We start from the raw sequence: 72,089 nt of genomic DNA, 5'->3' as shown, positions 1-72,089 counted from the left end.
ATTGCTCCAAATATGGGCTCCGAAGAGCCAATATCAAAATTCAAAGGCTAACTCCGCGTGAACGCTGAAATATAAAATTCGAAGACTTGAAGCAAAAAAACCTTCTTACATTACCAAAAATATATTTATAATGGGTGTCTTTACAAAACCTCTCCCTCCCCCCCCCCCCGAAAAATTCATGTACAAAAAAGAAAGGAAGACTATATAGGTCTACTCTTCTCCATCACTGCTCTCTGGATCATCTCCGGAACCCTCGTCCGAAGTGGCCAAAAATGTTGATTCTTCCTCCAAGACTCGGGCTTCCTTAATCTCAGTTGAAAGATCAGCGCCTTTAGTGCTCGCTTCCTCGAGAGCCTGCCTCCTTGCCTTTGAGAGAGCGTAAGTGATGGCTCGAGTCAGCTTTTGCTCGGCCTTCTCTGATATCTCTCAGGCTCGTTTATTCGTAGTAGCGACATCTTTCATGTATGAAGACGCATTTTCTTCGGCCTCAGACTTGGCCACAGATAGTGCAATATCCTCCTCCTGAGCACTTCGGAGAAGGCCCTGGATTGATGTCAACTCCGTCCGCAAGAGGTCCCTCTCCGAGGTCACGACCTTATTTTGCTTCTCCAGCTCGAGGATCTTCATATCCTCGGCTGCAACCTCTTCTTGAAGTCGCCCCACCAGGGCATCTTTTTGCCCAATCTGCAAAGGCAAAACAAGTCGATGAGCTTTAAGTTATAAGAATAAAAGACGAGTTCATGGATACCATGATACCTACTCAGCAAGGCCAGCCCTTTCCTGGTGCACTCCCTCCAAATTCGTCCGAAGCTTGCTCAACTCCTCCCCCTTTTAGGCAGAGGAGGCCTTCGACTCTTTTAGCTCCGAGGTGAGCTTCTCGATCTCCTTCCCACAGCACGAAAGCTCGTCTCGAAGCCTAGAAAAGGCATGGTCGTACATTTTCTTAGCCTGCAACAGAGCAGGGAAGTTAGAAAAACAAAGGCAAAAATTTGAAGCGCTAAAAATATGCCAGAGAATATCACCTGCTGCTGAATCCTTTCCGCCTCCTCAAGAACGATGGGAGCATCGAGGTCAAAGTCCTCGTCGACACCTACGAGAAGGCTTTCGAGTAAATCTTCCCCTCTATGAGAAACCCTCATATCGGCGACAGCTGGGTCCTGTGCATCCCTGAACTCTCCTAGCGAGTACGAATGGCCCAAATTAAAGCCATGCAGGGCATTAAGTTCTCTAAGCGTCTCATCTCGCCACTGAGAAGCTTCAGGTTCAGGCCCTCCAAAGTCACCAGCAGCGGGATCATCGGTGCGGACTATACCATGTTCGACTTGGAACTCGAGGACTGTGCTAGCACCCTCCTCGAGGGTCTCCTCATCACGGGTTAGGTCTATATAGAGTACCCTCGATTCGACGGATTTCCCCCAACAACTTGCGAAATATCTGCACCTCGTGTCATCCTTTGTACCAAAGGGCCTTCATCATCATCATCACCTTTATCCTCGGCACGGGGACTTGCCACAACAACCAAAGTCGAGACTTTGGTGTTAGTCTGAGGCCTTTGAACTTTGGGTCTCTCTGATTTGGGAGACGCAGTCGACGCCTCTTTCTTCATTTTCTTGCCCTTATTAGGCTTCAAGGTCGCTTCCTCACCATCATGAGATGGTCTCATAAACACTCTATCCCCGAGGCCTACACAAGCGTGATACATCAAACTTACCACCATAAAAGGTATTCATAAGGAAACATGGTGAAGATAGCAGTAAAGAGCATACCGTGGTTCTTGGCCTGCCACCGCGTTTTGGACAAGTCACGTCAAGAACGATCGAGATAAGGGAAAGCGGAATCCAACTGTCTGATCTATCCCGATAGGTTCTGAACCATACCAGGGTACCAAATGGTGATTGCATAATCAAAAGAAGATCATTTTTTCAAAAGGGGATGAAAATGCAATAAAATATGTTCGAGGTAGGGGCACTTACGGTTCATATGCCACTCATCCGGGAATGGCATCTTATTAGCCGGGATAATGTCCGAGGTCCTCACTCGGACAAATCAGCTCATCCACCCCCGATCCTTATCCTCATCGATGCTCGAAAAGAACGGCCTCGCGTATCGAGGATGAAGCTTGATCAAACCCCGAAAGAGACGAGGGTTGTATAATCTGATCAAGTGATTGAGGGTGAAGGTAATACCCTCAACCTGGTTGGAAAAGTACCAGAGCATATGAACGATCCTCCAGAAAGAAGGATAGATCTGACCGAGTGTCACTCGGTACTCATGGCAGAAATCGAGAATCACCGGATCTATCAACAGGGAAGAAGGATCCGAAGAATCTGCAGGGCCTAAAGTAAATGGGTATGTATACACGCTGAGGAATCCAGCTTTATAGTCTACTATGCTCTCCCTAGAACTGGGGATTTCTACTAACGTTGCCTTCCCCATCGGTGGTCTTTCTTCACTTTGTTCGTATCGATCACCACGCTGATGTACCGAGATACATGCTCACATCGGCCTGGTGTGGCAGGGGGATTTTCGACGAAAAAATTGGATACAGTATCAAATTTGGTAGGGGTACATTGCTCGACCGTTGGGGGTACTTTTGGTTTGCATTTTGACGGGTGTGACAAGGAGGCGGTGCCCTCCTTCTGAGGTACCGTTCTAGAGGTTCTGGCCATGATTATGAAAAAGAGGGGTTTCTAGGAAGGAAAATGAAGAAGCAAGCACAGAAGGAAGAAGAATGCAGAAGATGGTGAACTTGGTAAAATCTTGAAGGTGTTGTAAAGTAAGAATGGAAAAACAATTGAGGTATTTATAGAAGCCACACGAGCAGAGTTTGGGAAGTGGAAAGGCTGAACTAATATCGGTGTATGGGCTTCTCGATAGTCGTGTGGACAGTGACCCTTGCACAATCTTTTGAGTCATGGCATTTAATGCTCTGATAGGCTGACTTCATGGGGATAGTATCGAAGAGGTAAGAATTCAAGACCGTTTCTTGCCATTTTAATTCTAAGAAACGCAGGGACTATCTGTATACGGTAAAAATCAGAGGGTCCGATTTTATGATCATTATGGTGCTTCGTGAGACCGCCCCCTGAAGCCTCGAGGCCGAGCTCGAGGTTCGACCCTGAGGGTTTTTAATGATCGACCTCGAGATAGTGCAAATCAAAGGCTATGATGGACAAATGGGAAGTTCCCAAGGCATGCGATTAAAGTTGACCAAGTCTATTAGGCTAGTTCAAGCCCGTACCGTGGCATTAAATGGTTGTACCAGCCTCAAAACCTTATAATAAATGCGTCTGTACTATGTTGGGATTCCATGTCCTATATAAAGAGGACCCTTGTTATTTTTTGCACACATGATATTACACACAACATTCAATACAAGAATATTCTCTGCTCTCTAACTTAAACATATTCTCTTGATTTTATTACTTACATGTATTACTTACATTCATTGTGTTCTATTAATTGTTCTTCATTTATTGCTCATTATTAATCATATAGAGCTTCATCAAAGCTCCCAAAATTGTTAGTCCTTCATCGGCTGTCCACTGCTTAGTATCTGGCTCAACCTCGAGGCCCCGTATAATCTGGCTCGAGGCCCCGATTCTCAACCACTCGGTTTGCTTAAACATACTGCTTTCAAAGTTCTTATCTCATTTTCTAGTCTCACACTTAGCATCTACTATTTAACAACTAGCATAAAAACAAATCACGTATTTTTAGAACCTCAAAATCAAATCTAATTTTAATTACCATTTTCAAGGTAAACAGAATTATTATAACTAATAGGAAGATTCAATTAAGCTAAAAGTATTCAAAATTGTAACACATGTTTTCAGAATAGTAATTTATTGATTACCTACCGTCTCAAGTAGAGACGAAATTAGAATTTGAAGTTTATCTTAGATATTAGGTTCACAATTAAATATTTATGCATATTCAATGAATTTTTAAGTATAAATACAATTTTTAAGCAAAAGTAACTGGGTTCAGCTGAGCCGAACCCGCATACTATATGCTAGCTCCGCTTTTGATGGGGCATGTGAGCACGTGATTTTTGCCCTACGTGAGAATTACTCCCAAAAATTCAAAATAAAATAATTTTTTCTTTGTGTGCAATTTTGAGAATTTTCGTGGCATTTTTGGATAATTATTTGTATTTGTCCGTGCATGTTTATTTGTTAAATTAATAAAAAATACAAAAATATGTCGCATTTGCATTTAGGATTTAATTCTACAATTAGGAGCAATTAAGTTTGTTTTACAAGAACAAAAAATCATAAAAATAATGTACGTTGCATTTAATGTCCAAATTGTGTGATTTTATCGTAATTGCTATTTAATTGTGTGTTAATTGTTATTAAGAGTTAATTTGTACTTTTATAAATTAATTTAGTTCTATAGGATAATGTATGATTTTTTAGAATTTAGTTTTAGTTTAAGAAAAAATAAAAGAAGAAAAAAGAAGCAATAAAAGAAGAAGAAAATCGGATTGGGCCTTTTCTTCAATTTTAAACCACAAGCCCAAAACTAGATAACCCCTTAACCAAACCTCTACCGGGTCAACCCGACCCGGTCCGCCCCATAACCAAACGAGTTACCCCCCCTTCCCATTTTTCACTCTTCATTTTCCCCAAACCCTAAAACACCCGCCCATTCCTCCTGCATCAGCTCCAAACGACCTCACCTCTATAGTTGCCCATCACCTTCTCCACGTTGCTGCCCCTCGTCTCCGCCAAAAACTCGCCAGAGATCACAGCCTAACGTCTTCACCCACAACAGCCCGGCGACCACCCTCCAAACGACCCCTCCAGCGTCGCCCAACCAGCACCATTCCAGTCCATCCGTTCAAGACAGCTCCGATCATCTTCTTCCTCGTTCCACCTGAAACAGCCCGTCACACTGCCAAACTCCATCGCCAAACCCTTCGACCTCACTCCAGTAGCGTCGAACCACCCATCAGCTTCCAATAGCCTCCCGTCACCCATAACCCCAGCCAGCAACAACCAATCTGTCATTCCAGCAACGAACCAGCGTCCATCGTCCCCAGCCCCGTCGTCGTCACGTCCAAACGACCATCGTCACCTCCATCGCCCCCAAACCAGTAGCAACTTCCACGACCAGCCACCAACAGCCAACTGTTAGTTCCCCGTCGTCTCTGAGCTTTACCATCATCGTCGCTTCTTCTACCGCTTCCCATTCACAACAGTGTAGCCATGAAACAACTCTTGAGGTTCCCGTTCGGCGTTGTTCGTTGAGGTTCCGTTCGAACCCGGACTTCAAACTAGTAGGTTTCCGTTCTCTTTTCTTTTAGTTTTCGTTCAGTGAATTCATCTTCCGCTCCTTTTCTTCTTTCTATGATTATGTTCGTGTTCCGATAGGTTGGTTTGAATTCGAACCCAGGTCTTTGTTTGTATTAGAGATAATTCGTGTTCATTTTTGTTTGAAGTTCGTTAGTTTTTCATCAAGTGATTTAATGTCGAGTGTTTATGTGCTGGTCTTTAGTTTTTGATTTAGTTTGAATCATTCATCTTTGTTATGATGTTGTTTGATTTAGTTTGAAGTTCAACTGATGTTGAGTTTAGTGATTTAAATCTACTTGTTTGTCCTATTAAGTTTGTTGATATGAATCTGACTCTATTGTTAATTCATGAATGTTGTCGATTAGGAGTTTGTTTGGCGAGTTTATTATGCAGAGTTTGATTATTAGTTGGAAATTGATTAGATGAATTGGTTATAGCTGCTATAGTTTGGTTAATTGATTTAGTAGGATTGGATAGAGCTGATGGGGGTAGAATGGTAAATTGCAGTATTTTCAGGGGCATTATCGAGATTTTAAGTTTTAAAAAATGATTAATTTGAGTGCTCAGCCCACTAAGTACTAATAATATTAAATTAATACATGGTGGGGGACAAGACATGTTGTAGTGGGAATTAATACATTGTTTAATATAGTTGGGGACAAAGTATGCGGTAGTAGGGAATAATGGAATTAAATAAAGAAAAGATATGTGGTAGTGGGAACTAATATATTTGTGTAATATAGTGGGGGACAAAACATTAAGTATTGGGATTCAAAAGGGGGATGGGGAGAAGATGGTGGGATTAATTTAAGTCCTTCAAGTTTGGCTATAAAGAGGAAGAGGTTGACACAAGTTAAGGGGGTCAGAATTTAAGGGTAAAACATTAACTGGTCTTTCAATCTAAAAAAGGTGAGTAATTTAAGAACTAAAAACTGAAAGAGTGAGGTCTTGCTTTGACTACTGAAAATCAGAATTAGTGTTGGTTTTTTTGAATTGAAGTTCTGAGTTTCTTTCCTTAAGAGTTTGAAAGACAGAGAGTCAGAAATCGATTGTCCTATTGCATTCCTGGTTCACTTTGTTTCTGCCCGTTGATTGTTGTTGGTGTTTCTGGGCTTTCATTTGGTTTGTTCCTTGAGTTTAGTTGGTTATTTGTTATTGTTTCATTGGGGTGTTGCTGGAATTCTGCTGGTTTTATTAAACACTGTTACTGGGCTGTTCCGTTTCCATTACTGTTGTTGTTGCTGTGTTGTTGCTACTGCTCCTGCTGATCCTTTTCTTCCTTTTCCTTGTGGTCCCTTTCCAGGTACACATTTCTGAGATTAGTTCTGAGGTGACTTCAAACTGCAAAAAATGTTGAATTAAAAGGCTTAACAGATTGCCTATTAAAGTGTGTTCAATTAACGTATTAGAATGTGCATTAGGAAATATTGTATATGTTTATGCTCATCTTAAACATGTATTTACATTGTACAACTATACTGAAAATTGGACTGTACTTAGAATTATTTTAAGTAGTTTGAACTGGTTTCTATTTGCCTATGGGTACATGAATTGATAGATAGTCATTACTGGAGATTATTTTGATTTAGTTTAATTAGTGAAGTATAATTCTGAATTCATGCAAACCAGAATAGAAATGAGTCAAAGCTTGTAAATTTTTAATCATGTTAGTAATGGAGATCTGTAAATATTAGGCAGAATCAAAAATGGCCAGTAATTTCGTAGAATCAGTAGGCCCACTATATTTTAGGTTAGGATTGTAGTAGTAATTGCTAAGATCATTAATCCAATAGGCATGAGTTGAGTTCAAACAAGACGAGTTAGCGATTAAGTTTAACAAACTTTCGAATAAGCATTAGTGATTAAGGTTAATTCCAGTTTCAAATAGTTGTAAACAATTAATTCCAACGGTTCAATTCATCTAACAATGTGGGTCTAAATTAGTTAGAGGATAATTAGTTTATTTTGGTAATATTATTTGTAAATTCCGTATTCTATTTATAATTTCAATTTTAGTAATATTCAATTATAGAACAAGGCATGAAACAATCTCCCTTTGTCTCGATTGCAATTTTCAGTTTGCATTTGTCTTAATCCGATAAATAAGTAGCGGCCTTTTCAAGCATGTAATTAATTAGAATTTTTCTCTTTTTTAGAGACGAACTTAAATAGAAAAAATATAGTCACTTTAGGATTATCCTTTTAAAAATAAACGAGATGAGCCTCGCCCAATAAAACGCACAAGTTGCGGGGCCCTCAATAATTGATTAATAATTGTATAGACTTCGGATTCGGCTGTTTAGCAAATTTCACGGCCTTACCCAAAATAATGATACGCTAGTCGCTTTAGGCGCGCCTTTAACAATTTACTTTCTTAAACTCGGGTGCACATTTATGTGACCCAAATCCAAATCTCAACAGAGTCGAAATGTGTCGATAACCACGGGTACATTGATGTGACGTGGTTCGAGATACGTTTTTCACAATGTTGTAATAATAATAATAATAATAATAATAATAATAATAATAATAATAATAATAATAATAATAAAAGCAGTAAAGAGTTTAAAGTTTGCACATAAGTTCATAATTGTATAAAATCAGATAATTAAGCTAAATACGACAGTTGACCGACCGTGCTAGAACCACAGAACTCGGGAATGCCTAACACCTTCTCCCGGGTTAACAGAATTCCTTATCCGAATTTCTGATTTGCGTACTATAATACAGAGTCATTCTTTTCCTCGATTCAGGATTAAAACCGGTGACTTGGGACACCATAAATCTCCCAAGTAGCGACTTTGAAATAAATAAATAAATCTCATTTCGATTGTCCTTTAATTGGAAAAAACTCCCTTCTGCATCCTTTCACGGCGGCGCGGGCGAAAAAGGAGGTGTGACAGGGTATTTGCATCTATACCCGCTTTTTGGGTCACGTTTTAACTTGTGCCCGCTTTGTAAAAAAAATTGCAAATGTACCCACTTTTTCGTGTAACTTGAGCATACGGGGCTGAAGTAGCAAAGGCAGTCACACAAAACTTCAGCATTCTAGTATACGGGACTGATGTAGCAAGTGTGCTGAAGTTTTTGTTTTGTAACTGGCGAACTTCAGCTCTAGAGCTGAAGTTTTTGTTTTGTAACTGGCAAACTTCAACTCTAGAGCTGAAGTTTTTATTTTGTAACTGTCGAACTTCAGCTCTAGAGCTGAAATTTTGGTTTGTAACTGGCGAACTTCAGCCTTCTTAGAGTTGGAGTTTTAACTGACTTTCCATATGATTCGAACGTTGAAACTATTCACAAATATGTTTTTCTTTTGGGTAATCCAATTCACATGCTGCATGCAATGACTTCTTTTTCCCTATTTTAGAAGTCCACATATGCCAAAAAGCAAAAGCTACGCTGCTATTCCAAAGCAGGAAATAAATATAACTTCGAAACCAAAACGCCAAACACCTTTGTACAGTAACTGAAAGCCATTCATATCAGGCATGTGGACATCTGAGACGATAACGTCGAAAAAACGCCGCTGAACCGAAGGATGCACAATGCATCTCTTGCGTGCTTCACCGTCACAACTGATCAATTAAACCCACTAATTGATTATGAAGATATAAGGTGACTCAAAAAAGGAATAATACCTAACTTTGAGGGCGGATATAACTTTGAGGAGGAGAAAGGGGATTGAAGTTGTTTAAAAAGTGGGTACAAGTTAAGACTTTTAAAAAAAATGAGTATAGGTTAAATGGGGGCGACCAAATAGAACGCCCCATACAATTTTTACGCATTTGATCCCAAGGTATCATTTTGTATAGGCAGGCTCAGACACATTCGATATCCCTACATACACATACGTCGTAAATCTTTGTTGAATATTTATATTAGGTCTATACGTTTTTAAATGTTATAAATTTTGATTTAGCAAACTTAGAAAAAAAGATCATATAATCATATATTTTTTGATTGGGATAAAAGATTTTTATCTCGCAACTTTGACTAATTTATAAAGTGAAAGAGTATAGCTAGGTTTTTTTTATGACAATCATTTATCAAGTAATCATTTATACTATTTAAAGTCTTAATTAATTTCTAGCGGATAGTGCTTTTAATTTCTTTTCGGATGTAAGCAATAAATAATTTTGTACTCCATAATGATGAAAGAGTGGATCCATGTTCTGATGTTCAGTTGCACATTGAACACGAAATATATTTGACTTTTTGTCCAAACATGTTACTCCCTCGGTCTCAAATAATTTATCGTATTTTTCTTTTATACGCCATTTAAGAAAATATTTTTGATTATTTTACTTATTTATGTCTCAAGATATAATTACTCTTCATTTAATACTTGCTCAAAATTAAGGTATTTGTTAAAATGACAAATAATTTGATATAATTAATTTTAGAAATCACGACAGATAACTTGAGACAGAAGGAGTAATAAAAAGAAAAAAGGAAAAACAAAAGAAGATAAACATATATCCCAAAATGTGATTGACTTATTTGCTTGCTTACAAAATGTCGATTGAGTTCCATTTTGTGCATAGTTGTCCATCCTCACAACTATTTAAGTACGTGATGTACTAATTTCTGAATTAAATAAAAATAATTGTTAAGCTTAGATAGGGACTTTTACGTTGAACATACAATTAGAATAAAACAAGAAAATAAAAAGCACATCCACCTAGTGGATTATGTTGTCCCTCTTCCCTACACCAGCTATATGTAAAATCTTGTTAAACGAGGGGTTTTTAATATGAAAAAATAAAGAAAATGTTTAGGTAAGACAAGAAAGGAATTTGTTACCAAGGGATTAGGCTAATCGATAGCAACAATTTTTGAACAGTTAAAATATAAGAAAATAGATCTCGGACCTAACTTAACTTAAAAGACAATCTCATGATCAGTAGGATTACCCAAAACCTAAAAAGACAATATCGCATCCACTCAATTGATGCGGGCAATTCCCCCCCCCCCCCCCCCCCCCACAACCACTCTCGTCTTTCGAATTAAGCTTCTGATTTAGTTGGTGCAGACGCTAAAGGATCAGCTGACACTAAATAGGAAAGGTTTTCTATCGAAACTCTCGAACCTGTTTCGAAGTCATTTTAGGATTCAGTTTCCGATCATAATAATTCATTCTTGTTGTTGCCTCCATACAGGCCTGTTAATTGGAGGGTAGATAACATAATACAGAACACAATATAGGTAGACCAAGTTATGAATGGGTTATCACTTCGTGTTAATAAATTGAATCTTTATCCTAATTTAACTCCAAATTATCTCATGAGGTTAAGATTGTCCCAAACGATATAAAAATATGATAGTCTATTTTCTCAACCAAAATGAGATAATCTAAGAAAAGTTCCCAAACTGGATTACGGTTGAATTATAGTCGAATAAATTGTAGTCATATAAGCTTCATCCTGATTGTTACTTTAAGATTTTGGTTAGGCTAAATGGCGTTTTCAGGTCCCATTTACCTTAAATAGTAAAAAAAAATTATAGATTAAGACCAAATATTCCAAGAGGGAATGAAGCTTATTTTGGAAGCATAAGTTCATTATCACAATTCACTACTGTCCAAATAAAAGTCCCAAATTACTTGTAGGTTGAGAAATAGAAGAGGGAAATTGACATTTAGGTACAACAACACAAGATAAAGTTCGAAGCGGAGCATTGGTGCAATGACAAAGTTGTCCCCTTATAATCATAGGCCACGAATTCGAACTCTGAAAGCAACCATACTACTTGCATTAAGGTAGATTATTTGCATTACGCCCTTTGGGGCACAACTTTTCTCCAAATTCTGTACGAAAATACGAGATATTTTGTGCACTAGATTGTCCCATTTAACACAAGATAAAGTTCTTCACACAAAATTGCTACTTTTTACTTGTATAAAAATGTTAAAATGGGTGGTGAACCTTAGACACATGGAGAAAAGTTCCAATCATTAGAATTACACAAAAGTGACTTAACCCTTCTCATTCTTCTTCAGTCCTTCTCAATGGTGCTCTGTAAAATCATCATTACAGGAAAAACACTATGTTCCCAAGGGAAGTACTGCCCCCACACTTTTTTCTCATAAAACTTTTGTTAACATGGTTATTGATTTCATCAAATCTAAGCTAGAAAAGAGGGCAAATACAAAATTGACTTGTCAACCGAAACTAATTAGATTCACTAGCCAAAAAGTATATATAAGTATAAAAAAATGTATACTATATCTATATAATACACAATATACAAAAATATATATTTTTTGTCGACTACTTATGGGAGCGGCAAAAAATACAAGTATATCTAAAAAATAATGGGAGAAATTCAAAAATAACCAGATTTACAACTGGTAAAGATAAATTCGAAATTTAGCCACTTTTTATGTAAAGATAAATTTTAGCGAAAACACAATTCAAAAAACCCGAAAAATACGCCAATATATTATGTTGGAGTTCCAGCATAAGTATACTTGAACTTCAGCATATTATAGTGGAGTTCCAGGATAAGTATGCTGGAACTCTAGCATAATATGATGGAGTTCCAACATAAGTACACTAGAACTCCAGCATAATATACTGGAGTTCCAGCAAGTATATCGGTCCAGCATAATATACTGGAGTTTGGAGCACCGGTGCTCCAGTCTCTAATATATTATACTGGAGCCAGCAAAGTATACCGGTCCAGCATAATATGCTGGAGTTCATACACAGGTGTACTGAAGTCCAGTATATTATGCTGGACCGGTCTCTGTTGCAGCAAAATAGTGGCTATTTTTTATTGACTTGGTAAACGCTGACAATTTTTGAATGATCAGTCCGAAAACGGGCTATATCGTGCTATTTTTACAAAAATAATAGGCTTACACATGTAACAATGACAAGAGGGCCAAATCCATCTCATTCTATAATGCATTATAGTTTTGCCTTATTATTAGAGAAAAGGAAAAGGACAATTCTATTTTGGTTTGAAAGGGTTCTTCCCTAAAGCATCTCCTATCATTAACTCAGAAAAGTGTTACAACTCACAAACAATATACTGCCATAAACTATTGTAATCGCTCTAATCAATCATTATCTAATTGATAAGTTAACTATCTTGATCAAGGTATTACCTAACTTTAAGTAAACTTAATCCTCTTTTTTTTTTTTTTTTTGAGAAATGAAACTCAAACTTTAAGCGAGTGATCCTTGCGCAAAACTCATGTGAATCTCTGTATCATTCCAATTTGGCCAAATACATATACAAACCATTAAATTTGGCCCAATTTTTCATTTTGGCACTTTAACTCAGCCTTGTTCCATTCTGGCCCTCCAACCCCATTTCTTTTGTTCCACTTTGACACAAAAAATTCTCCTAGGTAAAAATGCAGCGCGTGCAAATACCCACCTGCTACCCCCCCACCCCCCACCCTCCCCCCAAAAATTTTTTTTTTTACTTTTTTTCCTTTTTTTTTGTAATTTCAAATTATTATTTTTTTCGTTTTTTCTGCCCACATCCCGGGGAAAAAATATTTTTTATATATATTTTCAATAATAACTACGGGTTCAACTGAACCCATAACTTTCGACGCTAAGTAAAAATTTGTATGTAAAAATTCATTAAAATTGTAAAAAAAATAGATATAAACCCATAACATTTAAAATTATAATGGGGGTTTTTTTTGTTCCAATTTGACACAAACTTTTATCCCAGGTAAAAATGCAGCGCCGCAAGAAAAAAAATTGTAATTTCAAGTTATTATTTTTTTCGTTTTTTCTGCCTCCCCTCCCCTCCGTTGAAAAAAATATTTTTTTATATATATTTTCAGTAATAACTACGGGTTCAACTGAACCCATAACTTTCGACGCATAGTAAAAATTTGTATATAAAAATTCATTAAAATTGTAAAAAAAATAGATATAAACTCATAACTTTAAAATATAATGGGTTCAATATTATAAACATTAAAATTGAATCCATAGAATTTAAATTCTGGATCCGCCTCTACATTGGGAGTATGAAATTTGGCTTAAAAAATGGTTCTCACGCGCCTACAAGGGTGAGACAAATCACATGTGGAATCTAGTTAGCTTTTGTGTCAAAGTAGAACAAAAGAAATGTGATTGGAAGGCCAAAATGGAACAAAGTTGAGTTAAAGTACCAAAATAAAAGATTGAGCAAGTTTAATGGGTTGTCTATGTATTTGGCCTTCCAATTTTATCGAATATCCCAAGAGAGATCATCCCGGCTTTTACTCAATTCTCTGTCTTCTCTCATTTTCTTTTTTCTTTTTTTTGTTTTGTGTGTGGGGGGGGGGGGGGCGGTCTTTTTTTTTTTTCTCCTCAAGAAAATGTAAAAAAAATAAAAAATTGCAGGAATAGTAGCTTTCGAATGATTGAATGAACGCTAATTGGTAGAACTATTGACTTAAATCCAAGTCGAGACATAAACTTGAATACCCTTCTCTTTGTTTTTCTATATTTGGTCCCCACCTTTGCTTCCCCCAAAGAGAAAAGTCACTAACTTTCCATAAATGAAAGCAACTAAACGTCTGGCTTATAACTTCTTTCTATTCCATGCTTGACTTTACAAGCAACAACGATTAAAATGTAGGGTCCAAAACTAAGAAATCAACATAATTATAAACGAACTTGTGGTCATTGGAATCACTACAACGTCTGTTGCAAGAATGCCTTTGCACCATCTCTGAAAATGAAACAAATACTAGAAGGAAAATAATAACTTGAAAAAGAAATAGAAAGACAAGAAAACAACACAAAAAGAAGGGAAACTACGCTTATTATATAGTTTAATTCACTTAAGATGATTCTTGCATATGTGCTAGAGTACATTTCTTACAAGTTTTACACATCAAAAGAGTATCCACTGTGTGTTCCAAATGGGAACCCAAAACTACGATAGTCTGCTCTATTTTTCAGCCTCTACAAACCAATAACTAGCAGAAGGGCATGTGTGGAAATAAAAGGAAGAAAAATCACTATCATTTATCATATACAAGACAAGAACAAACCATTACTAACAGTGCTAATCCAGAACAATACATTCCGTTTAATACTTCTTTTAGACCACCATATTACTAGCTATCATAGATGATAAGCACAGATTTGTTTCCATTGCAATGCAGATTTGGTCAACATAAATTAGCAAAGAAATTAGCCATCAGAGAGGAATGCTACAACTTATAAGGTTAGTGAAAAAATCCAATACACCTCACTGCCAGAAAAGTTTTTTTTTTCTTTCCCTTTTTTCTCCTCTCCCCAAAAACGAGCTTTGACCAGGTACAAACTCGGACAAACACCTACATCTTCGCGGTCAATGCTCTATGTCAATACAGGTAACAAATTTAAAGCACAAATGCTTTACACTTGCTAAATTTCAGAATGTAGAATGGAAATAATGACGAAAATGATGTACTTTTTAAAGTGCAACTAAGTAGCCAATGGAGAATAAGATACACTTCATCATATTGAGAAGCTTTTAGCTTAACCAGGAAAGTTGTACTCTTACGATTTCCTGGGCCTTCCTCTTTTACCTGGCGTTACTTTCCCTTCAGGCTGGGAGCTTTTACTTGCTGATGGAGGTCGACCCCTCCCACGGCCACTGCCCTTTTTACTTGCTGTAGCTCTTCCAGCAGCCTTTCCACGACCTCTGCCGGAAGACTTAGCTCGCCCATTAGATTTTTCTTCATAGTCATCACTCTCATCATCACTATTTTCCTCCTCACCTTCAGAATCAGATGATGCATCTTTTTTCTTCCTCTTATTTGAATTTGCAGGTGCCTTAGCAGACCCTTTTTTGGAAGCCTTTTGAGAAACTGGAGATTCACTCACAGGTTCTACGCTCGCTGCAGCAAAAGATCAATTTGCAACTATAGTAAGAAAAGGCATTGAATGATTGTAAAAATAAATAGGACTTTCATGCCAACTATTTCCTCAGTTCAACAAGTGAACAATTTTGCCTTTCACATGGCACGTCTGTCTACTCTAACTTAATAATCAACCACGAAGAGAGGGTCACAACAAACATCCTAAACCAGTTGACAAATTGAGCACTACAATCTAGAGGTCCACATAAGACATGACAAAACCATCTCAAGCGACCTTCTCTAAGTTTATCCTCTACTTTCAATCCAATGTTATCAATTTTTGTGACATTCATCTCGTGGACATTTTAAGCTACCGACATTATATTCACTCTCATATAACATTACTAGTATAACAACCCATTGCAGTCCTTTATTTTAGCTATCCTACCTTATTTGTTTTATGGATGCTTTGCAGGATAATGTTTCATAATATATGCTATTTGCAAATGATCCAAAAATATGAAGCGCTCTACAGGATATGGATTTTAAGAGCAGTAGAAGTATGGAATGCATGCAGTACAAGTTTAAAGGGAAGGAAGGGGAAGTGATATTAAATGGGGTTGTGGTATCTACATCCAGCCAACTTGTATATATATGTTCAGTTTTCAAGGAGAATAGCCTGATGTATGAAAATTTAATGCATAAAATAAGATAGAATGGGTAAAATAGAGGAGAATAGCATAATTAGCGGAAGTCAAGTGAATTAGATGCAGACAGGTTTTTGTGGTGCCTAATGCAGACAATCCAAATATTTAGGATCAGTTTTCTAGGAGAATATAACGATAGATGAATTAACAAATAAGTTCACAAAACATATCCACGGTTAGGGGGTGGGGTTTGGGGAGGAGATGAATTGACCATCATTGACACCCCTTTCTTTCATCTCCTAAAGGAATTAGCAATTCCATGGATACTTGATTCAATCGCACTTGAAGCAAAAACAAAGAAGAAGCAAAGTATATTTCCCCCAAAAAATCCTACAACTAGCTATAAGAACTTTTATCCACATACTTTTAATCTCTGAACATATAGAGATAGATAAAGGTAAGAGCTGTACCTTCCTCAGAAGCCTTGCCATCATATACGTCAAGCTGTGAGGAATAAATGGAAGAAATTAGATAACTTACACAAGAGCAAATAAAAATAAACCAAATGTCTTTATAATCCCCACCCCACCCACCCCCACACCCAAACCAAAAAATGACATGCCATAGGAAGGTCTAAATTTATCAATATAAATTAATACTCATTATCAAGATAACACATATAGGCGAAAACATTAACTGTAACAGTAATATTACCTGATCAAGTCGATCTTCAACATTGGTCTTGTCAATCACAACCATGGAGTGGGCAAATCCGCAAGCAACACTACAAAAAGGGAGACCCTAGGATTCAGCATGTAAAGTTCCATCTTCTAAGATTAACATTTTTTTCAGAAATAGACTAACCTGATAACATGCATGCCATCTAAAATGTCCACCTTCTTAGGAACTGCAGAAGATCTATTGAGAAAAGGACGAAATAAATGAAGAGTAAGTGCACAGAACTCAACCAAAAAAAGAATAGATATGAATCAAACCTACTTTTGTCCAGTTGGTCCATAACCCAGCTCCCCTGATTGTGCATGGCCCCAACTAATGCACGAGGAATCAGCACCGACAAAGTGGTGCATATGTCCAGAATCCATACATCGCAGGTTCCATCCACTAGAAATACAGAATATAGCACAAATATCAATCCAGTAGTCTTAATAACAGAAGAAAAATGTTGTGCTTTTGAATAGAGAATGCCCTATTAGATATAGCCCCAGACAATGACTGGGTAAGCGGATACAACAATACCCCATTAAAGCGTGGTTGCCATTAAAGATCTTCCTACATGAAGAGTGAAAATTGCAACTTGAACACAATATATCCAAAGAAGCAACCAAGACTGCAAAGATACTCTGCCAAGACTTTGCATTGAAATCACCCTATTACCCCTAACGACAAGACGAAAGGAAAAGAAATTTCAAACACCATCTTCATTGATGTTATCGCAGATGTAACCAGAAAACATTGACAAAATTATACTTCGCCCAGTATTGTTATCACAAACATTATAATTCACCCAGTACATGGAAAACATCGCACAAGCAGCTCATTCTGTCATCTTTACTAATAGTATGAGCAAAATAAAATTTGGAAATTCAAATATTATAAAGAACAAAACCTCAAATCCAGAAGAGGTTTAGGATACATCCAATCATCCCCGCTGTTCTTTACTTTGCCCCACATGTAAAGCTGTCCTCCTCCTGCACAAGAAAACATTATTAGAAGTTTTAAGTTAGAGATGTTTATTGCTATTCATGGGCCCACCATATTGCAATTAGTAGAAAGTGGCCTGATCACATCTTGTGTAGAATGATTTTACTTGCAGAGCAAATTTCAGACAGACACTACCGCCCCACTCCATTATAAAAGATACTCAACCTGCTTTTATTTCTACTGTGTCCTGAAAAGATTAACCTCATTCCTAGTATGACAAACTCGGCCGCCAAAATTTAAACAACTAAGAACTATGCTTGTTCAAACCAACTATTTCCTTCACCAGTCTACATGTCACATAATAATTTTAACCACTAACTAACAATAGTAAATATTTCAATCAATTTAGTTTTAATTTCCATGCAATCAAGGCTGGTAGAGTATTTTGGGATCAGGGTTGTATGTTTACTATTGGTCACTTTTTCTTTTACGATCTTTGACCAATGATTACTAAAAATTAAGAACCACTAAATCCACTGACGTAAGCTTCACAAAACCTGTCCACTACCAAAATCGGATTAAGGAGGATTGCAAGAAGATATCAGTGTGAATATACCCAAAAAGCCAAACTAGGATAATCTTTTCAATGTAGGATGGATACAAAGAATACAAATTTAGAAAAGAAAAAAACCTAACTAATTTGGAATTAAGGCATAGTTGATTGGTTGAATACTTAAAATTTAGACATGAATTTAACATATTAAGAATTAACAAGGACTTTGATGTCGTTACTGCTTGTTGTGTCTGCTTCTTTTTCTTTTATTTTTATTTAATGTCTGGTTATATTTGGTTCTTGAAGTGTGGATTACATGTGAAAATAAGTAAGGTGGTAAAATAAACGGCCTCTCTATCTCTATCTTCACAGGGAAGGGATACCACTTTGTGCGATTACACTTCACAGGGCAGGGATACCACTTTGTGCGATTACACTGGGTTTTTTTTGTTGTTGTATTAAAAATTAACAAGGATTTGATTAGCCCATAATAACACCTTACTTATTTTCACATGTAATCAATCTGTACTTCAAGAACCAAAAATAACCAGACATTAATTTTACACTTTTTACACGTAACTAGACAGCTAACTTTATGTTCACATTCTAAAGAAGACGCCGGCTAACAATCCACTTATTCGTGGGAATAATCAATTATATAGTGTTGATAATGGATTTTTTCCCTTCTTCACTCAAAGCAATAACTAAACGTGGAAGCACTACATGTAATAATAATCGTCTTTAGAATATACATTTAAAGATCGCAATCTACTCATGTGAGAACACCTCTAGGCTGTAGCAACTTATTAGGAGCCATTAGAAAACTTTTGGGGAGAGTTTTTGAAAAAAAAAAATACTTGGAAAAGAAAAGCTCGTGTAGAAAAGGTGGAGCTAGTAGAGATATCAATGATGATGGCATTTCACATGGGGAGCAGCTTACAAGTGTACAGATAAAATTTCAAAAATGATATCAAAACAAAACGGGGACACCAAAAGGAACAAGAAAAACCATACCAGCAGTGCATGCTGAGTTGGCAGAACCTGCTGAAACCACTGCATTTGGAGGCAAGACATTCTGCCGTGTGAAAACATCAACTCGTCGAGGAGTCCACTCATCCTTCTGTTCTCTATGACCAAGCCTGCAATCAGCAAAACCAAGCACATCTTTTTGTTTATACTTATAAGATCCAAAAAGAGCACGGAAAAGACACGGTGGTGCAATGGACCTCCACTACATAGACATAGGAAAATATGAAATAGAATGAACGAACCTCCCATAACCGCCAAATCCCCACCTAGGATTTGTTTGCCAAAACAGAGGAAAGAGTAAGTCAGTCTCTGTACATATTGTCAAGTCAAAGCAAACAAGCTAAGGTAGAACTTACGTGTATACATATCCATTCTTATCCACTGCAACTGAAATCCAGAAAAAGAGAAGGTAAAGGCACTAAGCAAATCTGACAATATCTAAATTTGTTTAATTTAAGTTGAGATGAACCTGTGTGATTTGTTCCACAAGCTACTTTGACTATAGTCTCTCCAGAAAAAGCTGCTATAGCTCTAGGTCGGGGTTGAGCTTCATAGGCTAGCTTTACCGAGCTATCTTTGGTATTATACTGCATGTTACAGGGCATCCTTAATTAATTCAAAGAATGCAAGTCCCAATTTCAAATATAAAGATGCTACTATGTGAATGTTTTATTACAATCTCTTCCAAATTTAAAAATCAAAATATCAGCTTCCACGGTCTCGAATAATGTGTTGCGATAAGGCACAACTAACCACAGGCCAACTCATTTATAGCTTGTTTGGCCAAGCTTCTCCAAGGTCAAAAGTAATTTTTTGAAAGAAAAAAAATATTTTTTCCAAAGTTGAGGTGTTTGGCCAAGCTTCTAAGAAGAAAAAAAGTGTTTTTGAGTGGAAGCACAAGCAGTTTTTAAGTAGCAGACAAAAGTAGCTTCTCCCCAAAAGTACCTTTGTGAAAAACGCTTTTGAGAAAATTATACTTAGAAGCAATTTCTAAAAGCTTGGCCAAACAATTGTTGCTCAAAAGTACTTATCAAATTGATTAGCCAAATACAAATTGCTTTTCACTAAAAGTACTTTTTTGAAAAGCACTTATCAGTGTTATCAAAGGCGAAAAGCACAAAAAAGCTCTAAGGTCCGTTGGGGCTTTAAGTGCAAAGCGCAAATAAAGCGTGGGCTTTAATGAAAAAGGCACAACGGGAGAAAAAGTAAAAATATGCATGTAGTCCAAGACTAATCATTATAAGCATGATTAACAATTATATGGACAAAGAAATTGAAAAACAAATCACGATAAAGTGAAATATCAATTGTTTAAGTTCGCCTTTTCAGGATTACACTCATTGGCAAGGAAAAATATGTCTTAGAGCTTTGATACGACACTAAAGCGCCCACCAAGCGAGGCGAAGCGCTCAACGTGTTTTGAGTCTCGCTTCAGGGCTTAAGAGCGCCTTTGACAACACTGGCACTAATAGAAAAATATACTTTTCAAAATAAGCTGATTTTAGAAGCTTGGCCAAATATACTATTAGACTGACCCCCGTTCTTGCCATGAAAGGGGGAAAATTGGCTATGGTGTTCCCAATTACAGATTTGGCGCATTTATATTTAAGTTTCTACATTTAATTTCGGAGAATAATTAAAACTGAAATCATCAAGAAATAAAAGCCCAATATGAAGTATAAAAGCACTCCATTGTGAAGGAGAAAATCACTGACTATTCGGTGTAAAACGTGCCATCCACATAACTTATCATCTACATGGTACAGATTGGTGAGATACATGTCAGTAAAATTAATGAGGCTGGGACATGAATGTTTTAGTAAAAATAATGAGATGTTGGGACATGAATGTTTTTTAAGTGCTTTGATAGGGAAACAAGCACCAACATCAGCATGACTGGTTATCATCGTCACGTCATACAGGTGCACAAAAAGGATAAATAAATAAACAAAAAATAAACTAGTTCAAATAATTATGCTCCTACAATTACATATCACACGGTAGACTTCCACATCCTCATACATTTTGCCTGTTTAGTGTACCAATCTCCTTAACTTCATGTGCCAAAGCAGGAAGAGAACAAGGCTAAAGGAGAAATAAAGATGTAAGTTTTTAGAAAGTAGACCTTAGATGGTCAAAATTTTCAATTTTCCTGTTAATATAAAAAAAAGCTCTACCAGTTGCAATGGACAAGGGGGCCTAGATAGAAATACAAGATAAAGTGGAGAAGATAACAACTATGCTCATCCAATTGCTGCTAACTATGATTTCAATTTATGAACAAGTATCAAGAAAGTTGTATCATTATTAATTACATTGAATAGATGATCTTGTGGTGACATACTGTTGCTGCTAAAGGAAATATTGCAATTCGAGATTTTGTTATACATCATGCTGAAGACATAAATTTCCGATATGTAAGAAGGAAATATTGGAAGCGTTTGTCCATGTCACAGAAGATAAAGTAAAAACAAATGAGAAAATTTCCAAACCGTACCTCATTGTCAGTACCATGACCAAGCTGACCATACTGAGGCAGACCGGCAGTTCTAGAAACCACAAAATAACATGCGAATAAGAGAGTAAGCAAAATCGGAGCTGAAAATGGCACAACAAAAATTTTCTATTCATACAAAGCATTATCAAGGTGGTTAAAAGAAAAAAAAATTACAAACCATACAATATAGAAGCTCCTTCAACTGAGGTTAGCCACACAGTAAATTCAGCCCCACAAGTAGCAGTTTTGACTTCAGAGACAGCACATTGGACTGGAGATGATTCAATTTCTGCAACAATACAAAAAAGTGATGATCTTAATTTATTATTTTACAAAAGAATGGAAACTAACCCAAGACAGAAGAAATTAATAGACTCATAATGCTAGGAAATAAAGACAGTAGGATGCGTAAAGCAAGTTTTTGGTTCGTTACTACCCCAACTTTTCTTATAAGGTCCTACGCACTGGCTTATATAATCAAAGAATTGTTGTTCTTTCCTACACTAGATTATATGATCTTAAATATTTTAATGAACAAACTTTCAGCAGAAATGCATGTACAAGCAGGCTCTGCTGCCTATTACAAATTTATGTTTCAATCTGCTACACTTACTTTCCTTTTACTGCTTAAATTTTTTACCAAAGAGTTTTATGGATCTTGTCGATAATACATTATCAAACTGTAAATGTAAATATCATGCATACAATTTGCAGTTCTTAAATGCTTTAGCTAATAGTAAGAAAGAGGTAGACAGATGGAACTTTTTTTTTGGGGGGGGGGGGGGGGAAGCCACTTGCTAGTCGTTATCAAACGCCACACTGCTGTAATTAAACCTCGAGCACCCTTGGGAATATGGACATAGATGTCTCCGCCATCCAGTGCTAATTAGATTAACTTCACATCGACACAAATAACTGTACAATATTAGCTGAGCGAGGATATGCACACGTAATTCCTCTGTAAATCACTATAGCCTAACCGTCAAAAAGAAAAATTGAGCATAACAGATTCTATAACCAAACAGAAGTTGAATCAGATAAATAGGTTCAGCAATCCTTTACTTGCCACAACATCCAGAGGAATCAAAGGCAGGACTAAAATTTGTAAACTTGCCACTAGCCCGGTTGAATAGTAGATTACATTATCAACTTCCCCCCTCCACTCCACTCAGTCAAGTAACTGAATTTGACATATTCCCAACCCTTTCACCTTAACTGTCTCTCTGCATGGATTCCATCTCCTCACTTTTGATTCAAGTCCATGATCAATGTTCCAGAAAACGCTTTTTGAAAGAAAAGAAATATAGATCTCTAAGTTGTTAAGTTCTTCATTCTTTGAAAAAATGGACTTGTCACTTACAAACCTGTGTCTTAAGTTTTTTAGTTACCAAATTACTAGCGTTCTCAACTTCTCATCAATCTCATCTCTTTTACAAGTGAAGTTCACACAATCTACGATAGAAATGCAACTCATTCCTCAAGTGGGACACAGTAAAGAGCTCTGGCAGAAGATATTGGCACAAACCAGCCCTCGAATAATTCATATGTCAAGATAAACACTGTTACTACTTACATTATCATTCTTACTTATGTCAAGATAGTTCAGCACCAAATCAACCTCAACGAGACGGTTTCCTAGAACAACAAGGTGATTAAATGGAAACCCTAGTAAGCATATAATTTTCCTGTTAAGGCAAGAAAGAACTGGAAAAACACGCAAAATGGCCCTCAACAATTCTGTCCACCATTTCATGCATTCTTCATCTAAAAGACTTAACACTTCTTGCAGAGTATTAACCAGCTTTTTGTAAGGCATGACAGAATCGCATTCACCATTCTCGTAACTAAATTTACCAGCTTTTCAGTCAGGAACAAAAATAGGATTAAATTCCATACATAAAATTCCAAAGAGGAATTGGCCCCTATTGTAAGATAGGCAGCTAAAAGCATCCATCAGAGAAATGCATTAAGCAAAAATGCACAAAGGTGAAACAAAGGCATATAGTCATCATATCTTATGTTACACAAACTAATTCACAAGTATGTATCGAACAGAGAGGGAAGGAACAAAGTAGGGTGACAAAGGTGCTCACCATTTTTTGCAGAGCCTGTACCAAGCTGCCCATGTTTATTCCAACCAAAAGCAAAGGACTGTCCATCTTCAGTCACTACCACTGTGTGGCTCCTTCCAGCTGCGGCTCTAATGATTTTATGCCTGGAATGAAAAAGTTCTATTTAATGACAGAAGTAGATACTTAATAGACATAAAGGTTTCAGGAGATATGGACTAACCATAGAGGGAACTTAAGAAGGGTATTGGAAGCATTTCTTGCTTCTATACACATATACATTCAGTTTTAGCAGTAAAATGTTTACTGTTACTGTACCTTATAAGAAACTGAAGCAAGAAAACGAGCCCAATAACACCTCCCTCATAAGAACTACAGATTTGAAATCATCTACATATGCGCTTAAATTATCATAACAAACCTATATATTTTTTAAAGACAACTCATGTTGTTCCTAATATTCCAAGTTGCAGTCAAGAGGCATGACCAACCATTTAATTAAGCATAAAATAAAGTTGTAGCATGATGGCATCTTACGAATATCAAACCTACAACTTAGTTTCTTCATGGCTATAGAGGCGACTAACTTTTGAAAAATGCTTAACCGACCTCAAACAATGAAGAAACAAAATAAAGGTAGATTCTTTTTTGTTAAGCAAATAAAATAGAAAGGTTTGTCTCAACGTTTTCAACAAAGAGAGAACCAAAGAGCTATCAGCACGGGAAAATAGGGCAAATTTAGGGTTTTGAGAAAACCAAATAACTATAAGCAGGGGAAAATAGGACAAATATAGGGTTTTTAGCCATAGGGTACGTTATACCACTGCAACCAATACTCCATTGTGGTAGCGGGTTTAAACTTGGTAAATATTTCAAAAAAGATCAGCTATATCTGCCATTGAAGGAAGATACAAGCCAAGAACAACTTACTTGGAGAGTTCAGAAACAACAGTTGGTCTATCACGTGTAATTTTATCTCCATGACCAAGCTGCCCTTTCTGCAAAACTACCATACTTCACATTACGGTAACAAAAGCAGCATAAACAGACAGAGATAAACACACACAAAACAACTTGCCTCATTCCTTCCCCATGTATAGCAACGTCCTTCAGTATCTAGTGCTACACAATGACAAGAAGCTGCACTCCCACCAACATGTAAGGGAAAAAATGAAAAAGAATAATAGGCGCAGAATCACTAAAACACAATAACTTTGACTTAATCCAAACTAATCGGGGTCGACTATATGAATCCTCAACATACATTCCACTACATTTTAACCAGTTTCACTAAGCAAACTAAAAAGATTAAAAAAACACAATGCAAGTGTAGCAATACAACTAAGCAAAAATCATTTTTTAAGGGAAAAAAGCAAAAAAGAACATAATATACCGCAGCCAGAGGCAACGAAACAAATGTTGACACCAAGAAGCGGTCGAAGCCTCGTCGGAGAAATCAAATTCCCTTCCGCCACTTTCCGGCGACCAATAGCATCCCAACTAGTACATCCACAAAACAGCAGCTCACCACCCTTCACCACCTCTTCCTCCACCGTCTTCTCTGCCTCTACCTCCGACATCTCCGGCGAACTCACTCAACGGTCGAAAAAATTCAAAAAAAGGTAGATCGAACTGAAACGTAACCTCAATACAACAAAACTGCCGGTGATCGGCGGAGTAACGGAGATTTGAAAGGAATCGGCGGCAAAAGGGTCTATAAGCAAACCAAAGTAATAGTAGTAGTTTCAGAAAGTAAACATCAGAAACCCTACAAAATAACGCTATTAAAAGAAGATTTTAATTTGTTTTTGTGTATTCCGAGAATGTGAGGCTTTATTAAATTTGTGGGTCGAAAGTAGATATACGGATTGGTGGAATGGATAATTATAGTGCTTTCCTTTTTCTTTTTTCGCTTTTTCTGCAGTGTGATTTTTTTTGAATTTGGAAAATTAGAACAAACTATACTCTACTATACAATATATGTACGTTATGTTCGATTTAGTGGTCGCTGTCGGACAGATATTTTTTATTTTATAGGAATTTGCGATATTTGTGTAGGGTTTAAGGGTTTTGTCCACTGGAGAATTTTGATTCTTTTCCCTATGGGTTGGAGGGCATATGCCCTTTTTTTGGACTCTTTGGTCATTATTTAGTTGCTCTTTTTGGATTTTTCTCTTACACCTTCCACTATTTTTTTCTTTTTTTATATGCTTAATTAAGTAGCAGTGATCCTATGACCATAGGTTTTCAATTGTTCTTGTTGATCTCATGTTGATTGTAGCAAACTATAAATATTAGGTATACCATGTTTGTAGTTTAGATTACTTATTTTGTGACAATGGTATCTAGCCTAGTATACATACATTTCTATTATTTCTTACAATATTTATTATTTCCCACTAGCACAAGCTAAGTTGTTCGGACTCTTCGTTTTGAGTGTCGCACCCGTGTCGATACGACATAGTTGTGGATGTGGGATCCGTACCGGATCTGGTCAATCGATTTTGGGTTCGTTGACCAAAATCAATGGAGAGATTCAGGATAGATAAAATAATTTTTGAATTTAAAACAAACGGTAGGTGAAATTGAAGAAGATGAAATATTTTGTATATAGAAATTTCTATGTCAGTTATTTTCCTTTTATCTCCTTCTCGGATTCTCCTCTTGATCAATATTTTTTCCTTTTCGGAATACCTATAAGTTTTCCACATAATGTTTCATAATTTAGACATATTTTTATAACTTTGCTTTTAGATATTTGAATTATATTTATCCGAATTGATGTACTCGTATCCGTACCCCTGAATCTTAAGATTTGGATTATGAAGGATCCGACTTCTACATCCGCACCCGTATCGGATACCTGCATCTGAGTCCAAGCAACTTAGAGCACTAAGTAGTAGTAATCTCGTCCACAGGGTCGGTTTAAAAAAAAAAATCTAATATTTATCTCGGCTGAAATTTAAACTCTAATTTCTAAGATTTGAAGGCAGTTCATCATTGTACTTTAGATTACTAAAAGCATTAAACAACAAAGGAAGTTTCATTACATTAGACAACATTACCTTTGGTGCATTTCCTTGTCTCCACCTTTTACTACTTCTCTTTTTCCTTGTTTCATTTAGCCTCCTTTAGTCAAATGGGGTTAAACTAACTCTAAACTTGAACTACTACTACTTTTTCTGTGAGAGGAGATATGGTCTTATACTTTGCAAGTACAGAGTAAGAAGGAAGACCAGCAGATAAAAAGACTTGTAGTAGATTGTAAGAGCTCGGCAACAGCTGGGGATCAATCCAAGTATATTGTTCTAAACTTACCAAAGTTTCATCAACAGATTCCAATCGTATGACGTGCGACGTACGCTTAAGAATGATGGAAAAGGCAACATGCACTAAGCAGACTGAACAATAGGTTGCAGTAGTAGTAGAAATCCAGAGGAACTGAGACTAAACTAAGATAGTCAGCCCTCAATTTCCTTGGAACTAGAAAACAGTAGATGAGAACACATTGGCTCAAAGTTTGACTCCAATTTATTGTCAGTCATTTCCAATGAACAAAATAATGATTTAAAACATATAGAATTAAGGGTTGTAGCCAGAAATGTGTAAAAAACCTTATATAATGACTATCTAAAGCTCAGGTTCTCAGCACTGTGCATAGCATGAGAGACCAGTAATGGGTAACGAACTTTTTGGTTTCATTTGAAAGACGATCTTCACCTCCTCAATTGTCTGTATTCGCCCACTAGGCGGATGCAGGTGTGGCTGAAGCCGATGATGCAGTGGTTGGTTTTCCAACGGATAATTGTTGGATTTGACTAGGTTGCTGTCGCTGCATCGGGAACATATTATGCTTCACTGGCATCTGTTGTATCATGCTATTAGGCAACCGTCCTTCCTCCCTAAGTTCTCCTGCTGCGAGCTTTAAACGCTGAACTTCTGAAGTTAATGCCTCATGCAGAGCTGCAGCGCAAAACTAAAGTTACAACTCTGCGTTTTTGTGCATAGGTGCATCAAGAAGACATTCACATAGTCATCTACAGAGCAGGCATGATTAGAACAATATATTGTTCTACCTTAAAATTACTCTTTGTTCTAAAGTAATCAAACAAACACAGGCAAACTTTTTTTTTTTTTTTTTTTGGATAAGGAACACAGGCAAACTTTGCTCTCTGGAAAATTTAATTTTTCAAATGCCTTAGCCTTCACAGATTTCATAAAGGAATTGTTTGGTACAATAATTGCAACTTTTTAAGAGAAACCTCCACCCTAATAAACTTAGGAAACCAAATAAGGGGAAAAAAAGATGTATGCTGTACAGCCTACTGACAGTGACATGTCCACGAGGGCAGAGATGATATGCAACAGAACTGGGAAGCACAATAAAAAACTATCAAAAACAAACACAAACGGTTCAGCTGGAACATCTTACTTGACTGCCAGTGAGACAACAGTTGATAATGTTGAAGTTGAAGGACCTATCAAAGGACAGGTGCTGATGTTGGGGTACACAGTTAAAGAAAATCATGATTTTCTGAGTAGGCCTGTTCGTTATTGGTTAGAATCAAATTAATCCTACTGAAACGACTACATTAAATATTTAGGTTCACTGATTCGGTTTTTGGGTCGGTTCTCAGAGAGGAAAATTGAAATTTTCGCAGCACTTACATTTTGAAAATTTCCAACCAAACAAACAAAGTTGATTAAATAGTGATTGATTGTGCATCAATTTCACATAACACTGAGTTGGTATTGTGGTTAGTAACTCCTCGTTTGTGTACGTGCCCCATCCATCTGCCAATTAAACTTTACATAATCGAATTTGCGTCCCCTACTTACTTTTCAATTATCCTGAAAAGCTTTTCTCATACTAATCTCTTCTCCTCTGTTTTCTGTCTCACATAGAAGTACTTCATAAACCCCATCTACTCAATTATGAGCTCACGACCACCATTAAAATCTCTTTCCTCCCATTTTCTTCAAACAATAGCAACAAAAACAATATGCAGAAGGCTAGAGCCATGAAGTTCAAATCAGGTTAACTTGCAACCTTTTCTTTCGACAAAACTTAAATGGCAATTTTTTGTTTCTATAAAACTACTTATCCAGCTGTTTTCAGTGAACACCCAAATATTTTTAAACTGCTTCAAGTTTTATGATTTTATTTTTAAGAAGTAATTGTCACACCAAACGTATTACAAATATAAAAAAGTTTTTTTAGACAAACTTAGGATATTATCACATCGAGAGGATGCAAGCAAAATACAAAGGAGGTGTTCCCCCTCTTTTGATAAGAGGTTCTATGCAGATAAATTCATTTTGCCAAAATAAATTGAAAATTATCAGCATAGAACTTCTTATCTTGAAAGAATACTGCAAATGCATTAATCGAATAAACTTCAGTTAAGTTCAAGGCAGATGGAGGCCACCAATGTCTAAAACAATCTATGAAATTAAGAGCCCGTTTGGACATAAAAAAAAATTCCTTTTTTCCAGAAATTTTTTACTTTTTTTCGAAATCCACGTTTGTTCATGAAATTTCCAATTTTTTCACTTGAAGATGCATTTTAGAAATTTTCGAAAATTTGAAAAACTCCAAAAAGCTGTATTTCAAAATTTTTACTCAAATCACTCACAAGACTTCAAAAACAAACCAAAATTATATGCATGTCCAAACACAACTCTAAATATCATTTTCACTTGAAAACAATTTTCCCCCCAATTTTGGAATTTTACAATTCTTATGTACAAACACCCACTAAGTTGATACTCTTAGAATGTACATCTTTTCAAACTACAGAAAAGGAAACAAGAAACCAATAAAAATTGGAAAGCTTTCCACAAAATTTTGCAAAAACTCCAAAAAATTGATGACTTTAAGTCTTTAATGACAACTTTCAGAAAATACTCATTAAAGTATATTTTAACTCATAAACATTTATACTGTGAAACATTTTATTTCGGTCGCTTCCCAATTGTAACACACAAGATACATTTTTGCAACACACTAGATACTTAGAAACCAAAAGAAAATGAAAGCGGAAAAGTAATACCATCTCTAAGTTGTGCCTGTTGTTCCATGGCTTGTACGCGGAATTTCAGCTCACTGTTCAGGCTTGAGAGCTCAGTAAAATCTTTCTGTACCAAGTATATGAAAATCCAATAAATAAAACTGAAAAAAGAAGCGTTGAAGGAAAACCACAACATTTTCTATAGGCACCTGCAGGATGGTAACTTGTGTGGATAAAGTAGTGGCTTCTGTCTGTAGCTTTTGAACCTTATATTCCAATTCTGAAATGTAACGCAATTTACGCTCCTTGGATCGAGCAGCAGATTGACGATTAGCCAATATCCTGAGGAAAGAAACTGTCAAGTAAGATTTGCATACATGACGCCCTCTTTTTTTCGATATTATGGATAACCAAAAGTTGGGCTTCTTAAAGGGATACAAATATATACAAGAATCTTTTAGCAGCTAATCTCCATACCTTTTGGCACGCTTTGGATCTGAAACTGCAATCTCAGCAAGTTTTTCATCTGCCATAATCTTCTTCATCTCAGCTTCACTAAATTCAGCATTTCCAAAGTCAAAATTGCGCTGGCTCGAACTTTCATTTCCTGAATTACTAGGTGACAGCTGACCGGAATGGTTTACCAGAGAAGCTGGTAACTTTGGTGACTCATCTCCATAGTGAAAACCTCCAATTGCACTATCCATGGAAAGACTCCTAAAGTGACGCGTGGTTGGAGCAATATCTGCATCGGCACTCCTCTTGACCCCTTCCCTTAAACTTGTCAGTTGGCTGCTAACACCGTTCCCTTTCAAAAGACTTTCTGCTTCATTGTTGCTGCTCTCATTACCGCTTACCTTTGCACCACTGACCATGCTGCCCTTGTCTCTATCCTCAGTGCCAGAAGAGTTCAATGCCTCTATATTTTCCAAATTCATGTAGGAAAACAACAACTCATCCGTAACCTCTCCCCTCGATTTCCTCTCACCAATTCCCTCTACATCAATCCTTCCATTACTACTCAAACCCATTGGCTGTTTCTGCAAATCAATTGTTTTTTCCCTCCCCGAGCTATCCCCAAGATTCACTGCTCTCCCTGAAATTCTCTGCCCACTTATGGGAATCAACTGAGGCGAAGACTGAATCATATCCGAGAATCCCAACGAAACATCACTATTAGATCGACGATGTCCTTTCCGAGGAGGAAGACCGTCACTACCCCGCAACGCATTTTCCCTTACAAAGTTAGACACAGCTTTTGGAACTTGACAATTCACATCTACTTCTTCCATGGATGTGTCCTTCAAACTAGTATTAGCCGAAACAATCGACGACTCGCTAGGAGGTAAAGGGCTCAAAGGGGGCAAACAGTTATTCAAGAAAATGCTTGGTTGAGATAAAGACCTTACATGAGAAGCTCCCACACCAAAATTGTGACTCATAGGTGGCTTAGAATTAGACTGAGCCATCAGAATCAAGCAAAGATTCAATTTTTATGACACCCTAATCAAACTGGCAATGTGCAAAAACAATTATATTCAGAATGATCAAACAACTTCAGCAATTTCTATTAGATTAATCAAAATTTCAGCTCACTGAAAAACCCTAAAGAGACTGCTTCAAAACCCAAAAACCTGATTAAACCCAAAACCCAATTCAAGTAATTAATTTCAGTACAGATAAAACCCCTAACAAAAGATGAACAAGACAAGAGTGCGAATAACTAGGAAGAAATGAAGTACCTGAATATATATCAAGAATTTAAGGAGCCACAGTCTAATGTAATGAAACAAACGTGCAAACGTTGTTCTTAGTGAAGTTTGGGGGGAAGGTAGGTATATGGGGGATGGGATTTTTTTTGTGGGGGTAGGGGGTGGGGGTGGATTTCCCGCTGAAAATGGCGGTGATTACGGTTGAATTTTGTAAGAAAAGAGCATATAAGAGAGGAGTAGAGGAGAAGTGAAAGGGACAAAAACTTTGGATTACTTAAAGAAATGACGGATTGTTTTATGAGGTGGGGTAAGGTGGCAGAGGTGGAGAAACAATCTCAAATTAAAATAAGTATAATAATAATAATAATAATAAAATCGGATTTTAGTCGATGAATCTTGTAATAAGATATGACTTATAATAAAATTAATAAATAATAATAGACGGTTGGATCAAAATAAATTTTTTTTGACTAAATAATTATGAACAACTTAACAAGTAATCTATCAATCGGATTCGAAATATTTTTCATGTTGGCCATTTGTTTTTTTCCTTTTGAGGATAGAATAGTAAAAGTTTTCGCACCTTCATTGATGATTTCGAATTCAAATCTTGAAAATAACGTCATTAGATAAAATTTGAGTTTTATATTTGAATTCCTATTAGTCGGATCATTTGCGGATCCAATACATGCTTCGATATCCGATTTATTTGAACTAAGTATTTTAGTATTTGTTAGATATGAACTCATACTTTTGAATTATAATGAATTTCATATTAAAAAATTTAAAAGTTAAATTTATTAAATTTAAATATAAATTCACTTTTAAGCGAATCAGTAAGTTTCAGATTTTGAAAAAATAGAAAAGAAAATGATCTCTCTCTTCGAACTCACTATCGAAATGCACCAATGTTACGTGCTAAGACAAAAACAGGATTTTCTACGATTTTGACTTAAGATTTGACACCTCATTTCATTTGCATTTAACAATTCCACTCCTTTCTATGGTGCGTAACGAAAATTGAAATTACCTATTTCAGGCCTGCCATAGTCAAAATTAGGGGCGTACAAAAGAAATCGACAAATCGTATCAAATCAATAATTCGAGTTAATTTGAAAAAAAAAATGAATATGGTTTGGTTTTGTTTTAACTATAAAAAAAGTCAAATCGAAACCAAACAAACCCAACATTACATGTATACAAGTTTTAAAAATATTTCATACATAAAAATAATTATTATAATGTAATTTATAAATATTTTTTAAACCTTTTCATAGTTCTCTCTTTTAATGTATTTTTCAAATTTGGACTTAGATCTTTTGAATGATCAAATATGTTTTATAACCCATAAAAGTTAGTAATGCAAATAAACCCAAAGTAAAATCAAATCAATACTAATACTAATAAAAAAAATCAATTCAATACAAGGAATGACAATAGCATTGGATATTATTTTTTGTAGTTTTGCATTGGTTTAGAGAGTGAAAATGCATAACACTTTTAATATTATTTAGTCATGTAATTAATACTTAGTACTTATTAGTCGTACTTATTTTAGTATGACTTAGTACTTTTAGATTATGTTTATTTTTATTATGGTTTAATAATTAACAATATTTATTTTATGTGATTTGTTGAGTATTTTAGCATAATTATGACTCATCTCACATTATTTTATTGGATAACATCTTATATGGTTTTATCCTACTAGGACCTAAGAAATATTAGAGCACAGATTATATATTTTATGCTATGAAGATTTTATTGGAAAAAATGTACAAATCCCGAGAAAAAACGAGATTGAAAAACCCCACTTTTATTGGTTTGATTTGGTTTATAGATTTAAAAAATCCAAGACAATTATTTTGGTTTGGTAATTGAAAAACCCGAACCAACCCGGTCTATTATACCCCTAGTCAAAATTAACCGTGTGAGAATATTTTTGGGCAAATTATAGATTTAGCCAGTCGGCCAAAAATAATTATATTCACTAGCTAAATAAGTATATACAAAATATAACATATATATATATATATATATATATATATATATATATATATATATATATATATTGCCGGTTATTATTTTCTGTGTAGTTTTCCTAATTCTCTTTCTTTGTCCAATCTTATGGAATTTCACTTGTGGCCACTGGGACAATTGTAAAGTTATTCATCATTGAAATTATCATCATTTTTTGTCTAGAAAATAGGGATCGGAAATGCATACTTTCCTTTTTGGGATATTAGAAAGAGAGCTCATTTTTACAATGCCTAAATTTTCGCACTTATTTGGAGAAATAATATCTATCAGAAATTCAAGAAGTGTGATTAATATTTTGTAAGTACTACTCCATCCGGTTCAAAATAAGTAATTTTTTAATTGTTTTTCATGCAGATTAAGAAATTCACTTTTTAACATTAACTAGTTTCTTTGTACGTGCGTTGTATGTGTACCTCGCGCTCATCAATAAATAATTAAATAAATAAATAAAGCAAAAAAAATAATAGTTTACACTAAAACAAATGCAATACTTTTTAATACTAAAAATTAATATTATTACATTAACATAGTAATTGTATTCAATATATCCAAAATATACAAACACGATAAAAACATATAAAAAAAGAAGAATTCTCATATTTATCATGATTGAAGAGAAATCTAGTGAGTGTTAACGGTCAAGATCACAAAAAAAAAATCTCTAACGACAATTCAAAAAATATAAGGAACTGTCATTTGTTGTAACAAATGCAAAATGAGAGAAAAATAATTAATGACAACTCAAATAAATTATCTTCTATTATTTCATCCTTATTGCTTCAAGTTTGAATTATTTTAATTAACTCTTAATACTACATCATCACTGATTATATTTTATTTTCTGATTGCTTTTACCACGAATGCTCTTTTTATTAAAACAGATTTATGTATCCTAAGAGTTTTTTCACTTGAATTTTTTTTAACTAATATGATGAATTTAGAAAGGAATTGGATAGAATTGTTTTGTTAATTGGTTAATTCAAATTATTCGCTCTCAACATTAACGAAAATAATTTATTTTTATTGATTCAAATTCTTAATATTAGTTCACCCAAATTTTAAATATTTAACTGTAATTATAATTTTATTTACTATAAATTTTGTATTAAGGGATAAAAAATCGATCTGATAGTTTACTTTTGGATATTTGTGTTTGCAGAATTATTAATGTTACCAAATACTTTTCTAGTCTCTCCCTCTCTCTCTTTTATATTTTTAAATAGTATCTTAGTATTTTAATTTAATTATTAAGCATAATTTTTAAAAATATTATACAAAAAAAATACTAAATAGAAAAATATTGTTTGGAGAGAAAAGTAGTTCAAATATAATAGTATGAACTATTATAGTTCACATATAATAGCATGAAAGGAATTATAATTATGTTATATTATTCAAATAAAATAAATTTATGTAAGATAATTAAATATTAATTGGCTTTCAAGTCCAAGATAAAGATTTAACAAAAATAATTAAGTCCAAGAAAGTGATATATTTTAAAGTATTAACCTTTATTTTACATGTATATTTGCACATTTTATTCATGATAAAGCTTTCTTGGTATTATTTCAAAATGTTGTAGTTGATAGTTTTACAACTTATACGAAAACTAAACGTGGGAAAGTTATATTACTTATTTAAAATCCTAAAGGCCTTTTAAATATTAGGCATAACGTTGCATGATCTATTAATTACTTTAATTTCATTAAAAAACACGTTAGTTTACTCTTTTTTCTATAGAATCTACATCCACTAAAAGTAATACTCCTATGAAAATAATTATAGTTACGTTATATATGGAGTTCAAACAAGGAAAAAATATATGTATGGTAAAATACTAATTAATATTAAAGTCCTAAATTTTAGGACTACGTACCTATCACAAATAAGGAAAGATTTAATAATCAAAATTTTAGCCAATTTTAGAGTTCTAAATATTAGGGAATTAATTAAATGACTATTTTATCCAATGTGAAATCTATTTTTAAAGGGTAAAAAAGGCGAACGATATTTCGCTAAGGGCCTTCGTGCTTTTAATATAGTACAAATATAGATAGATATAGATTAGCAACAAAATTGACCATATTAACTTTTACTATCTCTTCACATAAACACTCCTAACACATACTCCAATATTATTTACTCCAAGGACAATGTAGGAAACAAATAATTAATTCATTCTTGAAATCTAAAAAAAATCATTTATTTTGGACCACAAAATAAAGACGAAAAAATCACTTATTTTGGACCGGAGGGAGTATCTTTTATTCTTATTTTCTATGTGAACAGATACATTGCACCAATATAGACTACTTTGGCGTAAATGGGTTCAACGTATAAGGGTCAATTTTTTTAATTTAATTTTGGTCTCAATTTTGAGATTTATTTCTTATTTCTTATTTCTTAAAACACATATACACAATTATAAACTACATAGAAAGAGATATAAATTCTAATATTTTACAATTAAAAACATTTAAATTATATACATACAAAAAAGTTGTATTCAAGAAAAAAATTACTTAATTCTCCAAATAATAATACTGTAGAATGAAATGAAACAAATAGAGTATAGTATAAAGGACTCATCTAATGAGTTGCAGAATTTTAGTTATTTCCTTTTTCTAGGACTAAGAAACTACATACTACTCCCTCATTGAACCTTTTTTGTATTTCTCTTATGGATTTCTCGAACTCCAAACAAGAGAAAGCAAGATGTTTTTGCACAGGTAATTCAAGAGAATAAGAAAGAAACACGCTCCACTTAGTCAAGTTAAAATTTCGAAGGAGAAGCCTAGATACGTTAGCGAGGAGGCGTGAACGGTTGCCGCTGACCGGTAGAAAAAGAGGTAGAGGGCGACCTAAGTATTGGAAGAGGTAATCAGGCAGGACTGTATACGATTGAGATCGAATGTCTTCGATCTATATACTCGAGGGCCCGTCCTAAGTCAAAGTCCGGGCAAGATCGAGTTCGAGCTCGAGGGACCAGACCCTCGTTCGAAGACGAAGCACGATGCATACGGAGGTCGAATGTGCTCGACCCTAAAATAGTACCATTATGGATTTGTACCAGAACAAGTTAGATTCTTGCCACGTCCCCAAAGTCATGGCGCAAATCCCGGAATATGATTGTACGATTCGGTACTAGGCGGTTAGACAACTGTACCAAGAATATTCCTTACTGAAAATAGAAATATTCCTTATTTTGGGTTCCCCTATATAAATGGGACCCAATCATTTGTAACATGATCTTATCATCACTAAGCAAAGAATATACTCTCTACTTTTTGCCTACTATTCATCAGAATTGTCCTTTAGCTTTATTGTTCTTACTTGATTTTTCCTATTTTATTGTTCTTAATGCCCTAAGCCACCTCGAGGTCACTGCTGTTAGGTAACATTTGTTTGATTCACTTCTATCTTTCATTTCTACTTCTTATTTCTTGATTATTAATTGGTATTGAACTAAATCACATATCTTTAAAACCACTAATCAAATTTAATTGTTACTCATATTTTCGAGGTAAACAGTTTGGTGCCCACCGTGGGGCCAAAGATAATAATGATTATTTCTTTACTAATTCACATTACACATGTTGTTTCTTTTTACGTTTTTTCTTGTCAAGATTTTTTGATTCTCAAACTGAAATATGTCTAGAACACAAAATGCACTTGTTCATGACAACGAAGGTCTTGGAGAAAACATCAATATAGGGATCGGTGTACCACCAATAAACCCTGAAGAAGTGCCAAATATGGAGCCAGTTGATATCAGTTCACATAATGCTCTAAATGTGGATTCAGGCACAGACCCCGTAGGGAATGAACGCAGGGAAGCCCGATCTAGTGGCCAAGGAGCACGAGGAATGAGAGATGGGGAAATCAGCCTCCAAGTGATATTCGAGATGTTGCAAGCTGAGCAAATCGCCATCGCTCAACTTCAAAGTCAGAATAATTCTCCGAGCGTAGATGAACATGAAAATACTCGACATGCTGAATTAGAACCGGAGAGATCAAACGGAAATAACTCGGGGACTAACCCCACCATTATGAGGATGTTTGAAGAGCTCGCCAAGAGGATCAAGACCGGAGAAAAGAAGATTGAGGAAAATGACAAAAAAATGGAGACTTACAACTCCAGTGTTGATCAAATACCAAGGGCACCTCCGGTCTTGAAAGGATTATATGCCAAGAAGTTTATACAAAAACCATTCCCTCCCAGTGCGGCTCTGATGCCCATTCCCAAGAAGTTTCGAATGCCTGATATACCCAAATATAACGGGACAACCGACCCTAACGAACATATTACTTCATACACTTGTGGAATTAAAGAAAATGACTTGAATGACGATGAAATCGAGTCAGTGTTATTGAAAAAGTTTGGGGAAACACTATCAAAGGGAGCTATGATTTGGTATCACAACTTAGCCCCCAACTCTATTGATTGTTTGCATGTTAGCAGATGCCTTCGTGAAAGCACACGTCGGGGCCATAAAGGTGGCCACGAGAAAATCAGATGTCTTCAAAATAAAATAAAGGAACGACGAGATACTTAGGGAGTTCGTGTCAATGGAATTGTCGTCGGTCTTCGATGACTTGGAAGTACAAGCCTTTATGCAAGGTTTGAATGAAAGGAGCTCGACTGCGTCTCGACAGCTAAAGCAAAACTTGATCGAATATCCAGTCATGACATGGTCGAATGTGCACAATTGTTACTAGTCAAAAATTAGGGTCCAGGACGACCAATTGGGAGCCCCTCGGGTTCAGTTCATCCTAACAGATTTGCAGCCATGCCCCCGAAGGACACAGACCGGGAATCAAAATTCAACAAAGAACGGTATCAGCCATATGTTGATCGAAGGAACTGCGGCCCGAGCCACAATGCCCTTCAGAGCGATCGGAGAAAAGATCGAGGTCAAAGTTCTCGGGGACTCATGAGTAAGAGCGGTTCGATAAGCATGCCAACCCGGCGAGGCCCCTCGATTATCAGAGTACAACTTCAGCATAGATGCATCAGGGATTGTTTCAGCTATTTGGAAAATCAAAGACACCAAGTGGCCCAAGCCAATACAGACCGATCTTTCTCAAAGGAACCCAAACTTGATGTGCAAATATCATGGCACACATGGTCATAGAATAGAAGATTGCAGGCAGCTAAGGGAAAAAATGGCTCGGTTGTTCAACGAGGGCCACCTCCGGGAATTTCTAAGTGATCGAGCTAAGAATCACTTCAGGAAAAAAGATGCAAGGAAAACTGAGCAAGAAGAACCACAACATGTAATCAACATGATCATTGGTGGAATCGATATCCCTCAGCGACCTGTGTTCAAGCACACCAAAGTATCAATCACCAGAGAGAAACGGACTCGGAGCTACGTGCTCGAGGACATCTTATCATTCTATAACGAGGAAGCAAAAGGCATATCACAACCTCACAACGACGCCCTGGTAATCTCTATCCTTTTGAATAAAATTCAAGTTAAATGTGTTTTAGTAGATCCAGGTAGCTCAGCAAACATAATCAGATCGAGGGTCGTGGAACAACTCAGCCGACAAGATCAGATCGTACCTGCATCCCGGGTCCTAAATGGGTTCAACATGGCAAGTCAAACAACAAAGGGAGAAATTATATTACCCGTAAATGTAGCCGAGACCATAAAAGATACGAAGTTTTATGTCATCGAGGGGTACATGAGGTATAATGCACTCCTCGAGACACCATGGATACACAACATGAGGGCAGTGCCTTCAACTATTTACCAGATGATGAAGTTCCCAACAAAGAAAAGAGTAAAAACGGTCTACGGGGAGCAACATATTGCAAAGGAGATGTTTGCAATCGAGGAAGTGGTTCCAACTCTAGAGCCCTCGACCTTGGAGAAATCGAGCGTCGGAGGTAAACAAGCGGCCAAATAGCAATCACCGCCTCCAGCCTCGATAGAATCGGAGCATCAGGTAATCGAAGACGAAGACGAGGATTTCCTTACTCCCCAAACCTTCATCGATCTCGAAGAATCTGATGCAACCAAATCAACTATCGAGGAGATGGAGCATGTCATTTTGATAGAACACATGCCCGAGAAAAAGGTATACCTGGGAATGGGATTGACCCCCGAACTCAGGAAAGAACTCACTCAATTTCTTATTGATAATATGGATTGCTTTGCTTGGTCCCATTTAGATATGAAAGGGATTCCACCGGAGATCACGCATCGGCTGAGCACCGATCCCAGGTTCAAACCAGTGAAGCAAAAAAGGAGGCCCCAGTCCGAGGTAAAGCATGCTTTCATAAAAGACGAGGTAACCAAACTTCTTAAAATAGGATCTATACGGGAGCTAAAGTACCCCGAGTGGTTAGCCAATGTAGTTGTAGTTCCTAAAAAGGCAAAAAAGCTTAGAATGTGTGTAGACTGTAAGGACTTAAACAAAGCATGCCCAAAAGATTCTTTCCCACTGCCTAACATCGATCGTCCGGCCATGAGATCCTAACTTTTCTCAATGCCTACTCCAGGTACAATCAGATTCAGATGAACCCGATGGACTAGGAAAAGACTTTGTTTATTACTAAATTTGGGACTTATTGTTACAATGTAATGCCCTTCAGGCTAAAAAATGCAAGGGCTACGTACCAACGCGTAGTTAATAGAATGTTCGAAAAACAAATAGGTAAAACAATGGAAGTTTACACTGATGATATGTTGGTTAAATCCCTGCGCGCAGATGACCATTTGACTCATTTGCAGGAAACATTCGAAATCTTGAAAAAATACAACATGAAGCTCAACCTGAAAAATTGTGCCTTTAGAGTCGGTTCGGGTAAGTTCCTTGTCTTTATGGTGTCGAACCGGGGCATTGAAATTAACTCCGATAAGATCAAGACCATCGAAGACATCACGGTCGTGGATAGTGTCAAGGTCCTGCAAAGGTTGACAGGTCAAATAACTGCTTTGGGTCGGTTCATTTCGAGGTCATCAGATCGGATTCACCAGTTTCTTTCCTTGCTCAAAAAGAAAAAGGACTTTGCATGGACCCGTGAATGTCAGCATGCCTTAGAAGAATTAAAGCGATATATGTCAAGCCCGCCTTTGCTTCACACCCCGAAGGTAGATGAAAAACTTTATCTATACTTGTAAGTGTATGAGATAGCGATAAGTGGACTAGTGGTTCGAGAAAAGCAAGGTACACAATCTCCTATTTATTATGCAAGTCGAACTCTAGGAAATGCTGAAACTAGATACCCTCACTTAGAAAAATTAGCACTTGCATTGATAAGCGCATCTCAAAAGTTAAAACCATATTTTTAATGTCATCCTATATGTGTATGAACCACCTACCCCCTTCGAAATGTTTTGCATAAGCCTGAGTCATCGGGTCGATTAGCCAAATGAGTCGTCAAACTTAGCGGGTACGATATCGAATATCAACCTCGAACGGCCATCAAGTCTCAAATCTTAGCTGACTTCGTGGCCGATTTTACGCCGACCCTCGTATCCGAAGTAGAGAAAGAACTTCATCTAAGCTCGGGTACAACATCGGGGGTATGGACCCTTTTCACGGACGGTGCCTCAAATGTGAAGGGGTTCGTGCTCGGCATTGTCTTAAAACCACCCACGGGTGATACCATTAGGCAGTCTATCAAAACTCTAAGATTAACTAACAATGAAGCCGAGTGTGAGACCATGATTGCAGGTCTCGAGTTAGCCAGAAGCTTGGGAGCAGAAGTCATCGAGGCCAAATGCGATTCTCTATTGGTGGTAAACCAAGTAAATAAAAGTTTCGAGGTTCGATAAGATAGAATGCAACGGTACCTGGATAAGCTACAAGTAACTTTGCACCGCTTCAAGGAGTAACAAAATAGCGAGGCCGATGCACTTGCTAACTTGGGATCCTCGGTTGAAGAAGATGACATCGTTCCGAGGATTATCGTCCAATTACCGAGGTCCGTGGTTGAAGAGGGTCATGCCGAGATAAATTCAACAAGTTTAACATTAGACTGGAGGAATAAGTATATCGACTATTTGAAGAGTGGAAAACTCTCATCGGACCACAAAGAATCGAGGGCCTTGCGAGCCAAGGCTGCTAGGTTTGCATTAGAAGAAGATGGAATATTATATCGAAGAACTTTCGATGGTCCATTGGCAGTATGTTTGGGGCCGGGGGATACCGATTATGTTCTTCGAGAAATCCACTAAGGCACTTGTGGGATCACTCCAGCGTTGAGTCTTTGGTTCGGAAAATCATCAGAGCAGGTTACTATTTGGATAGCATGGAAAAGGATACTAAGGAATTTGTCAAAAAATGTGATAAGAGTCAACAATTTGCACTGATGATCCATTAGTCCGGAGAACAACTCCATTCAGTCCTATCCCCATGGCCTTTCATGAAATGGGGAATGGAAATAGTTGGACCCTTACCAACGGCCCCAGGTAAAGCTAAATTTATTTTATTTATGACTGATTATTTTCTAAGTGGGTGGAAGCACATGCCTTCGAGAAGGTCTAAGAAAAGGAAGTTATTGACTTTATCTGGGACCACATCATATGCCGATTCGGGATACCTGTCGATATTGTATGTGACAACGGAAAATAATTCGTCGGCAGCAAGGTAACGGAGTTCCTCGAAGCACATAAAATAAAGAGAATTTTATCAACACCGTACCACCCGACTGGAAATGGGCATGCCGAGTCAACAAACAAAACCATCATTCAAAACCTAAAGAAAGGTTAGACGATGCAGAGGGAAAATGGAGAGAAGTTTTACCTGAGGTCCTTTGGGCATATCGGACAACATCGAAGTCTAGCATGGGGGCCACCCCATTTTCTCTAGTATATGGCTCTGAGGCCCTCATCCTTGTCGAGGTTGGGGAACCCAACACCAGATTTTGGCATGCAATGGAGGAGTCAAACCACGAGTCCATGAATGCTAGCCTCGAGTTGTTAGATGAAAAGCGAGAAACAATGCTTGTTCGGATGGCCGCGCAAAAACAAAGGATCAAGAGATACTACAATAAAAGAACCAACCTTCGATATTTTAGAATCGGGGACTTAGTCATACGGAAAGTCACCCTCAATACTCGAGACCCAAATAAAGGGAAACTAGGCCCGAATTGGGAAGGACCGTACCGAGTCCTCGGGGTTGTCAATAAAGGATCTTACAAACTTAGCAAAATGGAAGGCCAACAACTGCCAAACAATTGGAACATATCGTTACTCAGGCGATACTACTACTAAGGTATGAATTTATCCTTTTGTCCGTTTAAGTTTAAAACTAACTTATTACATATCTTTCGATCGAAGCTGTCGAAGGCACGCGATCTCAAAGACACCCCTTTTCACACGAAGGCCTTAGGTTTTAAAGCATGTGTTGCACTCTTTTTCCATTAGATTGGATTTTGTCCCAAATGGGTTTTACCGGCAAGGTTTTTAATGAGACAACAATTATGTGCTACCTAAGGAGAACTCAACAGTATCTAAGGCTTCTTTTCAATCAACCACGAATACTGGGGGGCATCAGCCTCGAAGGTTATATTTTTGAGAAAAATACTTCACTCTTAAGAGGGCCTCGAAATGAGAACTTTGTAATGGGTCAAACGGTCAAATGAACTGTGTCCATATAGAATAGTCGAGCCCCGATGACAAAACATGTACGCATGTATCAATTATTTGAAGAAGCGTTCTGGTTATATCAAAAACACTTTGTATCTCAAAGAAGTTTACTATCATACGAGCTCTACACTTACAATTCTACGAGAAGCGACTCAAGGGCCAAAACACCCTGATATACTCGGGGACTGTCATTGACAGTTAATACATCCGAGTCGTTGAAAACTCGGACCCATAAGACCTCAAAGAAGCACCCCCTCGAAACAAAGGCCAAGGCCAATATACTTGGGGACTAACTTTTCTAACAAGTTTGAAAAGTTATCGGGAAACAAGTCCAAGTGACATACTCGAAGGCTACGGCCATATCAAAAACTACGGTCGTATAAAGGCTACGGCCAAAATAATACGGCTTGGAGACATCCGACTTTCGCCATAAATTAAAAGCCTTCAATCATTGAAAAACTGATTAAATCAGGCTACCCTCGGCAAAAGCAAAATATAAAGGGCTTCGATAAATTTAGCCCTCGAAATACCTAAGGGCTTCGATAAATTCAGCCCTCGAATAATTTAAAGGCTTCGATAAACATCAACCTTCGCAAAAACATCAAGAGGTATTCGATTATATTTACACAAACAAATTACTAATAAGGTTCCAATACGTCGAACCCTTGAAAAACCCAATGGGTACAAAAAATACATGCTAAGGCATACAAAAGTTTTACTAAGTCTTTTAGACAGAAAAGAGGAAAAAATTATAGCTATTTTAGAGGCTGAAACGGCCCAACTTAAAAAGCCTAAGGGTCAACTTAAAGAGCCTAAAGGCCGATGTCTAAGAGCCTAAGGGCCGATGTATAAGAGCCTAAGGGCCAACTTAAAAGGCTTAAGGGTCAAAACATATATAGGTCGAGGCCTCGTTCGCACTTGACTCGGACTCGGAAACTCCTATGTCCCGAGCTCACGTCAAATCAATTTAAATTTAGCTCGAGGATTAACAAAACCCTAAAGGGTATTATATTGATCAAATAAAAACCTAAGGGTTTACTACGTTCTGAGTCCAAACCGGTACTCGAGCTGATTATTTGAATTATCGAAATCTTCCACAAATGAGAACAAAATTCAACACAAGTCGAGGATAAAACAAAAGGATGCCTTATATTTATAAGGGGAGTTTTACAAAAAAATAACAATACCACGAGGAGTCCTTACACAAGAACAAAATAAAGAAACCTAAAACTACTCCGGGGTCGCATCTTCGTCAACTGCATCTCCGGGATCCGCACCTTCAAGAGCCTCATCTTCGGGGTCTTCTTCTTTGTCTCCCCCACTATCAGAGCCACTGGCTGAATCCTCGTCATTAGAAAGCAAAGCGGCGACCTCTTCTTCCAAAGCCTTTACCTTTTCAATGTCGGCAGAGAAATCGAAGTCGCGAGCATGCACCTCCTCGAGGGTCTCTCTACGGGACTATCACCTGGCATGGTCGAGTGCACATGATAACTTGACTTCAGTCGCAGTAGAGATCTCTCTTACCCGGATGTTGGATGTCTTGGCGTCAGCTCGGTACGAAGATGCAATTGCCTCAGCGTCAGATTTGGCTTGGGCCAGTTCAACAACAGATTTAGTTTTAAGCTCCTTGATTTTGCGGCCTCGAGCTAGGCTCTCCTCCTTCACTTTTTGAAACCGGCGTTCAAGTGAAGCCAAATGCTCTCGAAGAGTTTCTTTCTCAGAGGCGAGACTGTCCATGCCTTGCCTCCACTCTAGGGTCTCGGCCTCCTTCACTTTTAGCTCCTCCCAAAGCTGCTCCACCAACTCGCTCTTCTGCTGAAACTGCATAACTGAAATATTAGTCATCAAAACAAACAAGTACACAACCGACCTTCGAAGGCTGTATTACCTTTTCAACAAGCTCGGTCCGTTCTTGAGAAGCTTTCGTTAACTCGACTCGGAGATCGCTGATCTTCCCCTCTTTCTTGGCATAAAGGATTTTAAGAATGCCCCTCTCTTCCGAGATCTTTTTAAGCTCGGCCTCACATTGAGCAAGCTCAGCTCGAGACTTAGAGAATGCTTTCTTATGAAGCACGACGACCTTCACAAAAAGGGATAGGTTAGATTCAGAACAACAAGGATAAAATACAAGCATGATTTCAAAGGACAAATACTTACTTGTTTGAAGAGGCGTCGGGCTCATCAAAAATGAAAGAAGCATCTGGGTCGGGGCCATCCTCGATCCCAGCGAAGCACTCTCGAAAGATATCATGCCCTTCATGGATCATTTTTACATCAAGAGTCTCTATGTCCTGGGCATCTCGGAGTTGCCCCTCGGAAAAGACGGGTCCTTGCGGTGAATCGTCTATGTTGATTTTGCTCGAGCTCCCCTCAGAGATTTCTTCAGTTCGAGGACGAACCATCTCTGCCACCACAGGTTCAGCGGTCTTCGAAGTATCAGGGCTTCCTCTTTCATGAGCAACCAACAGGCAGTGATCGTCTTGTTCTTCTTCCTGGTGTCGGAGGCATTGGGATGTTTCTGGAGATAAAGCCACAGTATCGGCCTTGGGCTTTCGAACCGTGCTTTTCTTCCGCTTTGGTGTATTTACAGGTGACCCCCTCTTTCTCTTCTTTTCTTTGGGAGGCTTTGAGATCTCTTCTTCACCAGGTGGGGCGGCTGCATTTCAATAGCTTCTCCGAGGCATGCATAGAAATGAAGTAAGTATTGCATTGAGGAACACAAGTAAACAAACAAGAAAACTCACCGTGGTTTTTTGCCTCCCATCGGCCCTTGGCTAAATCGTGCCAGCAGCGCTCCGCATATGAAGAAGTAGAGGCCAGTTTGCGGACCCAACCCTCGAGGTCTGGGACCGCTCCAGGAATCCAAGTGATAGTTGCACTATCGGAGAAGGGTTATATCGAGAAAAAGATAAAATCATGAAAGAAAAAGGAAAGCAAGGTATAAAGTCACCATGTACTTACGTTTCATGTTCCATTCCTCGGGGAATGACATCCTCTCGGTAGGAATCAAGTCAGAGGTCCTGACTCGGATAAACCGGCTCATCCATCATCGGTCTTTGTCCTTATTGATACTGGAGAAGAGAGATTTTAAGGATCGGCGTTGCAGTTTTATCAAGCTACCTCGGTATGGTCGAGGACTATACAACCTCGTTAAATGGTCAAGAGTGAAAGTCATCCCCTTGACCTGGCTAAAAAAGAATCTGATCAAATGAACAATCCGCCAGAATGAAGGGTAGATCTGGCCAAGCGTCACTTGGTATCGTTGGCAGAAATCAAGAATAACTGGATCTACGGGACCCAGAGTTGGATCTGCGGGACCCAGCGTGAATGGGTAGGTGTGCATGCTTAAATACCCCGCTTTATGGGTAGTGATGTCCTCTTCCAGGGAAGGGATCACCACATCTTTGTCACCCCAGATGCAATATTTTTTTACCTGCTCGAGCTCATCCTTGGTTATCAAACAGATGTATTGAGACATAGGCTCACATCGTCCTGGTGTCGATACAGGTTTTCCGATTTTAAAATCAAATGTTATTTCACACGGCGGGGGAATGCACTCCTCGATGCGGGGTGGCACCACCGATTTACTTATGGATGGTCGTGATGGAGAAGAGGCTTTTTATTGTTGGGGAACTGTTTTGGATGTTTTAGCCATTGTGATTCGAATGAATAAGGAAAGGTTGATGATAGAGTAAAGAACAAATTAAGAAGAGTGTGATTTCAGGGAAGTTGAAGGAGCTAACAAGATTTGGGAATGAATTAAGAAATAAAGTTTGCAAAAATCATGAAGTTGGCCTATTTATAAAGGTCACTTAAACGTATTGGGGAAGCCAAAAGACCGACCGTCTGCCACCTCTAATTAATGACCTAGGAAGCTGCGCAGATGCAACCTTTCAGTCACTTCAGACGCTGACATCACGAGACTGGCAACATGATCAAGACATCGAGGAGATCGAGATTCAAATCGTTTCTTATCATCTTACTCTAAGAAATGCGGGGACTATCTGTATACGGTCGAGATCGAATGTCTTCAATCATATACTCGAGGGCCCGTCCTAAGTCAAAGTCCGGGTAAGATCGAGTTCGAGCTCGAGGGACCAGACCATAGTTCGAAGACGAAGCACGATGCATACCGAGGTCGAGTGTGCTCGACCCTGAAATAGTACCATTATAGATTTGTACCAGAACAAGTTAGATTCATGCCACGTCCCAAAGTCATGGCGCAAATCCCGGAATATGATTGTACGATTCCGTACTAGGCGGTTAGACAACTGTATCAAGAATATTCCTTACTGTAAATAGAAATATTCCTTATTTTGGGTTCCCCTATTATATAAAGGGGACCCCAATCATTTGTAACATGATTTTATCATCACTGAGCAAAGAATATACTCTCTACTTTTTGCCTACTATTCATCAGAATTGTCCTTTAACTTTATTGTTCTTACTTGATTTTTCCTATTTTATTGTTCTTACTGCCCTAAGCCACCTCGAGGTCACTGCTGCTAAGTAACATTGGTTTGATTCACTTCTATCTTTCATTTCTACTTCTTATTTCTTGATTATTAATTGGTATTGAACTAAATCACATATCTTTAAAATCACTAATCAAATTTAATTATTACTCGTATTTTCGAGGCAAACAAGGACATGACACGACTTCAGCTTACCAAGGACATGGTTAAAGATTAGGGTAGAATGGTAGTAGATCGTAGTGTGTTTTCTGATCTGTTCCAGGTTTATTAGGGCTAACTGATTAGTACACTGTCTTTGATTCTTAGAGTGTCAGTATTAGGGTTGTTTTAGTACTATCTTCGGCTTTCTCCCATTTGTTTTTCTCCGGTTCTTACATTGTTGGTATCATTTTCCTTGCCTTGTTGTTGTTTTTGTTTGTTCCTATTCTTCCTCTCTGGCCGAGGGTCTTACAAAAACAGCATTTCTACCCCTAGGTTAAGGGTAGGGTACACATTATCCCCCTTCCAAACCCTATTTGTGGGATCTCACTGAGTTGTTGTTGTTGTCACTATGGAGTGCACCAATGACTTCAAACTTCTTTTATTTTTAATTTGTTCCTTACTGTCAATCATTGAGGGAGGTAATTAACCATTGAAATTTTATCTTTGCAAACTATCTTTTTAATATTCAGACCCTACGTAAACACAAAATACTTTATGCACCGGGCTACAAACATATTTTTAACCTCTACATATTTATAAAAGTATTATTACGGTAAGTAACAAATCTGACATTAATTGTTCCCACCTCATTGTATTAATAACCAAGAAAATATAATCACCAAAATACAATAAAGAGTACAAGGAACTGGGAAATCACTAACACTTAGTATTATAGTTAAACAACGGGGAAAACAGTAGAATTGACTCCTAAACTTGTTCGTCTACCAGAAATTACTTCTTCTCATTCTATATTCCAAATCTTACGGACGTGTAAGACACAAAATAACAGTCAAAAAGCAAAAGAAAATGGGTATGCTCAGATAACCACAGGTCGCGTTGCAGCGATCACCTATTATGACTGCAACTATATATACTACTACTATATACGAAACAAAAGTTAGTAATCCAAAAATTAACATTGAACACCTACAAAAGTTGTTACAGATCTCTTCTTTCGTTTCTTTTCTGATATTATTGTCTCTTATGTTGAGCCGAGGGTCTCCCGGAAACAGCCTCTCTACCCTTCGGGGTAGGGGTAAGGTCTGCGTACATCTTACCCTCCTCAGACCCCACTAGTGGAATTTTACTGGGTATGTTGTTGTTGTACCTATAAACGCGCGCAATGGGAGGAAAATTAGCGCCATCGTCTTCTCCAACACAACAATGACAGTCGTTAGGCCCTGGATCCGCCAGACGGACACAACAGTTACGGTTTTCTTCGTCCATAGCCTCCTTTGCCATGATATATGATCCTCTTAGGTCTTTGGTTGAAATAATTATATCGCTGGTGATTGAATAGAATCCTATTCTATAGTAGAATGTGGTGCATGTATTCCACCTTAAACTTTCTTCCAATTTTATAATTTTTTTTAAGTTCAATTTCATAAAATATCACATGTACCTTTTAGTTTGAACAAGAACACAATCTTAAAGATTTAAGAGATTTTATGGAAATATCTTTGAAAATAAATTCTCAAATTCATTTGAGAAGACATAGATATGGTTAACTATACTTTTATTAGGATTCTTCAAAGTTTATCGAATAACACAAATTGAAAAATTATATCTTCTGTCTTTTCAATTTATCTCCCCTCAAATATTTCAATATTATTTATGTAGCGAGGTTTAGTTACTAAAATGGTAAAATAATTTATCATTTATATAACTTTGCGAAACGTGTGTGGGCAAAGAAAGCATTCCTAAAACATGAAATTTAATAAGACAAACAAATTATTCAAACATAATCACTTCTCTGATTTAATAATTTATGAAAAGTTACTGAATTCCCATCATACTTTTCGTGTGGAATATGTATGTGCAAGTTTTATATTTTAAGAAGCAAAAAATAAAGTAGAAGAGTTTCAGGATTATTTTGTCGAGAAAAGATATTAAATATTCCAATATGAAGGAAGGAGTTATAATTATTTTATATCATTTAATTGTGGAAAGAATTAATATAAGTCAAGTCCTACTTAATTTTAAATTACTTAATATTAAGAATTTTTAAATAGTTCAATTAACAAAATAATATTCTAATTTTAGTTAATTTTAAAGGTCTAAATATTTAAAAAATATAATATGAGTATTATATTTAATGTAAACTTTATTTTTAAATAGTAAAAAGGTGATCAATATTTTACACAGAGATTTCATGTTTTTATTGACTTATCATTGATTAGAGTTGTTATTCCTTCTACGGTTCTACCTTATACCATATCGTTTTAATAACACAATCTGGCTTGAGTGCCAATCCGAGAATCAAACCAGCATAAATAAAAATTTAAATAAAAGTTGGAAATGCAGGAAGATTGCTTCAAAATACAGAATAGTCCTTGAATGACTTGGTCTTTCAATGTGATCCTTTCAGAGATTTTGAATGCCTAGATTTTAAATCTAGGCATGGAGTAATCTGGAAAAATAAATAATAAAGGGTGGTTGGTGGAGGCTTTTATGTTGGATTTAATAATAAAACATTTAGTTGATTTTAAACTCTTAAATATTAGAAAAATAATTAAATGACTATTTTGTCCAGTGTGAAATTAATTTTTAAAGGGTAAAAAAAGCGAATAACATTTCGCTAATGGCCTTCGTGCTTTTAATATAACTAGTCTCTATAGACGTGTGTTGCCACGTCGTCCATAGAATTATTGTCATGTAGTAGAAACTTTGCGTAAAAAGTAGTAATATTTTTAACCGCATTAATATTCAGAACATATTTAGTTGAACTATAAAATAGATACTGAAATCGTAGAAATCTAACTGCATAAGCTTTAATTTGCTTTCATTCATCAAATTAATGTAAGGAGGCATGTATTGCTCCCTTACTTGGTATAGTTCGTCATGCTTGTATCCTCTCTATCTTTGTTTAGGATTGATTTTAGAAAGACTAATAAATATAGGAGTATGTCTCTTTAGTTGTTTTTACTATAAATTTTGAAAAGACTTATACATATACTAATAAGTTTCTTATACATGAAAAACTCATCTATTACTTACTCGAGGGACTGATATTTTTAAGGTATAAAACTCCATCAATTACGAAGGTATAATAAAACTTTACTGCATTTAAGGACCTTGGAATTCTAAATAATTTGTTATATGTAAGTTTTTAGGCTTCAAAGATGAATAATTTTATTATGGTTGGTCTAATCAAAACTTTAAGCTTTTTATTTAACTTTTTTCCTCCCTATTTCAACACATAATGACTCAATTTTTGTGAGATAGCAATAAAACCATACAGGAAATAAAACAAATACAAAATACAAAAAGAGGTTATAGCTCCATGTATGCAATTTCATTATATGCATATAAGCATCTTACACATAAAAAAAGAGGGAATTATGGACGTGTCTTTCAAATCCAGGTAGGATCAAGTTTGTAGGGCCGGTGTATGTGTAGTTTAAATCGAAAAAGAATTCCATCTTTAGGTAATGTACAATTAGATCCTTAAATTATACAAATATTTAAGGGCATAAAAGTCGATCAATATTTCGAGGATATTTTAGTCGTTCAACATTTAGCATAAATTATTCGTGCTTTTATAATAATATAGATATAGATGTAGATAGATATAGATATAGATAGATAAATAGATTAAAAACCAAACCGAATATAATTTATTTCTTATTTTTCTTGAAAAGATCCAATAAGAAGAAAAAGAATCTCCGTATTACTAATCCCCGCGTTGCTAATTTTTGACTAACTTGTCTTCGAACCAAACAACACCTTAGAGTCCTATTGCGTTCATTGTTGTTGTCTAATCGTTGTTCTCATACAAAAGAAAACGAAAATTAGTTAAGAGAGTAACAATGTTAGAACCCCTTAGGAATGAAGTTATTTGGGACAAGATGGGTTTGACCCTATTGACGACAAGATGCGGAAAACGAAGCTTCGATGGCTTGGACATATGAAGAGGAGGAGCACAGACACCTCAGTCAATGAGATGTGAGAGGTTATCACTGGAGGGCCTGAGGAGAGGTAGAGGTAGACCGAAGAAGAATTGGGAAGAGGTGATTAGGCAAGACGTGACACATCTTCAGCTGACCGAGGACATGACCCTTCATAGGAAGGTACGGAGGTCGAGGATTATGATAGTAGGTTAGTTAGTTTAGTGTCCTCCGTGTTCTTATCAGTAGTATTAGTACGTACTTTCATATTTTGTTGGTATTTGATTTTTATGACTACTTGTCGTTTTTTTCACTTTGGTCATCTTACTGTCTGGTTTTTATTTATGCTGCTTTAACGTGACTTCTCGTTGTTGCGCTTGTTTTTCTCTTCATTATTATGATGCTCATGCTTCTCTGAGCCGAGGGTCTATTGGAAACAACCTCTCTATCTCTACAAGATAGGGGTAAGGACACACTACCCTCCCCAGAACCCTCTATGTGTGATTATACTGTGTTTGTCGTTGTTGTAGTGCAACAATGTTAGAACAAGTTTTTTTATGGCAGTAAACAAAAGAGAATAGTTGGGACAGATATTATCTGCAAGGTTTTAAAATAGAGAAGGCCAGCAAAAAGAAGCAAACTACTGTAAACAGAGTCAAGAACCTTATAAAACCATCACACTAGATATTCAATAAATTAACATCAACGTTTGATACAACAGAAAGTTTCCTGAATACAATGCTTCTTTACAGTTATCTCCCGTTGATACAACTATGAAGCAAACAGCTGACATTTTAGGACGATAAACTTAAATTTGCGCTAATAGAATCCTTCTCTCACCCACAATAAAGGAATGTAATGAGCGGTAACATTATTTGATGGTGATGTAGCGGTTCGTCCCATGCTTTGCCCAGTGGTTCTTGAGATCGACTGGATTTGATAGATCATGGCCTTCTGCCGCCAGACGACTAAGCAGCTTGGTGAATGCACTTCCACTCATTTTTCGACCACCAATTCGGGCATGTCGCTTGTTAGGAACGGCTGGTAGAGGATACATCGACAAATTGGTCGTGCAACATGAGGATTGCCAACCTCCGTTTCCCCATTTATAGCAAGGTCTTAAAACTCCAGTGCAGGAACAAACTGGGACTGGCATTGTTGTTTCATCGAATGCGACTTGGTTTAGCCCCAGGTCTTGATCCTTCCAATCGGGTTTTGACACAGCTAACTGCCTATTAAGGTCATCACTTGCATCGCCCATCTCTTGTGCACCCTTCCACTCTTGTGACTTGCCAAATGTCGTTTGGTTAAGATCTTCAGTTTCCCTTTTTACTTTCTTTGATGCTTTTGGAGTCTTCTTGGAACCCGTCATTGCCTTTGGCTCCTTAGCTCTTTTGTTCCGACGGGGCTTTGTGGGCTCCGGTGCAACAGGTGAAACTGGCATGGATTCATTCACGTGCATGTCTCTCGGGTTATATGTAGGTTCTCCCATATGTGGCTGATGATGTACATGTACATGTTGTTGAGGATGGTGCATGTGTTTTACCACTCCCCGGGCAATCTGACCACCACCACTTATCGAGCTTTCCCGATACTGAAGAGTAGCAATAGCGTTATCCCGTTCCATGATTGCATTATTTCGTTCTGCTATTGCTGAATCCCGCTGAAGGATAGCCATGTCGCGCTCTGCCAAGGCAGCCTTTTTTTCAGAAAGGGCCAGATTCCGCTCTTGTATGGCGGCATCTCTTTCTGCCATGATTGCCATTATCTGCTTCATTGATGGCTGATGCTGCATCAACCACTGAAATATGGGGGAAAAAACTGAATCCACTGTTCATATAACAGATTCAACGGAGCCTTTATAGCCTGTTTGGCCAAGCTGGAGAAATCAGCTTATTTTGAGAAGTGCTTTTGAAAAAAGTACTTTTGAAGAGAATCAGTTTGTGTTTGGCTAATCAGTCTGAAAAGCACTTTTGAGAAATAATTTGTGTTTGGCCAAGCTTTTTAGAAAGTGCTTTTAAGTGTCAAATTACGAATAAGGACATGAATAGATTTACTTAATAATTAATATTATAAGTAAATAAATAATATCAAAATTTTGTTATTACATGCAATAATTAAAAAAAATCATTTTATTTAAGTAAAATATGAAAATAAAATTAAAAAGTACTTAATTCTTTTAATATAAGTTAAATATATTAAAATTCCTTCAACAAATATAAAAGCATTCACCCCTAAAGACACTATATATTAGAAAGTTTCCTAAAAAATAAGAAGAAATATTTATAAATCAATATCCTAAGTATTAGGTTTAAGGGTTATTTTGGTATATACTATATTTTGTTAAGGGTATTTTAGGTAAGAAGAAAAGCCAAAACTGCTTCTGCTTTTGGAAAGCAGCTACTTTTTCTGCTTCTCTGAAACTGCTTCTGCTTCTTCCCAAAAGCACTTTTTTTCCCAAATAAGCTTGGCCAAACACCTCAAATTAGGAAAAAAAGTGCTTTTGGGAAAAAAAGCACTTTTTTTGTCTTGAGAAGCTTGGCCAAACAGGCTATAATTAGTTACTATCAGTGACGGATGTAAATAAGAAGGTACGTGTTCAACGCTTAGATATACATGTGTAACATCTCTAAAACTTCAGTAAATGGTACATTTTGAACCCATAGTTTTTAAAGTTCAACGGGTTTTCAACAAAGAACATAAAGATTGAACTCATCAAGTTTAAATCTTGGATTCTCCTCTGGTTACAACACCTGGGAATCCTAGTTAAGATCCAAACTAAGAAACTGGAAATCAACTTTAACTGCTGCTACATACCTGACCCTGAGGCGGTTTATGCCTTCCGTTATCACGATGCCCACTGTCATCCATAAGATATATGTGGGTGGTTAATGTCAAAATCAATTTCAGCCTTCACTCCGATAAAACTGACATATACTCATCAAGGAAAATCAATCCCTGTCGCCAAAATTTAGAAAATAAAACACGTCACATCTTCTTCACGGCATGGATAGTGTCGCCGAATGCCATATATCTCTAATACTTAAAAAACTACACGAGCAGGAAGAATCAACCATCGAACCTTTCTCTTCAAATGCTCTTAACAAAAGAAAATAACGGAAACACAAGAGTTGTAAAAAGGGGAAAAAATCCAACAATTTTAATCCATTCTATTTCAGGAAGCATATACATAGATTTAGAGCTTTGAGATAATAAATGAATTCAGCAATCACAAACTTACCAACAACCAACAGACTCAGATCTGCATTCTCTTAATCAAGGCTGAATCGTAAAGAACCTGAAAGACAAACACTCATCGTTAGCTCCATTGACCTTGAGAGAAACGTAAGGAAGCAGGGACAAGCAAAGAACGGGAGATTTTTAACGCTTTGGTGACGGTGGAAATACACATATTTGTGCTGTTAAATAGGTAGAGGTCCAGAGATTACAATAATCCGGACTTGACATAAAAATTTAATATCCATCCCAGAAGGGGAAATGAAAGCGCAGATTAGTTACGAGTTATGACAAGATAAAGCAATTCTGATAATCAGATTTCAACCGAGTGACATGACATAAAACGTGTAGAATTAAATTCATAGGAGGTGCTGAAAGGCAGAACAGATATGAATAAGCTAATTCGGGATAAGACTCAGGACTAAGTATTTTCAAAATTATTTCAGCAGAATCTGTTGGAACAGCTAAATGGTGTAAATCGGAGACCGGACAATCTCCCAATAAACCCGTGACAGAAAAAGCCATTGGAAGATCTTGGCACATTAAACCGGCATGATTAATTCGTTCTAAGATGCCATAAAGAGAGCATCCCCAATTCTGAACAAGTACAAAATTATAGTTGGTGCTAAGCTATCTAAGGCCAATGCGGCAGCCCCTTGACACTATTACAGATAAGCATAGAAAAAATAAAAATATAAATAAGCGTAGAAAAAATATCTTAAAGAAAAAATGAAGAAACATAGCACTGTTACATCATGTTAGTATCATTTATAATTGATCTCGGGATGAAATTCAAGCTAAAATACAGATCAAAAGGAGAATTTTTGCAGTATTAACTTCTGAAAAACATTGCAACATAGCTCATATCAGACTATCAATGGCCGGCACGAAAAATGGAAGCTCCATGTTATCTATTTGCCCAAAAGAATTACGATAATATAGGAAAGGGCACACTTTTTAACTAGTGTTATCTCTTCACCCAAACATGAACAATCATTTGGACATATTTCGGTTCTTGAACTTGTTCCACTTAACTGGAAGTAAGGAACAGGTATAGCTATATAAGGTAGTAAATTGTTTCTTCGTGCTAAAAACTTGCAATAAGATGGACAAACACAGTACTCATTTGTTATCTTCCACGACTACAGCTTACTATGGACTTACTTTTTCATCCAAAAAAAAAAAAAAAAACTGCTGTGGTTTCAACCACGTAGACAGAGCAACGAAATTACACCAATGCCAATAATCAATCGCCTTAAGAATTTCAATACAAGCAATTCAACCTAAAGAGTAGCTCCAAACTCAAACAGGAAAAAATTAAGAAGATTAAAAACCCAAGCTTGAAGATTGTATCATAACGGCGTGCTTAACTCTAACTAGTTCTTTCTTCCAACTAAACAGTGTTAACTGTATCGGCTCAACGACATACACTCTACACACAATAGATAAAAATTGAATTGAGGTCTGAATGTTCTAAAGCTAATAAGTGGTTCATTAGAAAATGCCTGACTTAATCTAAACTAAAGCAGTAAAAAAGAGTCTTACCAAAAAAAAACAAGTCTTTCAGCATAGAAAGAACCAATCTTTACAACAACAAAAAATAGTAAAGTAAAAAATTGGCACTTTAAAAATGAAATCTTGTAGATCAATTACATGAACAGGTAATGAACTTCAGTAGGAATTAAACAATCATTTAATCAAGATTCTGGGAAACAAATTACACCCAGTTCAGAAAAGTGAAACCCCAAAAATCAAAGCAAGTCAAAAACAATAAATAACCCAAATTCAAGCTCAAACCAAGTCATAAACAAGCTGAAACACACTCATCAAAACCTACAGCTCAAGATTTTCCATTCAACCCCAACTGAATTAAGTATAAACATAAATTCAACTGCTCAACAAAATAAATAAAAAGAAAAAATAGAAGAAAAAAAAGAAGATACACCCATTAAAGAGTTAAAAGACTACATGTAAAGCTTACATAGTAAAGTTGTACATAATTGGGAAGAAGAAAAATAAAGAGAAAACTGGAGTTAAAAACCCTAACTTGAAGGAAATAAATATCAGTGAAGAAAGAGCAGTAGTTGAAAGAAAAAAAGAGCAAAGAGGAAGAGTACAACACCCACATTGACATCACACATCAACTCTTTTTTCCTTTTTGGGGGGATTTTTCTTTTTTGTATTTTATTGATTAATTTTATATTTTTACCTGTTAATACCAAGACCACCCCATACCAGCATCTTTTTGTTTTCTTCCTTCCTTTGTCTTAAAAGTTTCTTTATCATCTCATAAAAGTTCTCTGTTTCAATTTAAGCAACGTAGTTATTTTTTTTGAAACGGACTAATAAGAATTATCTTATTTAAACTGAAATAAAGGAAGTATATATTAATAAGAGTTAATAGATACTTCTGAAATTAGTAAAAGTATGCGGAAACTGGCCTAACACTAATTTAAAAAGTTTCTTTATTACCCTTTGAAAATTGGAAAAATAAGTACTACTGTAGTAGTAGTAGTTACTATAGTGCTCATCCACTTTCATATTATTATGTTTGTTGGCTGAAAAATTTATACTATATTAAAAGTACGAAAGTCCTTAACGAAATGTCGTTCGTCTTTTTTACCCTCTTAAAATAAAATTCATACTAGATAAAATAGTTATTTATTCATTTCCCTAATATTTAGAATTTTAAAGTCAACTAAAATTTTACTTATTAAAGTTTTCCTTATTTGAATAACTACAAAGAAATTTCTAATATTTAGGGTATAAAAACCAATTACATTTACCATATACAATATTATAATATTATAATACTAAGAATATAAATGTTACGTGTTATATTTTCTAAGAGGATGTGCATAGAATTAATGGAAGGAAACGGCCAAACTTATATTTGAAACTAATAAAGGCAGCAAAATTTTGATAAACTAAATAAATAATTAAGCTCTTTTAACTGATTAAAAAAAATTCAATTCAATTATTTTTCAACTTCATCATATTAGTATTTTTTTTTTTCAAATTGACAAATAACTTTGGAATTTTTTTTGACAATTGTTCTTCAAGTTCAAATAATCTAATTTAAGAGTAGATAAAGAGATATATCAATATGATCTTATCATTTCACTTATTTATATGACAAATAATAACTTCGATAAGTGGGGACAAAGCGAGAAATCATAATATAGCATATGAGAATTTATGTAGGACATGAATTTTTTTCATTTTAAGCTACCTAAGTAGGATTAACATTTATCATTTTTAGGACCTTACGTTTTTCCTATGATATTTTAATAACTCATACACATTGAATAATATGTGCATGCAATAATTAAAAGTTATGTATTTATAAATATAGAGTACACGCCCAAAACGCATACTTTAATATTAGTTGTTTCAAAAGTGAGAAGAAAAAAAAAACCATAACTCTGAGTGGGAAGCTTATTGAGATTTGTGCTTAAAGGTGAAAAAAAATACAACCTTTTGAATGTGTCTTTTTCATCTGCTTTAGCCATGTTGCTGATTCTTAGTGGTAGGAATACATTTTAATATACCAAATGAGTATTTTCAAAGTCTAAACTTTCACTAATAATATCTCCTGAAGTTGACATATCTCTTTCTGTATAAAAGTGATTTGGAAAATTATTCTGCTTCTTTGAATGGGGTTTAAGCGGGGCAGTAAATTAAAGGCCGTGAGACCAGTGTATTAAAAGAGTAATAAAATCCAAGATGCAATTTTTACTAAATATGTTTAGATTTTCAAAAGATATTAAACCATGGGAAAATGTTTTAAATATATTTAAAATTGTATGAAATTAAAAAAAATGTGATAAATTGATTTCACTACGTAGACATAATAATATACCAAGTCATCAATTTTTAATTGTGGAGCAATATATTATAGTAAAAATTATGGCAGAGTACTTTGAATAGAGTCTCAAGTCGTTTAGAAGAAATCTAGCCATAAAACAAGTCATGGACAAGTCCCGACTTGCATATAAAACATTGTATACGACATTTGGTGTATTTCTTTGTTTTATTATTGTTTTTTTTTATTTCTTTCACTTCGCAAAGACAACTAATTATGACAAAGTTTATAATTTAGTGTGAGTTTGAACTTCGATTAGGCACGACACAACACTAGTACAGCTGACCAGGACATGACCTTTAACAGAAAGATGTGTGGATATCGATGATTAGAGTAGTAGGTTAGGTAGTCTAGATTATTCATACCGATAGTATTGGTATGTACTCTCGCATTTGGTTGGTATTGGGTTTCTTTAACTATCTATCGTTGTTTGCATTTCGATTATCTTCTTATCTTGTTGTTATTTATGTTTTTTTACATGGCTTCTCGGTGTTGTCCCGTCTTATTTTTTATTTTATTATTGTGGTGCTTATGTTTTCCTGAGTCGAGGGTGTTTGACCAAAAAGTGTAAATCTTCGGTTAAACTAATTAATTTTATGTAATGAGGAGTTAAACCTAGTTAATGACAATATCTCTAGATTTATAACTAGTTAACAAAATAACGCAAAATAGTGTTGGTGGGTGATTAAATGCGGTGCGCATTTAATATTCCAAGGGGTTTGAGTAATGACAGATGAATATCAAGCAATAAATAATAATAAATGGCAATAATGTAAATAAGGAGAATGATTCACCCAATATTGAATGAGGTAGATGATTCTTCTTTCTGACAGTGATGAGTCACAGACAAATCCTAAAATATTGAAACTATTCTTGGATCTAATGGAAAAGTATAGAATAATAGATGGTAGAATCTTAGTAAAAAGGTAGTGTTTGTATCTTTTCCAGGGAGAGAGTCTTCTTCTCGAAAAAGTGTTCTTCTCAAATGAATATTACATGCCATTTCCCATTATCATTTTTTTTATTTATATGGGACATATCCCCAGTCAACCCTAAAAGTACAAGTACAGAGAACATTCAATGGAATATTCTCTTAAATATCCTATTACAAAAACTAGTCGTTAGTACTGTCCTTGATACTTGACCTCGATCGTTATTGACCGCGCCGCTACGAGCCCCACTGTTTACTAGTGGCCACATCACTTTCCATTATACCACTTCATGCTAAATCTCCTTTAGGCAGATTTTGACCTATATATAGGGTCTATTGGAAACAACCTATCTACCTCCATAGGATAGGGGTAAGATCTACGTACATATTGCTCTCCCCAGACCCCACTATATATGGATTATACTGGGTATGTTATTATGTTGTTGTTGTTTGAACTTTGATCTTCTCTTGAAATTGGGTCTAACAAATTTATAGCTTGTTTGGCCAAGCTGGAAAAATCAGCTTATTTGAGAAGTGTTTTTTTTTCAAAAGTATTTTTGGTGAGAAGCAGTTTGTGTTTGACTAATTAATTTGAAAAGCATTTCTAAGCAGCAATTAATGTTTGGCCAAGCTTTTAAAAAATGTTTCTAAGTGTATTTTTCGCAAAAGTGCTTCTCAAGAAAGTGCGTCTGCTTCTGCTCACATAACAATTTTTTTCTTTTAAAAGTTTGGCAAAACATTTCAACTTTAGAAAAAAAATACTTTAAAAAAAGTGTTTTCTTGGAGGAGTTTGGCAAAACATGTTATTGTTCTATTTCAAATATACTACAACAATACATGAATTTTCTGAATGGATACGTCATAGTTATATTAGTACTTTTTTGTTCCGATTTATGACCAGGTATACTGCGAAACTCACATAGGCAAATCTCAAAGTAGGGGTGTACATAGGTCGGATTGGTTCGGATTTTACAATTACCAAACCAAACCAATTGTGTCAGGTTATTAAATCTAAAAACTAATCCAGTAAAACTCGGGTTTTTCAATCTCGGGTTTTCTTGGGTTTTCGGGTTATTCGGGTTTTTTCGGATTTTTTCCCGATAAAATCTTCGTATAACAAAACATATAACGTATGCTCAAAATATTTCTTTAATCCTAGTAAGATACAACTATATAAAGTATTTTTCAAGAAAATAATACAAAATATGAGATGTGTCATGACATTATCCTAAAATATTCAACAATAAAGACAATAAAATTATGTAATATAAACATTGCTAATTAAAAAGACATAATAGAATTAAATATAATCTAAAAGTACTAAGTCATGCTAAAACAAATAGACTAATAAGGGAGTATTAATTACATGATTAAATGCTAAAGAAAAATAAAAATAGGTTATGCATTTTTATCTAAATTATTGCAAAACAAAAAATAGATATTCAATACATTCTCGTTCATAATGTTGAATTGAATGTCCTTACTCTTTTGTTAGCATTAGTATTGATTTGATTTTGTTTTGGGCTTTTGTTAGCATTATTTAATATACTAATATCAATGGCTATAAAACTTATTGGAGCATACAAAAGTTCTAAGTGCAATCTTGAAATAATACTTTAAAAGATAAAATTATGAAATTTTTTAAGAAATATTTATAAATTACATCACAATAAGTGTATTTATATATTAAATATATTTAAAATTTATATATATATTAAATATATCTTAAATTTCTATATATGTAATGTCGAGTTGGTTTGGTTTCGGTTTGACTTTCTTTAGTTAAAACCAAACCAAACCAATTATGGTCGGGTTTTTTTTCCAACACCAAACCAAATCAAACCAAATCATAGTCGGGTTTTTTTCTCGATTTGACTCGGATTATCGGGTTGGTGCAATTTGTCAGTTTCCTTTATACACCCCTATCTAAAAGTCAGTTCTATAGACTACAAGTGTCGCGCCCCCCTTTTCCCTTTCCAACGGAGAGGAGTCCGGGTTTCGACATTCATGGGGTATAATGACTCATTTTCTTTTGGGAATTGGGTATTTGAAGAGTCGTAACCTAATGATTTAAGGCGCATCATGACATCTATAGAGTTCATTTACAACTAGGTTTGATAACCAGAGATTGGGTAGGTGCTTGAAATTATCCTAAGGAGAAGGTGTTAGGCACCCCTCAGGATCCAATAGTGTGGTTCCCGGCCAGATAGTTTTTTTGAATTTGTGCAATTTGCAAGTAACAAGTAAAGGCATCAAGTAAGAGGGGATTTAAATTAAACACAAAATGCTTGAAAACAACTATTGAAAAGCGAGGTTTGAAAAAGTTATAAGCTAGACGTGTTTGTAAAAAATAGAGGGGGTCCTAGGTTTATTTATAATATGGATCACATCAATGCAATACCCGGTATGACACTCCTTAGAAGAGGGGATACACGTGGTATTAGCGCACCGGTCATCATATACATATCTACCTTTCCCACCCCATTAAGGTATTAAAGTGCGGATTGGTCTCGACCTCTATTGCATGCTATTACCCGTCATATTCCTATCAGTCCCGGAGGAAGTTAGGACTACTACTCCTATAAGAGGGAGGATTTTAGGCTGACTCTTATGTTTAAAGGTAAAAAGGCTAAGGAGACATACAAAAACACGTAGGACTGCATTTTGAGGGGAACATATAAACAATTAGTGGGCTCATATATACCTTCGCAGACAATTCATATAAATAGCATGACTTAAACACAGTTAAGGTCTGAATTTTAAAAATCCTAAAGCACAGAGTTTGAGTTAGAACCAGATTCGTTATATAACTCAGAAAAGAAATCCGAATCAGGCCTGCTTGCTGGTTGTAGTAGTTGGTAATTAACAAAGGCAGTTCCAGTTTTATTTAAGTAATTACCTAAGGCTTGTCTAGGCGTAATGGTGATGTCCTATGAACATGATATCTATATTGATTAAGAATGCAGTAGAGCAGTGGTTAATTTTAAACATTCGATTTGGATCCTATAGACATGCTTTCTAATGATATTGATTAACACGAAAAGAGTAAGTTATTTAATATGATTCAGCTAGGCATGAGTCAAACTGATTCTTAACTAAACTGGTTTTAGATCTTATAGGAATGATTTCTATTACAGTTGATTTTAAATCCTATAGGCATGATATATAATTATTAAAGACTGACTTTGGACTTATAGGCATGATCTCTAAGGGAAACGAATCTGGATACATGCGGTAATGAAAATTGAACTTCAATTACTTTACATCCTATAGGCATGATATCTAATGATAAAGCTGAGTTTTAACCCTATAGGCATGATTTCTACTGTTAAAGCCATTTAGATCCTATAGATATGGTATCTAAGTGTGAAAGTAAAGCATGCAGAATTCATTTTTTTTGAACCAGAGCAGATCATATAGCCATATATCTAACAGGCCATGTTTGGAATTAAAATAGACCCTACAGACATGTTATCTACCCAATTTACTCACAACATACAACTACCCACCCCTTTTTTTTACCAATCACCCCATAATTGTTTAGAAATTATTATAGCCCAAATGATTGAATTACAAAAGAAGTGCAGAAATAAGAAATTACAACCAAAGGAAAGCCTGATCTTGACTTCCTCTCTGAGTTATGTAATGAACCACTTCAATGCCAATATTTCAAAGCCTTTCTCATACTTGGGTGTGTCAAAGTTCCCTAAGGATCTCAAGGGATCCCGGGCAGTGCTTACACCCAAGTTTGCATGACCAGACAGAAATGAGTGCAGTGTGGAAGGGTCAGCTCTTATGTGTCCAAGTTTAGAGGGAGCTCAAGGGTCCCAAGGCAAGGCTCACACAAGAGGGGCGGAACCTAGATTCTAAGAATATAGTGGAAGTGCAGAACATAGTTTGAAAAGGAGGTTTATTTTTGAAAGCTGGACTGACAGTCCATTTTGAAAGCAATTAGTAGTAAGATTCAAAACTAACAGAATCAGTAGTCATACAAAAGGGTCAAGGGATTTTGGGGATACATTTGTCTATAAGAACATGAACCCAGCAGAGGTCTGGTTTGGTCATGCACAACAATAGTTGATGCCGGTATAGCCACACACCAGTCAAAAGAACACAAATACATAGAGGGGATATGAGGGTTTGGGGTTCATAAGTCAGCAAGTACACAACAAGTGACTGACAGAGTGTCACACCTCTTTTTTACCTACACCCCTATAATGGGGCGTATAAATATAAGGGAGTTTTTCAATTAAAGGACAATCGAAACGAGATTAGTTTATTTAAAGATTCAGAGTCACCACTTGGGATAATTTATGGTGTCCCAAGTCACCGGTTTAAAATCCCAAATCGAGGAAAGTTGACTCTATTTACGGTCTGCGAACACAGAAATCCGGGTAAGGAATTCTGTTAACTCGGGAGAAGGTGTTAGGCATTCCCGAGTTTCGTGATTCTAGCACGGTCTCTTTGATCATACTTGGCTTATTAAATTGTCTAATTACTCATTTTATAACCTATGTGCACTTACCTCTTTTAATTAAGAAAACATCTTGAAACAAGTCACGCGTACGTGTACCCGTTTGTTTGGCGTGTCACGCGAACGTGTCCACAATTTATGACACTTTATTATTGTTAAGAAAATTGGTCGAAGTTGCGCGAACGCATTCTCCGGTTTTGTTTTTAGAAACATGTCACGCGAACGTGTCCACAACCGCGATGGTATTTTAAACGGGCCTAAAGCAAACTACGAACATTTGCCACCTTTTATATCTAGGTTATTAATATGAGGTCCATGAATGATTAAACTGTAGATGGCACACCTCAAACTATATAAATTAAAATATATTAATAGCCTATGAAAACCTATTCGTTATTGAGAAGAATTTGATCGAAGTTGCGCGAACGCGTACTCCGAATTGATATTTTTGAATTGTAATTATGTTACGTGAACGTATACACAATTACGGTGGTATTTTAAACGGTCCTAAAGGTTGTTCTGCGAATATTATTAATTAACTAAGCACAATATGCGCGGGGACCAAGACTCGTAGCTATTAACCATACGGCTTCATTTAAGCACACGGAACTCCGGCACATTTTTAACTCAACGCATCTCGTAAATACACCCACGTTTCTCCAACTAATACACTGCCATTAACAACTCAAGTTTAAAGTCACTTATCCATTCTCAAATTCACTTTTCAATCAATTATCTAGGTGAGAGCATTCATACGACAGGTAACAAAAAACTCAAAACACCAGCTCCATAACATTTGGTCGTGATGCGTCTTTTTACAGGGGAAGTATAACATGAATCTATGATAAATATGGCAAAATATAATGCTCTCAAACATGGAGTATATGTCAACTAAAACTCAAATATTTATCAAGCTAAAATGACCATAACATCTAAACCTGATTACATGCACTGAATACATGGCTTTGTCAAATGAAAAACTCATGCTCAACAGCTACACACTAGATGAAAAATCTAAATGCAATCAAGTACTGAATTAACCGAGCAACTTCACATCTAAACCTTAACTAATTCTGTAAATGCATTCATCATTCTGTTATGAACGGTCCATTTATGTAGATAAAGTGCAAGTGCTATTACTAAAGTCCATTATTCTGAAATTACACACTAAATCTAAATAATTGAACTACCATAAGTTATTAGCAAGCACGAACCAACAATCCCACACAACCATAAACTGAACTACTACACAACTGAAACATTTAATCATACATGATGATAGTAAATAACAGTAATTGCATCAGAATTTTAAGACTTCTATTCAAACTTCAACTTGTATTTCCAAATCTTCATACATGCTAGTCAATGCTCAATTTTATGACAGGTCTTGAAGGTGTACCTGGAGATTGCAAAAGGAAAAGAAGTGAATGCATTAAACGGCAAAAGCAACAACACTCAGCACCCAGAAAATGAACCAACAGACTAATTTTAAAACCCAACAGATGAGATACAATAATCCAGATACTAACTTCAGTCACTAAATGACCCAGCAGACCTCGAACCAGACTTGGCATTAACCTATTTTAGTATCAGTTCACCAGAAATTGCTTCAACACTAGAAGAACTTCAGAAAACACTAAAGAACTCAATGTAACAGTGTTATTTTCTTAAAATTCTTCAGCCGTTTGGATTTTCTGATTTTTTTAACTCCCAAAATCACTGCCTTGAAAGGCAAGGAAGCATGCCTTTATAGGCAAGGAAGTAGGGCAACCTAGAAAAGTTCAGCTTTGCCATTAGGCCCTTGTCCAATTTTTGTTTTTGCCTAGATAACCTTAGTTAAACATCTGAAAATCAACTTCAACCCCCCACCCAGCTTCCTAGAAGCTTCTCAAGCAGTTACCAAAAGATTCCCTATGCGAATTACCTAGACTACCCTCCTAGCACCTTGTTTTTACCTTGAAGACCAACCTGGGTCAAACGGGTGTGGGTTATGGGCCCCAAATGGGCTCAATATCTCAAAAGACCTAGCCTCAAATTCAGGCCAAACAGGACTCTCTGAGAACGAGGTCTGTATTGCCCTCAGAGCCCAAATAGCAAAGTGAAACCAAAACAAATTCAAAACAAAACAAACTTACCAGAACCCAACAAATTCACTAATTTAACGATCACAAATGAGCAGGGAGCTAATTAAGCTATTAAAACTAATTAACAAACTAAGCAATTTCAGACAAACAAATAAAAGGACTCTGAAAACAACTCGATTTTAGAGGCACTTAAGAAGCTAATCTTAAAACCGAGTTTCAACAATCAATTTTTGAAAACGCAGAGATCAAATTGGACTCAATCTTTTGAAGAGGATAAAAGGAAGAAGGCAGGGACAAAAAGAAAGAGAAGAACAAGGAAAGCCATTGAGAAAAACTAACTTAGGAGGACGAACGGATATCAAGCCCCCTTAGATTTCAACTTTGCTTTGACCAACAGAAATCATTTCTTCCAGTAGACCCAACCTTGCATGACTTTGGCTGAGTCTTTGTGAGAGAAAGGATTCGTGGGAGTCTCAGCCTTGAAAGAAAAACTGAGACGGAGAGACCTGAGTGACCATATTGGGGAAAATCGGGTCCTCCAAGTTTTGGATCTGAAACTCCGACCAGTAAACAGAAGTTATTGGGAAACCGGTTGGGAATCTGGTATGAGGAGGGAACAGGAAGTTTGGGGTGCCAAAATGATGGAGTTTTAGAGGAGATAGGGTTTTTAGCCAAACCTTCATTCAAAGATTCAAATCGTTCTAGTTTGATTCGAGGCAAACGGAGTGGGGGTTTGGAATGAGGGGATCTTGGTGGTCATGGGGTGTTATTTTGGGAGTGGTTGGAGGTGGCGCCACCACCGGCGGTGGAGGATTTGGGGGCGGCTAGCTAGGGTTTGCAGCTTCTGAGCAAGATTCGAGAGATTCAGGTGTGATTCGAGGGAAAATGGGTGTGGATTTGGAATGAGGATAAGGAGAGGGATCTAGGGTGTAAATTTGATGGCCATCGGAGACCTACCGCCGCCGTAGGGCGATTTCCAGCGGCGGTGCACGGTGGCATTACGTTGGGGTCTTTGAGTGTGTTGGAGACGACTAGAGGGGGGGGTCTGAGGGTTCAGACACTCTTATACGGGGGAAAGGGCCAATTCTAGTCCGTTGGATCTAGGCACGATCAACGGTGGGTATGGGAAGGCCAAAAACGACGTCGTTTGGATAAGTAGGGGGACCGAGTAATTTGAGAGCGGGTTTTGGGCCGATTTGACTGGGTTTTAATCGGGTCTAGGGAGGAATTATCTGGGCTGGGCAAGTTAGGTCACAAAAGTGGCCCAATACTGAACTCCCTCTTTTCTTTTCATTTTATATTTCCTTTTCTTTCCCTTTTTTTTATTTATTATTTTTTCAGATTTTGTAAAATGCAAAAATAAAAAACCTGATTTAATTCCCAAAACTAAACTAATTATTTCCTCAAAATTGATTAAGTCCTAATTTAAAAGAAAGTTATGACAAACTCAAAAATTAAAAGTTAAAAATGCAAAATGAACTATTTTTGTTATTTTCTTCCATTTTGTAACATTAATTAACTAATTATCCTAAAAAGTAGAAAATTAGGTCCTAAATGCAAATGCACTATTTTTTTATTGTTCATTAATTAAGCAAAAATAAAAATGCATAGACAAACGCAAACAATTTAACAAAAATGCCACAAAATTCACAAAATAGCAAATAATGAAAAGAAATTATTTTGTTTTGAAATTATGGGGGTAATTCGTGTAGGGCAAAAATCACATGCTCACACAGAGTACACACACAGGGAAGCATTAATCTAAGGGGGAAGGAAACCCATTACATCATGCTAATTATGTAACTTGACTGCAGAAACATGAGCAGAAGTAGGCAAGAGTGAAAGAAACTGAAACAACTAAAGAAACATGTTGTTGTCGAGACTTTAAAAATTAACTAGGACATACCAGTAGAGAAGCAAAGTGCAGAAAGGAAAAGTAAGCAAGATTCCACAGTCTAGCCTTGGCTTTCAACCGGTTAGACAAAGCAATAGCACAAGTAATAGTAAAGAAAGAGAGAGTTTTTGAGTGTAAGTATGTGTTTTGAACTCAAATTGTTCATGTGTTTGAAAGAAGAGAGGGTGGGTCTTTATAGTTTTGAAAACGAGTGAAGAATAAGGTAATAAGTAAAGTCTTAACACAAACATAAAAATAATCACAATCAGAATCAATTAACACAAGTGATTCCTGATTCCCTTTAATTAAGAAATCACTGCTTAACGAATACTAACAGGTTTAATTAAGGAAAAAAATCAGTTTGGGACAGATTGATTCTTGCCATATAAGGGGGCAGTAAAATTATGAAATAAATGACTGGGTCTAAGTACAAAATATGCTTAAATTTGGGAAACAGGTTTAGCAAGATAAAACACCACAGTAATTAAAGGAGGGGAATCAATTAATTTAAACAAATGAGTAAAATTAGGGTTCATAAGAAAGCCTTTTGCAATCAGACGCAACATTGAGGGAGTCAGAATCAATCAAGAAAGGGTCATGATTCTGCATCTCAACATATAAATAGCAAGGAATGAACAGGCATGCAGGGTCAAACATATTGACAAAAAGAAGCAACACAAACATACAGTAGCAACAGAGGTAAGCTAGGATTCAGTAGTAAAAGAAAATTATTCAAAGCACAGTAGTCAAGTAGTCACATGGAACCAAAGTGCAGGGAACCAAACTAACAGGTAAGAAAGTCAGAAACAAGTAAAGACCTTCAAATTCGTAGTACCTTTTAAGAAATTAGGGCTTCAACAGTAGTCGAGTTTAAGAGATGATAAGAACTCAGAATCAGATAAGCAAACAAGGAAAAGAACTTAATTGAACAAGTATACACTCAAACAGACAAGGATAGTTTCACAAACTGGATAAGACCAAAAAAAGACCTAGGGGTTTCAACATGCCGAATCAAGTAGAGGGAAAGCATAACCAAGCCATTTGAATATAGTAAAAATCATGAAACAACACCAGAAATCAGAGAAGATATCTTTTTAAAAGATTTAGGAGAAAACCCTAATCGTTGAAAAAATGAAGAGTCATTTTGAAAGAAAATCGAAGAGTCTTCGAGAACACACTTAAGAAATTCATAACAAGCACAGATCTAATATAGATCTGAAAGAAAATTGAAAGATCTTAATGGTTAGGGTTTTAGAGAACCCATAAAATGAGAAAGACCTTGAAAGTTGCCGATCTAACCAGAAAAGTAAAGGATCTGACTTGAACGACCATGGATGGCCGGAGAAAGGCCATGAATAGAAGTTGAGCAAGGACTGGACCAGATTTCTTTGAGATTTGGCCATGAAAATCACACAAACGGGCCACTAGAGGATGTAGGAAGTTGGTATACATCTCAAACGGCCATGGGAGACCATGGATTAGGTGGGGATCGAGGTGGATTAGGGTGAAATGGGGTGGCGGTGGCTAGGATTTGTGTGAGGCTGCAGAGAGAATTGAGAGGAGAGGGATTCACAGGCGACGTTTTGTGAAAAATGAATTAGGGTAAGGGGTCGTTTAGGTTTATTTTAGGAAGGGTGAATGGTGGTCGTTGATCTGAATGATCAATGGCCTAGATTAAAAGGGTAGGTGAGGTATCCGGGTTGGGTTGGTTTAATTGGGTTAGGGGTCGGGTTTAAATTGAAATTGGGTTTGATTTGGGGTCAAATTAGGCTAAAATTTAAATACAAATGGGCTATTATTTAAATAGCTAATTTTCCTTTTTTAAATTATTAAAAATAGTAAATAAATTTCTGAAAATAAATTGAAAGTATTGAAATAATTTATAACACATAGATAATAATTTAAAAATATAGTGCTTAATTTTATGAATATAAAACACAATTAAACTTTAAAATGGCTACTATTGCAATTATATGCAATTAGCTTTAATAATTTGGATCATCAAAAATAATTTTGTACATAATTATTGGAATTTTATGGATAAAAAGGGGAAATAAATCGATTTAAAAACCTTACAAAATTATGGAAAAAATAATAAAACATTTGGACATGCTTATGTATGCACATTTTGAAGTTAGTTTGCATATTGAAAATATATAGGGAAAAATTGGGTATCAATAATACGGAATACAGTAATAATTTAAAGATGGTAGATTCTCTTCACGTGCCATATTATATGTTGTTGTTTGCTTTCGAAGAGTTGGATAATGAAATTGCAATATCCAATGAATTCAAATTCTTCAAACCTTGTTACTACCCAAATTCCCTCCAAACCACCGGACATTTTAATGTCTAATAAATCAAGTGAGGATAACCATAACCTAGAAATTTCAAAAGCCATTATCCCGCTCACATTCAAGGAAAAACTCATTAGGAACGACGGAAAAATTGACATCTCTACTGACCCTTTATCTTCCTTCTTTCACCCTATGAATATTCAATAGGAAGAGTCAATGCCCATCCAAAGGAAGAAGATGAAAATTCTATTATCTCCGTTCCTATCTCCTTTGAGGCCAAACAAAGGATTTACAACCCATGGAAATACTCCTTAATAATAACGCTTCATGGTAAAATGATCTTGCACCAAATTTTGAAACAAAAAATTCTAGAATTATGGAGAATCAATGAAAACTTCCCATTCATTGATTTAGGCAATGACTACTATATTATCAAATTACAAAAAGAAGAAAATATGAACCTAATCCTTCCAAAAGGCCCATAGTTTATCTATGGATTCTTCCTATCTATCCAACGTTGGTAATCAAATTTTGTAGCTATGAACGCCAAACAAATCCATACAGTGGTTTGGGTAAGACTCCCTCACTTACCTACAGAATTCTACGATATCCAAATACTACAAAAAGTAGGGGTGTCATAGGAAGGCTTTTGAAGGTAGATGTTTGTAAATCTTCTTCCCTTAGAGGAATATATGCAAAACTTTGCATTGAATTACCTATGGATGAACCGGTGAAAAAATTTATTTTCATTGGAAGACATAGACAACTAATACACTATGAGGCAGACAACTATCTTTGCAAATCATGCGGGAGACTAGGTCATAAAAACACCTCATGTCCTCAACAACAATCTTCAGCAATTGAATCAAGTTCTACTCCAGTGTATCAACCATCAAAACCACTACTATAACCGTCACAACCTCTAGATGCAGGTTGACAAACAATACATTTTCCACGAAGCAGGAAATTTCCAACTATCCAACCAGAAGTTGTTGACACAAGGAATCAAGAATCATGTATAAATGTTAGGCTATTCAATGCCACAACAGGTAAGTCTATTACTACTCAAAATATAAATATGTTCCTAAGGTTACTAAAAATCTTTTTAGTAATGTTCAAATTCCGGATCTCTCCCATAACTCACTACTAAACCATAATGAAAACAATCCCTTAGAGACTCAAAACCACTTTGCATCCAATGGCCCAAAACCCCAACAAATGGTATTAGAAAATATCACCTTACAAAAAAACCCAAAATGTCTCTAACAAAGATTACATAAACCGGGCACATAAGACAAAACTTGACAAAACACATCAAATGCCACTAGAGGACAAATTAGTTAGTAACCAAGAGACCTCCCTAATTAAATTTACTAACTAATCGGGTAACACCTAAACAATCCCTAATGATGATTATAAGTTATTAAATCTATCCAGAAAGGACAAAAATCAATCTACACCCAATCCTTCTTTGCATGCGAAAAGATATCCGTCCAACCAAAATCAATCTTCATCACAAATGAAAAAATCCCTATATATGTGCATAACAAATCCCATGCAACCCCCTCTATAATTCCCAACACGCTAAACCTCTCAAATAATGTGCAAATAGAGGTAATTCCCAACCCTCGTCTCCTAAAAACGCCGAGAATTAACTGAATCATCGGAGAAGGTTCCGTTTAAACCAAATATTGAGAAACCAAAGACCACACACTATGAAGAACCTTCCTCCTTTCCCACAGCAACTCCCAATCATTCCCATAATTTACGCACAACCACCTTGTGAGTACGTGATTTTTGCCTCATACGAATTA

General features: G+C 36.2%; 4 protein-coding genes across 8 annotated transcripts; all 4 read right to left on the bottom strand.

Moving 5' to 3' along the window:
* Window positions 1-14,425: 14,425 nt before the first annotated feature.
* LOC104244930 (uncharacterized) lies at window positions 14,426-25,395 on the bottom strand. The gene is made up of 16 exons (XM_009800453.2): window positions 24,956-25,395; window positions 24,641-24,702; window positions 24,493-24,560; window positions 23,587-23,708; window positions 21,677-21,782; window positions 21,494-21,545; window positions 19,466-19,583; window positions 19,353-19,383; window positions 19,239-19,262; window positions 18,982-19,106; window positions 17,380-17,461; window positions 16,752-16,874; window positions 16,617-16,670; window positions 16,467-16,536; window positions 16,223-16,256; window positions 14,426-15,144 (listed from the first exon to the last, which is right to left on the bottom strand). The coding sequence occupies exons 1-16, from the start codon at window positions 25,140-25,142 to the stop codon at window positions 14,804-14,806; spliced, it is 1,599 nt and encodes a 532-aa protein (XP_009798755.1). The 5' UTR covers window positions 25,143-25,395; the 3' UTR covers window positions 14,426-14,803.
* A 1,538-nt stretch (window positions 25,396-26,933) lies between these two features.
* Window positions 26,934-31,517, bottom strand: LOC104244929 (bZIP transcription factor 29-like). 2 transcript variants are annotated; one of them, XM_009800451.2, is made up of 5 exons: window positions 31,316-31,517; window positions 30,051-31,207; window positions 29,783-29,915; window positions 29,616-29,700; window positions 26,934-27,525 (listed from the first exon to the last, which is right to left on the bottom strand). In XM_009800451.2, the coding sequence occupies exons 2-5, from the start codon at window positions 31,040-31,042 to the stop codon at window positions 27,308-27,310; spliced, it is 1,428 nt and encodes a 475-aa protein (XP_009798753.1). In that variant the 5' UTR covers window positions 31,043-31,207; window positions 31,316-31,517; the 3' UTR covers window positions 26,934-27,307. The 2 variants fall into 2 exon arrangements, with proteins under 2 accessions (XP_009798753.1, XP_009798754.1); XM_009800452.2 differs by having other exon boundaries at window positions 30,051-31,085.
* A 12,643-nt stretch (window positions 31,518-44,160) lies between these two features.
* LOC138890544 (uncharacterized) lies at window positions 44,161-48,848 on the bottom strand. The gene is made up of 5 exons (XM_070173937.1): window positions 48,665-48,848; window positions 45,330-45,586; window positions 44,819-45,010; window positions 44,455-44,751; window positions 44,161-44,322 (listed from the first exon to the last, which is right to left on the bottom strand). The coding sequence occupies exons 1-5, from the start codon at window positions 48,846-48,848 to the stop codon at window positions 44,161-44,163; spliced, it is 1,092 nt and encodes a 363-aa protein (XP_070030038.1).
* A 3,309-nt stretch (window positions 48,849-52,157) lies between these two features.
* LOC104244928 (protein BASIC PENTACYSTEINE6-like) lies at window positions 52,158-56,872 on the bottom strand. 4 transcript variants are annotated; one of them, XM_070172377.1, is made up of 4 exons: window positions 56,778-56,872; window positions 54,735-54,791; window positions 54,311-54,451; window positions 52,158-53,294 (listed from the first exon to the last, which is right to left on the bottom strand). In XM_070172377.1, exons 3-4 carry the CDS (start codon window positions 54,362-54,364, stop codon window positions 52,365-52,367), a joined length of 984 nt encoding a protein of 327 aa, XP_070028478.1. In that variant the 5' UTR covers window positions 54,365-54,451; window positions 54,735-54,791; window positions 56,778-56,872; the 3' UTR covers window positions 52,158-52,364. The 4 variants fall into 4 exon arrangements, with proteins under 4 accessions (XP_070028478.1, XP_009798750.1, XP_070028479.1 ...); XM_009800448.2 differs by having other exon boundaries at window positions 56,276-56,854; XM_070172378.1 differs by having other exon boundaries at window positions 56,384-56,853.
* Window positions 56,873-72,089: the final 15,217 nt, after the last annotated feature.

Source organism: Nicotiana sylvestris, chromosome 4 (genome assembly GCF_000393655.2).
Source record: "Nicotiana sylvestris chromosome 4, ASM39365v2, whole genome shotgun sequence".
NCBI lineage: Eukaryota > Viridiplantae > Streptophyta > Magnoliopsida > Solanales > Solanaceae > Nicotiana > Nicotiana sylvestris.
The sequence above is the reverse complement of the archived record's forward strand: the minus strand, read 5'-3'. Positions and strand labels throughout refer to the sequence as shown.

Coding starts and splice junctions, on each gene's coding strand:
- LOC104244930 (XM_009800453.2), bottom strand. CDS start 25,142: ATGTCGGAGGTAGAGGCAGAGAAGACGGTGGAGGAAGAGGTGGTGAAG. Junction 19,263..19,352: donor AAGAATGGATATGTATACAC/GTAAGTTCTACC, acceptor AACAAATCCTAG/GTGGGGATTTGGCGGTTATG. Junction 16,257..16,466: donor TTGAAGATCGACTTGATCAG/GTAATATTACTG, acceptor TATTCCTCACAG/CTTGACGTATATGATGGCAA.
- LOC104244929 (XM_009800451.2), bottom strand. CDS start 31,042: ATGGCTCAGTCTAATTCTAAGCCACCTATGAGTCACAATTTTGGTGTG. Junction 29,916..30,050: donor GATCCAAAGCGTGCCAAAAG/GTATGGAGATTA, acceptor TTCTTTCCTCAG/GATATTGGCTAATCGTCAAT. Junction 29,701..29,782: donor CACAAGTTACCATCCTGCAG/GTGCCTATAGAA, acceptor TACTTGGTACAG/AAAGATTTTACTGAGCTCTC.
- LOC138890544 (XM_070173937.1), bottom strand. CDS start 48,848: ATGGCAAAGGAGGCTATGGACGAAGAAAACCGTAACTGTTGTGTCCGT. Junction 45,011..45,329: donor AACCTGTGGTGGCAGAGATG/GTTCGTCCTCGA, acceptor CTTTTTGTGAAG/GTCGTCGTGCTTCATAAGAA. Junction 44,323..44,454: donor CCAAGACATCCAACATCCGG/GTAAGAGAGATC, acceptor GACATTGAAAAG/GTAAAGGCTTTGGAAGAAGA.
- LOC104244928 (XM_070172377.1), bottom strand. CDS start 54,364: ATGGATGACAGTGGGCATCGTGATAACGGAAGGCATAAACCGCCTCAG. Junction 53,295..54,310: donor ATAAACCGCCTCAGGGTCAG/GTATGTAGCAGC, acceptor CCCATATTTCAG/TGGTTGATGCAGCATCAGCC.